This window comes from Topomyia yanbarensis, chromosome 2 (assembly GCF_030247195.1).
Source record: "Topomyia yanbarensis strain Yona2022 chromosome 2, ASM3024719v1, whole genome shotgun sequence".
Lineage (NCBI taxonomy): Eukaryota > Metazoa > Arthropoda > Insecta > Diptera > Culicidae > Topomyia > Topomyia yanbarensis.
This window is the reverse complement of record NC_080671.1, coordinates 443,315,118-443,387,206: the sequence shown is the minus strand read 5'-3', so window position 1 is coordinate 443,387,206 and position 72,089 is coordinate 443,315,118. Positions and strand designations below refer to the sequence as shown.

Genomic DNA, 72,089 nt, shown 5'->3' with positions numbered 1-72,089 from the left:
GTGAACGAAACGAAATGTTTCGTGTATTTCAATAAATGTTTATGTATATGATGAACGATTTCGTTGGTCGCACGATTTCATTTCGTTCATCTTACGAAAGTTTTCGTATTCATTAACATATTATTTTTTCAATCGATATTTTAGGATCGATGTTTGACAGCAACGATTTTTCAACTAACTAAAAGGATCGATCTGGAAAAATCGATTTTAATTCAACCTGCTCCCTTCTATTGATGACTAAAAAGATTGTGGTGTGAAGTAATGGCCGCTTGATGAACGAAAGTTTTCGTAAATATTACATATTCAGTGTACATTACATGAATGCTATTGTTGAAAACGGCATTATTATTCGGGAATGAAACGAAATGTTTCGTTTATTTTAATAAACGGTTGTGTAAATTACAAACGATTTCGTTGGTCGCACGAATTCATTTTGTACATCTTAGAAAAGTTTTCGTATTATTAGCCTCTTATTGTTTTCAGTCAAACATTTGGGATCGATGTTTGACTACATCGATTTTTTTTATTTAAAAAAATCGATGTGGCCAAATCGATTTTACTGTGGTACGAAGAATTGGCCGCTTGATGAACGAAAATTTTGGTGAATTTTACTTATTTAGTTTACATTGCACGAATGTAATCGTTGATAACGACATTATTTTTCGTGAACGAAACGAAATGTTTTGTGTATTTTAATAATCGTTTATGTATATTACAAACAATTTCGTTTGTCACATTCGATCTTTTAGGATCAATGTTTGACAGCACCGATTTTTTATTAATTAAAAAGATCGATCTGGCAAATTCGATTCTATTTTAACTTGTTCATCATTATTAAGGACTAGAATGATTGTTGTGTGAAGAAATGGACGCTTGATGAACAAAAATTTTCGTAAATTTTACTTATCTAGTGTACATGGCACGAATGTTATCGTTGATAACGACATTATTGTTCGTGAATGAAATGAAATCATTCGTTTATTTCAATAAATGTTTGTGTATATTACGAACGACTTCGTTGGTCGCACGAATTCATTTCGTTCGTCTTAGAAAAGTGTTCGTGTTTATTATCCTCTTATTGACAACATAGATTTTTTGCTTATTTAAAAAAATCGATGTGGCCAAATCGATTTTATTGTGGTACGAAGACATGACCGCTTGATGAACGAAAGTTTTCGTAAATTTTACTTATTTAGTTTACATTGCACGAATGTAATCGTTGATAACGACATTATTTTTCGTGAAAGAAACGAAATGTTTTGTTTATTTTAATAAACGTGTGTGTATATTACGAACAATCTCGTTGGTCGCACGAATTAATTTCGTTTATCTAAGAGAAGTTTTCGTATTTAATAGCATATTCTTTTACATTGCTCCGGCAGAGAAAAACTCAAAATTATTCATACAAAACCATCGAGCGATGGCTCAGCTGAATCCGTACTGCTCCGGATTCTGGATCAACTAGAAGTGGAAGAGGTTTCGAAAATCTTCCTGAAAGCGGCGGACACGGATACGGCTACTAAATAGTCAGACCGAGACCGTCGTGAACATCAACAATTATCTGGCGTATAGCAACAATGGCTCCATATTGAAGCTCTGTTGACGTTGACGGTACGACGAATGGTGCTCGTGAATATTAAAAAGATATTCGTATATAGCAGCGAACAATTCGTTTGCCGAATGAAGATGTTTCGTAATAAGCCAACGAAAGTCGTTTCGTGATTTTCACGAAAAACTCGTAATAAAAAATAAATGTGTTTCAATAGAACTACGAACGATTCATAATATGTACGAAAAATTCGTATATTTTATGAAAATTATCTGTACGAAACTAATGTATAGCGATTTACGAATATATTCTATCAGTGTATTGCGACAAAAGCTGCAACTGCCATGTTGATCCAAGCGGGTTCGTGACAACGCAAGCTGTTTACCTCCTCAATCCATTGTTCCAAATCCGTGCGCGACGACGTTCCGCATGGAATATCTTCGTTAAAAATAATAAGCGTTTATTTTCTCTATATTACATAAAACTGTATCTCTTGACGATTTCATTGCTGATTTAATCATTAAATTCGGTCAATTTAATCTAACGGGCTATAAACGTAAAATAATAATATTTTCGTCATTTTTTCACAATATCATCCAGGTACGATTTAGCAATGGCAAATGCTTCCACAAAATGGATCTTCCATTGCAACTAGTGTTGGTGCGATCCGCTTTCTCTCCTTTCCAAGCATAAACAAACTAAGGGATGTTCTGTTTTTTTATATGCGTTATAAACGAAATGCGTCCAGTTTAGGACGACCAAATTTTATTCGGAACCCTCTTCGGGCGATGGAATTTTAGAACCATTTAGTACTGTAACACGTAGGGGACCGCGGGGCAAGTCCGACACCTTAAGCGCAATAATTTTTCTAAAATTCCACAAAGCTCCTAAAATTGTATATTCTGTGCATAATCCTTGTTTAGGTAGTTCTTAACAAAATATAATTTTTTCAGCGCTTCAAAAAATTGAATTAATTAAAAATTATTGGTTACCAAAAAATGGAGAAAAATGACATTTTAAAAACGCTGCGGGTAAGACCGACACCCCAAAGGGGCAAGACCGACCCCCTTTTGAACTTTCTTTTTGTCCATTTTTTTTTCCATTGAAAATGTATTGTGTATGTGTGATAAAATGAAATTATGTGTATATGAGTATGTGTGTTGCAAACGCATGCTTTCTGTAGTTTCATCGCGTAGCAAGAGGAAGAGCATTCTAATGCGTGGTGTTATGAATAAATAATGTTTAACGCATGGTTTATATTATGGTACGGGTTTTCTCAAGTAATTCTTTCGAGCTTTATTGCCACCTGTGTAGACATTCTAACGATGAAGAGCTGTTCTGCAAGCAGATTATATACGCTGTTACCAGGACTCATTCACTTAGAAGTGACGCACGCTTACTACGAAGCTATCCGGTTCGTGTTGTGATTTTTCGGTACACTGTTGATCAACAATCCGACGGTCAATGAAAATTTTTCATCAATATCATTTCAAAACCTCATATTAGATTATAGTTTTCGTTTCTTTTTGTAATATAACTGTGAATCACGTTCAATTTAATTCTTAATTTTTTTGGTCGGCTTGAGACAATACTGATAAATAAATGCAAAAAAACATAGTTTCCGTGTATTTCAATTATTAACATGACGTAATTATAGTCTAATTGAACACAACAAATATACCGAGTCGTTTGTATCGAATCCAAAACGAACCCAATCATCCAAACACCGTGTCGGTCTTACCCCACCCAAAAACTGTCGATCTTACCCCAACAGCGCACATTTTTGTTAAATGCTCAATTAACAGTATTGAAATACTCAAACTTATCTTCAATACACACAAATAACGATATGGAGAATAGAATAGAATGTGTGACAAAAAAACTGGTCATTTTCAAAGCTTTTGTGTTATTAAAACCTTAAAATGTATCAACTAAAGATAACATCCAAACGCGCATCAACTTTGCTTTCGGTTGTTTTGTTTATTATGTTGACGTTTAATGAATCCATACGGCATCGATGTGTATCGAAATGCCTAAAATAATCGTACTAATAATATCCTGTCATTATTGTATGATTTAAAATTTGATATCTGGGAAAAGTCGTGGGGTGTCGGGCTTACCCAGGGTGTCGGGCTTCCCCCCAGTTCCCCTAAGCCGTATCATTGGGCTTGCAAAGAATGAACATGAATGTTAAGATGTGTCTCTTCCGCTGCGAAAAATACAATAAAAGTTGATTTAAAGGACAGAAAGATACATGCTTCTGTTCGTGAAGTTGAAGCTGGATCATGAGAATGTGGATTTGTTTTTCCTGTCCCTGTCTCACCTTCATGTTCATGATATTTATAAACAAAGTTTTCAAACAACTACAACTTTTGATTTAGGTAAGAATTGCTCATAAAAACAATTGGGACTAATATCTGGGTTTCTTACCTTCCGCTCAAGCACTAACAGTTCGTCGCTGTTGTGCTATCTTATGACAAACGCCATTTTGGGGTAAACTGAGTTAGATATGCCACATTACCTGTCTAAAAGATCTCTTCAAAGTGGCGTTTTCAGAATTTTGACATTCTGCTTGATTACTGAGATATAGCGAGAAACGTGCGGAGAAATACTGTGATTTTTGCTTAAAATGGATGTGTCTGGGGATTGGCTCAAGTTCAAAGAGTGAGGCGCTGGTCTCATAAGCCACGCATCCTATCTTCGAGCTCTATCTAATAAGAATTCGTTGTGATCAGTAGGATCTTAGCACTAACCCCGCAATTGTCCTTTATTCTAGAAATCGGTCTGTCGACGAATTTGCATTACTTCTAAAAATATAATTTTGATTGGATTTCACTGAAGACACAGTTTTTGTTAATGGTAAAAATGAAATTTTGATTTATCTTCGTTTGTTCTACAATATTAAAGAAAAGTGATATAATTTTTCCAGAAATGTTCAACCATTACCGAGAAAAGCAGGACGTGCATTTTACCCAATCTACCTCTATCTGCAAATGACCGTAGGAACAGTCCGTAACATAAGTGATTTATTTTCCTTTCGAGTCACGTTTTCTTTGCTAGGTTCGATGCTGGCATTCAATCGTTTATTGTGGTTTTTATTGTACACACGTGGTCACATTAAGACACGACAAACATTCGCATAATGCGGTAAGATGGATACATCACGAGCAGTTTCAAAGCTGCATTATCAATCTTTAACGAAATCAATATGCTCCTTAATTTCACCTCTGACAATAGACGAACAGATGATATTCATCTTGATTGAATGAAGGGTAGCGAAAGAGATTGGAATTGAAAGCTATTCGCACGCCGCAGGATTTTTTCAGATTATAATGGCATTATTTCTGCCTTAATCCAATCATTGGGCTGGTATCATGTTGCGGTAAATTCGTTTGGTTTTTTATATCTACTGGACGAGGATTTGTACATATATTACGTCGTTTAGATATCAAAGAAAATCATTAAAATTCTAGATTAAACACATCAGGGCGTAAACTCTCTATCTAGCCTTTATCGCTCCAAACGCTACGTATTGTGTGGAGGCACCCAAAGAGAAATGACAGATAGCGTAATAAACTGCGAGACGAAAGGTAACTGTGCCATAATGACTAGCGAAAGGGTGATGATGTTATCTGGCAAGAAAACAAGTTTAGTGCAACAACCGGGAAGCATTGGCATGCATGTGGTGATGGCCTTGACGTTACTATTGTGATAGGTAAACCGTAAAATTTCATGTGAAATGGAAAATATGAGAGCGTAAGCTCTGACGTCTTTAGTGAAGTATCTTGAAATGAGCCGTTGATTTTTTTTTTTTGGGAAATTGTAGGGGAGCGCATAGTTAGAACACCAATATTATAAAGTTTCATTTTTTATCTTTTGAATTTAGGAAGATCGTGTACAATAGAATACGTTTCATAAAAGGGCAATTGATCACCGCTCAGATTTTTATGAAAGTATATGATAAATTTGGAAATCCCGCCAACGAGGGTACGTTGGGCTCGGAAGTAATACCCCAGGAAATTGTTTATTTAATTAAATAAATTGCTAAAATTACTAATAAATTAAATAAAATTACTTCAGAAATTCTTGTAAAATGTGTTGGATGTATTTTCAATCAAACTGTATGACAATAGTGACTTTCATTAATTTCTAGGCTCAATACCCCGGAGTGGAGGCGTGGATTGATTTGACCTTTGCCAGCCCGAGTCTGGCTCCAGGCATGGAATGGAGGGTAGACGAAGGCTACACCCATAGCGATCATTTAGCAATCCGCTTTAAGATCAACTATGGTGTGCAGCATCCGAGGGCGGGAGATCCCTGTCAGGTACGCGGGTGGAAGTCCAATCACTTCGACAGCGAAGCTTTCACCGCGGCCCTGGGACTGGAGGCCAACACCGACAGTCTAAGCGGGGATGCGCTGGTAGCTGTTCTACCACGCGCGTGCGACGCCACTATGCCGAGAAAAACACTGCCAAGAAACGGTAGATGCCCGGTATACTGGTGGAGTGCCGAGATTGCAGCTCTACGGTCAGCCTGTCTCAGAGCTAGACGTAGGATGCAAAGAGCTCGCACCGAGGATGCAAGAGAGAACCGCCGTGAAGTGTTTCGAGCTGCGAAATTGGCCCTTAAGGCAGTACCGGAGCGAAAAAAATCGGATGGCGACCTTGTGCTGGTTAAACTCATTTTTCACAAAAACTACAGCAAATTTCTTCTCCAGAATGACTCATTCCCTAAGTTAGTATATTGCGCAATTTTTGAGATCTTTTCCGCATAGATTGGTTCGGTATAAGTCCCGGCGTGTTGTCGCGAAATTTGAACATCAATAGTCAAAATCCAAAATTCTGATTTTGTATGGCAAAACAGGACAGCGCTGTGTTCCGATCGCCCTAGCTAGTAAACGGTAGCTCAGATCCACACCAAAATGCTTCATTCCCTAATTGAGACATTGGGGAATCCGATAGAGTGAATATCACATCGATATATTGTTCCGAATTCAAGATTTGTTGTCGCGAAATTTTGTAATCAATAGTAAAAATCTCTGCGGACATTGGCAACCATTTTTTCAACAGATTTTGTTGCGAGCACCATGCGTGAATTGCGATAAATTGGTCAAAGAAGTAATCAACCAGAGCAGGTCATGCTTTTTACCGCCTATTTTAGTCGTAACAATGCACGTTTATTTTTGATTGTATGCAACTAGTAAAAGGTGGGATATGGCGTCCATTACTGACTTGAGAAACATTGATAAAATAAAGAAACAGAAAACATTTTGGTTTGGCCAATTGTACAGAATTCATTTTGGTGTGCATATTATGTCAGATTTCATGCGTGCTACATTGCGGAGTAACATTGCGCAGTTGTTTATGTCGCATTGTTATGTAGTTGTTGTGCATATGACTATCTTTAGGAGTAATTTCTCGGCATGAACGATAAATAAGAAGTCATTTAGGATATTATCTGCGTTTACATAGAATAGTTTTATGAGTAAGCAAGATTGTTATTGTACTTTATGTTGTACATATCAGTAAATATTAAATAATAGCTATCATTGCTAAAGACATTCATTCAAGAACTATTTCAAACATTCGAAAGTGATTATGATGAATTTGTTATACTAATACTGCGCGGTGAAATAAGTAAAAATAAAAAGCAAGAACAAAACAAAACTATTTATAATATTATATAGCTATTATCACTAGAACATACAATGTATTAGATTTTGGCCACTTCCGTCAATTATTTTGGAATAACCTGAAGTAGCTAGGGAATAATTAGCTGAAGTAGCTAATGTTGAATATTTTTTTAGGGATTTCCAAGAAGTAGAAATGGTAATAGACTGCAAATTTTTTTGACTAGATTTAGAAATTTGTTAAATTTATTGATGCAGTGTGTTGATGACGCATTGCTTCGCAAATTTTTGATAAGGGAAGTCATGAATCGATCTGACAGACAGCAACCCAATTGGCTCTATCGATTACATACCCGCATGCCATACTGACTATTACATTGACTTACGGCAAGAACATCGAGAAAAGCCGGAGGGCTGTGCGTTCATAATGCTTCCAAAGCGGCATGGCAGTAGTAGGTTGGTCGGCCGAAGTACGAATGTTGGTCTTTCGTAATGGTTTTATTTTGTCATTGCAAATCAGACTATTTTTCATCTCTGGTTTCATATACCAATAAGATGATTGTATCCTATTGCCTTTTATTCACCCTACCTATTTGATGACATTTGTTAGAGCAGTTCGGTTCAACGCAAAACAAATTTTCGAATCAAACACGAATAAATATCTTACATTTTTACGCCAGTTTTATTATGGCGTTTTCGTTTCCACCTGGCGATACATAGACATAGATGCAAAAAAGAGATAGACAGATTACACCCTGGTTTGAGTCAGTGTAAGATCGACTACACCGGTGCAGTGCACTGTCAATAACAAAAGTGCCATTAGATTTATACTATGTATACATTTCACCGAAAATATGCTATAAACCATCATCAAACTAAATGGCCGCCGATCGTATCGCTAGCTAATTTTAGATTGCTACTTGTTGCTGTTATTTCAAAACGACAGTTATATTTCTTACACTTATTGAAAACATTAGCCCTTAGTATAACTTATACTAGTCAAAAGTCTGGGTTTTTTTTCCGAACAATGCTCGAATGCATTGCGCATTTCCAGATCTTGTGTCACCACTCCCTGCATTCCTGCTTACACACGCGACCTTCTGGAGACAGTGAGTTCAGGAATGAATGGTAGGAAGCTTCAACACTTCAACGCTTAGATCAAACTCAGTCGAGCACGGAACCAGTAGAGCACCATGGCACACTCTACAGTATCTTTGCCTTTACCCTTTCAAGTGGAGCTCTGACGTGTTTTTTCTTGTTTATTTGACACGGCTCAATGCATTAGCCTGAGCCGTGGGTCTTTTATGATTTTTACAATATGTAAAATATAAAAATTAATTTTCACTAAGGCTATCCATCGGGTCTTGTTCACGCAGCTTGCTGCTGCGTGTTGGGATCTTCTTCCTAGGCGGTGAAACAGCTGCATTGTCTATCATAACTAGAGTCATTCAGTTCGCTTTCTCTCGCGTTTTTGTTCACGTCCATGTCGTCATCGGTACTACATTCAAGTTGCTCACGGTCGGATTTTCTTATTTGTTATTTGTGCTTATGGGTCTCTGTTGTAGATCGGTCTTCATCGGCATCTGATTCATTTTTGGTAGTGTTGGTTATCGGTTTGAAAGCATCTGGTATAATCGTTGTAATTTCACTGTTCGTAACGGTAGTTGGTTTAGTGGTCCTGGACCATATCGTTGAGTTAATGTTTGTTAATGCGCGGACCGCAGTCGTTGGTTTACCAACCGGTTGTGGTTTAGCATACGACGACTGTGTACTGGTCTTGGTCGTAGCATATTGACTTTCTTTAGCAGCTTCCAAGCAAGGTTTTCCGTGGTGTAGCGGTTGATCACTTCGCTGATTAAATGTAACACCTTGTGTTTTGCCATAAATGGTCAGATATGAGGGGATAGGTATTGTCGGCCGCATTCTCACCACAAGCACTCCGTTGCGGAGACCTGGGAAGAAGTTCCTCCATGTGTCTTCCGAAAAGGATTCCAATTCACCGTATTTTGGCATGTGTTGTTTGATAACAGCAGGATTGGTACGCGGGGCCAAGCCATGCATTTTAACTTCAATATGCGTATGTTGGGATGCTGTATAAAATGTCATTACATTCGACAACGTGCTTCAAGTTGTTCTGCGTAGCAAATGATTCTGCTTGTTTTATGTTTTGGAACGTAATCAGTACCTCATGACGTAGATGATGGAATTACACATCATTGACTTCTGCTATGTTGAGCTTCATGTTCACCTTCAACAATTGCTCTACGTCACGGGTCGCTAGTCTTACCGGACATTTAGAAAAGTCAACAGCAACATAGTTCGGCCGAACTGGGCTATAAACTGGCTTGGCATTGTTACTCATTATTTGATCACGTTTCACACACTAGGTAGTAGATATCGAATTTTGTTTTTGCAACTAGATAATGTAGCGCACGGGTAAAATTTTATTGCCTGTCCTGCTTGTATTGTATTCGTGGAAACTAAAGGAAAAAAACAACGGTGAAGATAAATTAAGGGATGATTGCAACGGTGGAGGTAGAAGAATTGCGCGGAAAAATTTGTTGAGCTAAGTTGCTAGAGAACACAAGAGATGCGATCAAGCCCTGGGAAGGCGTTATGTGGGAGGTTGTTGGGCATTTTTACATTGGTTATTTCCCGGTAGCATTGACTGGTCAGACTACTGAACAGAAGCGTAGTCCTCAAAACTGTAGAGGTTCTGTTTCAGTACCACTAGTAACTTCCCAGAACAATCAACAGATCTACGTTTTGGGAAGAATGCGCCAGCTGAAGGGAGCACCGGTCTTCGCCGAACTAGACTAGACTCCCATGGGTGGCCAATTGCGGACAAACCAGATCTCTGCTCATGGCAAGCTTGCTGCAACGGTGAGGCGTGTATCCTCAACAATCGCATTACGCCTAATGGAAAACTTAACCTTCCTTGCCATTGTGCCATTCGACTAGCAGCCTTCCCTGCAAAACCGATAAAGCTCTTCTGCATACGTTGATCCATTTAGCTACCAACTTTGACGGATAATTCCCGGCGGCGTATATACTCTACTCCAATGAAGTTGAAAATTTCTATGGAGACCGATAACAATTTTTATGAGCCTAACTTGGTATCAATCTACTCAGATAGTTCTCGACGACGAATATTCGACTTTGTGTTGTTCATTCGTCTATGTTTTCACTCCTCGTTCATATGTCCTTGTTGGTTGAAGTTACTATTGCTGTTCGTTTCGCCATTTTCGCTGGAGTTTCGATAGTATGAGTGTCACTATTCTACACAAAAAAAATGTTCCCGAAATCGCGAATGATGTACTTTCATTCTGGAACAATCACGTTTTTACGTTACGAAAACAGGATCATGAACAAAAATCATGTATTTTATAATATTGTTCAATTTATTTTCAGTAATGCATAACGCCTTTATTAGTGGAAATATTTGTTTTTATATTGTAAACTGCAGTCATGGTTTTCTGTACATGAACTAGTTCACAACTTTATTAACATTATTCGTAAACCAAAGGATGACTCGTGATTGTATTCATGGATTTAGGAACATGATTCCGAGTCCAACTATTATTCATGAATACTTACATTCCTCGTGAACATTTATCAGTCCTAATTTATTAGTCATGATACAATATCCGTGCTCGTGAAATAGTTCATAAATATTATTCATGGATTAGTGCATTAGTTCATGATTCCTAGCGTATTAGTCACGCCTCACCATTCATGATCATGAAATAGTTCACATAATCATAAAATATTAATGAATTAGTGAACTGGCTCATGATTTATAGTACGTGATTCACGATCTATCTTGTGTGCTTATTTTGTTTAGAAAATATTCCTAATAATTTTCAATTTCATGCAACTTTGCACATGCTCATGGAATTTTCACGTGAACTATTTCACAAAATTTGGATTATTATTCATGGAATTTTTGTTCTAAGAGCTTTTTCGTGAAATATGATATACTTGTCTCCAGTTACAGCGACCAGTAATAAGTACGAGCAGCAGATATAAGAAAACTGCTAGAACCTCGTTATTCATTTAATAAGGTTCGGTGTGATGTCCGAAAGAAAGCGAAAACTGAAACTGAACCACAAATCGTGTTCGTGGTAAAGTGTACAAAACAATATGCAGTGAATCAGTCATGATGTTCATAGTGTTCAATTTCTCCGCGTAAAAAATCCGATAATAGCAATTAAACAGGGGCGGCGAAAAACTTTACGCCCGAGTGGGTAGAAAGCATAAGGTGAGGGGTCCATTAGTAATGATTTTTCCCTTTTCGCAATGCACACGCTTACATTAGATTCACATTAAATCACGTTCGTTTATGCAAATGGAATTGTGGTACATCGATGTTTTCAAACGTGTGTAGTGCGAGATACATGCGTTGCGCATCTAAATTTTTTGAAATGGTTCAAAATTTCAAGTGGGTAATAACCCACTCGGTTATTTTCGGTATGGGTAGTACTACCCATACTACCCACGGTTTCCGCCGGCCCTGCAATTAAATAACATATGACGATAAGGCGAAAAGAAATTGCGAATATCATGATAAACCACATTCGTACGATGACTCTCGGAACGAGCATTCGATCTTTCCAGTCCGTGCGGTGTAAAGCGATAAAAAGTGGTGCTAATCCGCTTTTATGGTTATCTTGTGTATTCTTTGCCTCTTCGAGGTTTTGAACTTTTTTCTTCTTTTGTGTGTGCACGTTAACCACAAGTCGACCAGCAGAGCATTTGCAGTATTTCGTTTCTTGTAAGCTGCCTGGATACTAAAATCCAAGATATGTACCGCTATTAATTCACATTTCTTGGTTCAACTACTAACGTACACTGGGCAAATAGCTTCCCCTGACAATGGTGAGGTGAGATGGATGCTGAATCGTGATCTTCTTCCGAGCCAAAGACTTCAGCCTTGCTTCAGCCAGTGAAGACTTTTATCGGGTGACCTTCGTGGGTCTGCCCCCCCCCCCCCCCCCTAACTACCTCCTCTTTATTAAGTTTCGTCTACCTTTTCGCCTCTTTGTGCCGCGGGTCATGAACTGTACTGTTTGCAAACAATTGGGACACACAGCATTCCATTTTAACAAAAAGGCTTGTTGTGGGAAATGCTATGGGAATCATGTAGATGATTCCTGTAGAAGAGATGTCGAAAAGTGTCTCTAATGTGGGGGAAATTCACTTGATCTCCCGACATATTCCACGTACAAACAGTGCGACGTGAATCCCTTCAGGACAGGCATTGCATTTATCGCTCATATGAGTAAATGCGCCCGGATAGTTTGCTACTGCGACAATAAAAACTCACATTTTCACACGAAAAGTTATTGGCACTCACACAACTTCTCCGGATAAATACAACGTGTTATTTCTCCGGATAAATAAAACAACCGGAGAATGAGTGAATGAGTTTATCACGGTATCCTTTCTGCGTTCGCTGCTTTGCTGTCGTTATTCCAAAACACGAAAAAAACAAGTCCATCATACTTCTTTGCCGCTTTTCTTTGTAATTTAGTGTATTTTTTGAAGTTTTAATTGATTTCCACGAAATTAAAATTTTATCACCTTCTCCGGTGAGAAGGAAAATGTCAAATAAATTTTATCCGGAACATCATTCTCACGCTATTTATGGAGACGGAGAATTTTGCGACTCATCTTATCTCGGAAAAGTTGGACATCGGATAAGCTTCTTCTCGCGTGAGTGAGAGAGAATTACAATGCCTGCTTCAGGGACGCTCTAAGGTTGATATGACCAGTGATACTATTTATGAATACAAGTGATGGGAGTTTGTGAAAACAGGTAAATTGGTATCCATGTCGGTAGTATTTGATTCATTTTGAATTATGGTCACTTCACTCCAAGCTTCAGAAGCTGACAGGAGTAAACAATTAGAACAAATACATATTCCGTGGTTATAAATGACCAAGATCTAATAGATTGACAACGTTGATCACTGTTATCAATTCAGGAAAGAAGAATCAAGATTAATATTATTTGTTCAGGAACGTTAACGTGATTTTAACATTACCATAAGACTAGAAGTTCATCATTGAGGAGAGTTGCAACAAGGTGTTTCAACTCTCCTAGGTCAAGAAGTAAGGCTTGATCCACAATTTACAATTTATACCTCGCAAAGATAGAAAGAAACGTATACAATTCATAAATGTTAACTCTTAGACTATATAATAGTGATATTTTCATGATCGAACATTACTTAATATCTTAATAAAACAACGAAAACTTACTTTTGCTAATTTTTTGTAGTGTGTTTACCGTAAATACTCAACCACTTATTTAACGTAGTTGGCTTGTATTGGAGGGTTTATGGGTACGATATAAACAAAACAAATGCATTATTGTTTTACCCCTAACGGTACTGTTTCGCTAGTAATGGGAACTGTGTCAACTCTCCTCTGTTTCAAATCTCCTCGGTTTCCCCTATATGATAACTATCGGCCAAACTATACGTTGGAAACCCAAGCTCATTAAGTTTCTCCAACAAGCAATCGGCGACAAGGTTCCATAGAAGTAGTGACAGTACACCACTTTGAGGACATCCGTAGACACTCAGTTTCCTTATCTCTACTTGTCTTAACGATGAGCACAGATGTCGGTTGCTAAGCATTGCGTGTATCCAGTTCGTGATATATGAAGGTACTCCATGACCTCGGGCTGCTTCCGAAATGGATTCGAAAGATACGATCAAAAGCACCTTCAATATCGAGAAAAACTCCTAAACTTGATTACCTTTGTGAAAAAGCTTTTTCAATGTTGTAGACAATATTGTGTAACAGGGTGGTAGTAGACTTTCCCCGCTGAAATGCATGTTGCATTGCATGCAACGCCCAAGCTAACATCTCGAATATAGTGGTCGAATAAACGCTCCACTGATTTGAGAAGGAAGGAGGTCAGACTGATCGGTCTACAACTCTTTGCCTCCTCATACGTGAAGCGGCCACCTTTGGGAATGAATTTGACAGGTATTTCCCGCCACGCTAATGGAATGTATCCTGTTGTAAGACTATAAGTAAGAATCTTTTTCCTTGATTCCTTTGACACACACTTTCCACGCTGTACAGAGCCATCACTGACGACTGCCTCTGAGTTCTTTTCAGGTAGTTCTAATTCTTGGGTATTTGCTCGACAACCAACCGTGACAACCGAATCTACCAAACGGGAGATTGAAAGTTTTGCTCCGTATAAGTCGCCTGGAAAGGATGGAATCATTACATTTCTACTACAAACAGCATATGAACGCTTCAAGCATATTGTTTACGCCGGGATCTGGCCGATACTCAAGCCCGAGAAAAGACAGTGAAACACAGGGCAGTACGGCAGTACTAAGTTTATCGCCGATCAAGACAGTCCAGTACAACTGACTGTGCGTCGCGCTCGCCGTGCATACGTTGCAAAACCGCTTCCCCACAGACCGGGACTTAGAAATAATTTGAAGCAGTGGAATTAGATATATCATGTAAATAGTGTAAATAAATGTTATGATATACAGTAGGACTTTCTGGTGTTGTGTGGACTGGAAAGGTCCGAAGAAGGCGGAAAAGAACGCCCTTTTGCTGGCCTGTGCGGGGCCAGCCAAGTTTGTTTCGTTCCGGGTGCTGTTTGTCCGCCCTGTGTTTCACTGTCTTTTCTCGGGCTTGAGTATCGGCCAGATCCCGGCGTAAACAATATGCTTGAAGCGTTCATATGCTGTTTGTAGTAGAAATGTAATGATTCCATCCTTTCCAGGCGACTTATACGGAGCAAAACTTTCAATCTCCCGTTTGGTAGATTCGGTTGTCACGGTTGGTTGTCGAGCAAATACCCAAGAATCAGAACTACCTGAAAAGAACTCAGAGGCAGTCGTCAGTGATGGCTCTGTACAGCGTGGAAAGTGTGTGTCAAAAAACAGCTGAGTACTACATCTTTGTCAGACAAGTATTCACCATTAGCAGTTCTAATCGAACTGACATCAAAGTCTTTCGATTTCGAAAGTATCTTATTTATGTTACTATGAGTGAGCTTGTTTTATCCACGACCTCATCCAAGTCACTTGGAGATAACGACGGTTTGAGCTCGTTCGGTACGAGCCAGTTTACCAACTCATGCGTAATACCGTCAGAGCAGACAGGTACATCTAACACTTCTTCTCTGACAGCTCGTGCAAAGGTTTGGCGGTTTCATGCATTAAGTATGTGCAGTTTCGTGCTACTTAAGTATTCCATTAATTCGGTGCATCTCAAATTGATATCTGAGCTGTCCCAAATTATGTGGTGGGTGATTATGAAAGGAAACCCATTTCTGCCACAATATGATACAACCCTTATATGATACAACCCTTTTGAAATTATCAGTAGGCGATGGTTCATTATCCGGCAACTATGCCGAACAATAGACGTATTTTTTACATTTCTTATAAAAGAAATGTATAGAATTCGCTCAAACTTTCAAGATTTTTTCCGAGGCCCGGAGGGCCGAGTCTTATATACCAATCGACTCAGCTCGACGATTTGGGACAATGTCTGTGTGTGTGTGTCTGTGTGTGTGTGTGTGTGTGTATGTAACGGACAAATTCTCATTCGTGTTTCTCAGCAATGGCTGAACCGATCTTATCCAAACCAATTTTAAATGAAAGAACTAAAAAACAGTATGAACGCTATTAATTTGTTTTTGATTCTGATGTTTAGTTTCCAAGATATGAATGTTTGAATGCGCAAAAATTGCGTTTTTTGCAGTTTTTTTGAATTATCTGCCGAAATTGACAATATAGATTAACAATTTATATATATTTAGACAGCTTTAACGAATACCTTTCGAACAAGCTATAGATTGTTGAAATCGGACTATTATCAAAAGAGATATTTAACATTAAATGCCGACGAAAGATTTTTATCATTTCCCATTGCCAGAAATATGACCAAAAACATGTGATCTATTATTAACGCCAAAACGGCTTATTTTAGGTCAATAGTATCTTCGGAGAATTTAATAGAGGTAATATGCCCTTTCTTTTGGTATTGTGCTTTTGCTGATTAATCCCCCTATGAGTGAGATATTTTCACAAATTTTCTTGGAAGTGATTATATCGAAATGATGCCTTCAGCAAATTTGTAGCTCTTACTTTTGCGAATAACTTTGCTAAAGACATAAAATATCTATTTTGAATATTTTAAAAGTTATGGCTTGTTGTTTGTTGATTACTCTTTGTCGCCTATTTATTGTTCAATATAGTAATAATCCATTGAAATAAGCTAAACATTATTTCGATAAAACGAATTTTGTATTTCATTTTACTATCTACAACCGCTAGAAATAATCACCGAACACTTCCAAGTTGTCTGGAAGGAACTTGATAACTTATCAGTACTAAAATGTTCATTTGTGCGAACCTTCTGACTGCAATATTTCTAACTTATAACCATCGGATCGATCTGAAACATATCGGAAAATGAAAAGCGAAATAAATAGCTCCAAGCAACGGCGTAGCCAAGAGAAGGTTTTGGGGTACACCATACAACCCTCCCCCCCACCACACCCAAAAAAATATTGGATTGAAGTTGAAAATTTATTGATGCTGACTGATTTAATTCAATATTACAATAACAATTATTTGATCCGTAGATTGATAACCTGTTGTTGTAAACATCATGAGGACTTTTGATAAATTGTCGGAATGGGGTCTTGATATGTAACTGATCTATTGGTCTTGATTTCACAGTTGTCTAATTGCATCAATATCAAATTCCTGCCTGAAAACATTCCAATAGAAAATTTCAGAGTTCTGTAATCAATCATAATCCTCAGATTTATTTTCAAATTGAGCTCGTTTTTGTAGAGATGTACTGTAATAAGGGTCTTTATTTAATAGAAAGCGAAGATAAAATTGATTTAATGTTTATGAAACATAGAACTTCTCACCAAAAAAATGCATAACTTTCAACATTTGCTAAAAATGTTTTCCCCTTTCTCATTCACTCTAAAATTCGTCAATCTAATCCCGACCGGGAGGGCCGAGTGTCATATGCCAATCGACTCAGTTCTTCGACATCGGAAAATGTCTGTGTGTGTATGTATGTGTGTATGTGGAAAAAAAATGTGACCTCTGTTTCTCAGATATGGCTGGACCGATTTGCACAAAGTTAGTCTCAAATGAAAGGTACAACCTTCCCATCGGCTGCTATTGAATTTTTTTATTGATTGGACGAAAAATGACGATTTCCATTCGACTCTAGCAGGTTCTGATCGATTGTGATGAGCATTTGATATTTGTTGTATGACCAATTATATGTATAGGTCAAAACAGTAATTTAAGGTCAAGATAGCATCATTTTGAAACCGCCAATTTCGGAGGTTTAGTATCTTCGATGAGTTTTACAAACGTTAAACAGCGCATCATTTGATAAAATAATGTTGACGGTATATCGTCCAAGAAGTATTTATGGTGAATTTTATTCATGAACTCTGTTACTATTTTCTGAAAAATTAATTCTGCATAATTTTAAAACTTCAAAAATTACGATTTCGGAATTATACCGTTTGGACAGTATGATCGATTTTCACCAAACCGAATTTCTGGTTACGCCGCTGATTTCAAGTAAGTAGAAACAAAGTCGTTCTACACTCGTTCAAAAGAAACTTCTTCGAATGCTGAATATCTATTATAACACATTGAAACCCCAATTTTATCAGCCAAATATGAACATATGTTTGATGGGCTCTAGCAGACGAACAAGACTGAATTCGAGTAAATCCTTTCTTGAGCATGTTTTCCTTATCATGAAGATATGCGAAAATAAAAAGTTCATCATAATCAGAAATAGTTATCAGACTACATCAAGGGACGAGAAGAATATTTTAACAGCTTCAGTTTATTATAAAGAAAAAAAATTGCCCGATTTAGTCAATGTCCCCATTTTGTCAGCCTAAAATACGCCATGAGACTGATAAAAATGGGTCTTTATGGTATGTATTATTCACTGTGTTTCACATTAATAGGTACATTTCATTTTCCAATTCGTATTCCAATTAATTGGTATACTTAAGGGTTTATTTGTTGCAGATAGAGAAAATACTGAAATTTTCAGGTTTTTTCCTACACAATATTACGAAAGCTTATTAAACAATTTTTCCTAATAAGTTTGTGAAAATTATAAACTATTTGAATTTTTTTAATAGATTAATTTTTTATTTAACCGTGATTTTTTAATAAATAGTGACCATCGCTTCACAACGTAGTCTATTTTTCATGGCTTGCGGTGAGCACGATCTCTCGAATGGCTGAACTGAAAATAATGGAATGGAAATTAATTTTTAGTATTCTTTACAGACCCGCTGGTGCCCTAAGATGATTTCGCTAGATTTTCAGAGCACTGTGCACATAATAGTTCTTAAATAGGAAATAAATCCAAGTCTGGAAAAATTCACTGTTAATTTTCTTTGAATGGTATCACTGCTAGTATCACCTTTTTCAAGAAAAAGCGTTGATTTCTTAGTTCTCAGTCGCGTTGGAAATTTGAGTAAAGTATAAACTTCAAATCGATTCAAAAAAAATTTCAATTTTTTTGGCTCAGTACAATATATAACCCCTTTAGGAAAATTCAGTTTTCCCACCACAATATAGATATTTTATTAACAGAGCATTAACAATAATTCGTTGGTATGTCTATTTTATGGGCCATTTTTTCGCTTTCCCATTGATTTGGTTTGAGATTTCTAGTACTGATGTTGTCCTATGCTGATTTGAGCGATTCTCTGAGTCCTGCCACTATCCCATGTAGTATGTGTTATCAAAAACATCGCGAAGCATCAAGTTCTAAATGTTCTCAAACGATATAATATCCGAAGAGTGATAAGAGTTATAAGAAATGTCTCATCACACTGTTAGGTGGATTAAACACGTTTTTTATGTTGTCAACAGTCGTATTTACCGTGACACCAAAAATTTGCGAAGAAAAAAACGTCGACTGTGTCAGAGATTCGCTTAACACAGCAAGGGTAAGACCCACGACACTCTGTGAGCGACTGGCATATTTTAGTACTGCCAGCCATTCAGTCCTCGGCACGGAGAAACACCTTGACTTGACGACTCTTGTTTTCAGTCTTCTCTTACGACATGGGAACAGGAACCCAGTGGCTGGCTTAATTCTCGATACTGGACATGACTGGAGGAAAGTGGAGGTCCGCGCCATAAAAAAAACCAGGAAAACCAGCCTCCAACCACAACTCGTATCGACCGATTTCTACTGTCCAGCATCCGAAAGTTGTTCGAGAAAATGATCTTACTCCGCCTTGACAATTGGGAAGCAAATGGCTTACTATCAGATACACAATTTGGCTTCCGCAAAGGCAAAGGGACGAATGATTGTCTTGCGTTCCCCCTTAACGGAAATGCATATGGCCTACACTAGCAAAGAGCAGATGGCATCAGTTTTTTTTAATTCAAATCGTTTATTTGATAAGGCACGTTGCGTTAGCTTAAAGGTGCCATTTTTTTTGTTTTACATTTTAATTGCTTAAAACTAGCCCAGCCAACATTTTGATTCACTTTAATAAGTTGCAATTTGATTAACTGCACTCTTCTACGATATGAATTGATTGCAAAAAATGCACAGATCTCTTCTATGTGAACAAAAGTGGAGGCCATATACGTACAACAAATCGGTATAGTAGAACTATGTGATTTACGACGAATTTTGATCTCATCAGAAGTATTATACAATCATCTAGCTTATCATTTTGAGTTTATATATGATCAACTTTACAATCACACATGAAGGTTTATGCAGCTTAAGGCCCCAATGTGGTAACAAGAAGTATTTTTAAAAAAATAATATTATGAAAATAAAAAATCAGGATGAAATTTCCATAATTCTGTTATAAGACACAGTTACGCCCACACTGGTAGATATGTTTTTCATGGGTGAGGTTGGAGTTACTGGAACATCAATTATTAAAATTATCTGCTACGATTTACTTCCAGTTTCGAACCTGAGATCTTCGTATTCCCAGCATAGCCGCTATGTACTCATCTATTTATACACTGTTAAGCAACGATTATATTTGATCGTTTATATCGCTTTATGATTACGATCTAAAAATACCATAATCCAATCTAAATATGGCCCTCCAATGATACCTTCTATACCTGTCAAATCACAACCTACATTCTGTACTCAAGCCATTTTTATTGCTCAAATATTGAACTAGAAGGAGGTGACTATTTTTTGAACGATTTTGCAGTTTAATCCAATTGCAAATTAATTTCAAAATTGCTTTTATTAATCCGCATGTACAATTTTGTTTTAAGTTATAGTGGACTAATAAATAACTTCAAGTCAACATTGTATTTCGATCACAGATTTGCATTTTATGTGAACTTTTTACAACAAAACATAATTTTTGCTTGCACTATTTGTAATTTTGATTTAGTCTGTCATTATTTGTAATTTATTGTAAACTTTTATATACGATTGCTGGTTTGCTGGGAGGGGATTACATATTGATTTTTTTAAATGAAACTAATGCGATTTTATAGCTATCTTATATATCTACACAAGGGGATAATATTATTTTCGTAAGGGGTCATTTAGTTTTTGTGGCAATATGGTTTGACATTTTTATCAGTGAGATTATTGGAGCAAATAATGTTTAACTAAGGGGGACAATTTTTTACGACTATCTTAAAAGTAGGAATAACTAGAAGGCATGATTGAATTTTGTAAAGATTCATAATTATAGTTATTTTTGTGGGTAGTAGAGTTGGGCATTTTCAACGAGATTATATAATATAATAGTTAAAACTAGAAGAAACAAGAAGAGCTAAATGCTTCGTGATGATATTGGGGGGTAGGGGTGTTACTTCTGGGAATAAGAGTCAGGGGAAGGAGGGTAGACAAAGATGGCAGGGAGAGAAAATTATTTCAGTTTCAGGCATCGTGAGATCAACGGATGGATTACAAACTCGGGTGGCCTTCATCAGGGGAATCATGTACTGGGACGCCGGGTGGTCCTCCTCAAGATGGCAGGGGTTTTTCCAGATTTCGTAGTACGGCTCAGATGTGGATCAGCTACATTTCGAGTTAAGCGTGTTATGTTCGTGCCGTAGGTCCCGTGTTTGTTGGCTCATTCGATACAGATGCTTTGATACAGGTGGAAGAGAGTTCTGAGAATGATAAGGAAAATAAGAAGGGGTAGTTAGACTTGTATGTTGATGGTTTTGAGGAACGTGTATATAAGGGACATATAGAGGACATCGCGGCTTGCCAGCACGTCTCGAACCGGGACGTTGGTTGGTCTTCCTCGGGCCCGCAGGGTATCCATTAGCCGAGACCTGGCGGAACTGTACTCGGTGCACGCCCAGACAATGTGCTCGATGTCGTGATAGCCGTCGCCACAAGCGTAGATACCATTATCCACGAGCCCAATACGCCGGAGATGTGCATCCAGCGTGTAATGGGACATCACACGAATGAAGTCACGACCCACATCCATCCCCTTGAACCAAGGTTTCGTCGATTCCTTAGGGATTATCGAATGTAGCCACCTTCCCAGCTCCCCACTGCTCCACGAAGTTTGCCAACTTTCGAGGGTTCTCTGATGAGTAATACTGAAAAATTCGCTGAAGCAAATTGGTCTTTCGTAAACGTCTCCTTCTAAGGCACCCACCTTAGCTAAGGAGTCTGCCTTCTCATTGCCCGGAATGGAGCAATGAGAAGGGATCCATACCAAGGTAATCTGGAAAGAGTTGTCAGATAAAGCACTCAGTAGCTCCCGTATTTTCCCCAAAAAATACGAGGAGTGCTTTCCATGTTTCATCGAGCGAATAGCGTCAATGGAACTGAGGCTACCCGAAACGATGAAGTAATGGCCTGCGGGTAATGTTTCAATGACTCCAAGGGTATACTGAATGGCAGCTAGTTCTGCGGCGTAAACTGAAGCAGGGTGTGGCATCAGTTTTCTTGGATATTATGGGACTTTTGATTCAATTTCTTTCATGATTTTTTTTCTGAGAAGCTGCACCATCATGGTCCTTAATCGATTTTAAACAACTTTTTGCCAAACTTGTCTCTAATAAACTCATGCATTTTCCGCATGGTCCCGAATTAGTTGCATGGCTCTTTCACAGGGCTCATGTCTAAGCTCCCTACTCTGAAACTTTTACGTGAATGACATTCACGAATGTCTTGCCGATTACTACATGCTTAGGCATTTTGCAGATGACGGCGTGGTCTCTATACAGGTCCCTAAGCTGTCGATTTGGAAGAACTATTGCAAGATATCTTGGACAATTTGTCAATTTGTTTAGAAGTAGAAAAAAAAAATCGTTCTCATTTACGCTGTTTTTTATAGTTTTGATTTTTATTTTTTATAGTTTTTCAAAACAATGGTTCGTAGGTATAATTTGCGCACAGTAACTGCTGTAACAGTAAGGGTGCGTGTTACTAATGTATTACTGGCCAGAAATAATTTTTTCATTGCAATTTCCGCTCCATTTCTTGGTATTTTCCAAAACCCGATTTTTCATCCTTCACTCTTCCAAATAATTGCACTTTTTCAGAAATATCGAAATTCCATTGTATACCGTTATACTAGAAACATTTGATTTTTTTCAAATCGGTTGAAAATTCGCAAATTTATAGTAATTTTTGTGAAAAAAATCAAAACCAGAAAATTTAACTTTTTTGTTCAATCTAATTTATGTATCATTGATTCAATAAATTCCGATTGTTTCAATAAATCTCGTACATGACTGCACCCGTAGTTGAGTGGTCAGCGTGACCGCCACTCATTCCATTTGGCCTGGGTTCAATTCCAGCCTATGTCGTTGAGATTTTTCTGTGCAAATATCTGTGGTCACGTCTTCCTTCGGAAGGGAAGTAAAGCCGTTGGTCCCCGGACCATGAAATTGGTGGATCGATGTCTAGTACAGGTAGTGGAATCACTTCTCTGACGTCGGTAGAGAAGAAGTAGATCCACCGTCTACACTCTTACTAACAAAAATATCCTCCCGTGATACTTGTGGAGTGCGCAGTAGTATATACGGCCTTTAGCAAAATCAAGTATCGGATTAACCATTCCTTCCCTTTCCTTCCGCGATCTACGTTCGGGCCTGGCCGGCATCGGTATTGATCAAAAACACATAGGATTACTAGGAGTTGCACATTGAAAGATGTTTCGCTACTACCAAGCATAATTATCTATTGAATCCTTGTGCAACTTCAGCCAGTACCGATCGATAACGGAGTAGCAGCCAGGGGTTGTCGCACAAGCTCAATCTCAAGCTCATTGATTTAATAAATTCCGTACATTCAATTTCACAGCTATTTTCGCAATTAAAAAAGAATAAAATGATATATATATTTCTTTAGTTTGCATTTTTACCTGCGAAAATTGCAATCAAACGCGTGGGGTACGTTTGTACCCCAGTGCAATGTTCTAAGGTAGAAAAAGTAAGTGTAACGTTCTTGTGTTAATGATTTGTAACAGATGTGCCAACAAAGGATCAACTTTCTCCGTACAATAACCGTTACATGGCGGGGTGCCCATTCAGGATACCTGATCAGGCTGTACCAAACTACAATATTGTCGGTGATAGATTACGGGCGTTTCTGTTTTCGTGCCACTGCGAACATACACTTCACCAAACTGGGGCGAATTCAGTATTGCTGGTTGCGCATTGCTTTGAGTTGCATGCATTCGACCCATACGATGAGTCTAGAAATGTTGGCGGGCGTCCTTCCGCTGAAAAATCAATTTTGGGATCTCTCATATCGAATGCTCATTCGATCTAATATCTTGAACCCGTTGGCAATTGCAAATTTTGAGACGCTTGTCGAGTTCAATTCCTACACCCGATTTATGTTCTTATACTTCGATTACATGGCACAAAATATCAATTCCCAAACGTGTCAATCTCGCTCATGCTTTTGATTCAACTGTATTTTTCGATACATCCATGAAAGATAAGATTCGTGAAATCCCAGACTACATACGTTCGTAAGTGAACCCAAACATCTTTCATAGTAAATTTCGAGAAGTCGACTGCAACGATATGTTTTATTTATTTATTTATTTATTTATTTATTTATTTATTTATTTATTTATTTATTTATTTATTTTTTTATTTTTTTATTTTTTTATTTATTTATTTATTTATTTATTTATTTATTTATTTATTTATTTATTTATTTATTTATTTATTTATTTATTTATTTACTTACAGTTAATATCAACAGACACAGTATGGTCCTAATTATTATTTCTTAAAATAGTTTAAAAAATGTTTGTATTCTACTACGTGGGATGTGAAAGTCAAATCCGGATGAAACTCTGTTGAATGTCCGCTGCAAACCAATGACGGCACAGTTGGCTCCATAGTTAGTCCGGCGAAGAGGTAGTCGGAGGAATAAATTATTGCGGAGAGCATGAGGACGAGTGTTCATATTAGGGCATTGCAAAAAAACTTTTTTTTTTTATTCTCAAAGGCCCCCCCCTCCCATATTGTGACAAACGTCAAAGTAAGCTTAGATGCCAAATTTCAGATCATTTGGACAATTCTAGACCACCGTCCACTTCGCTTGAAATTTTTGAAATTGGTACTATGGGAAAATATAGAGGAAAAATATACTAAATGCTATAATTTTTGAAGTAGCTATCAGAAAATTACAATTTATACCTCTTTTTAAAGGAAAGAAGAGAGATATTCCTCTTTCTAGAAAAATAGGGGAAAGTGGAGTACTGGGTCATTTTGGCCACAAAATCCCCTATTTTTCATAATTTTTCTGCTTTGTATAGCAAATCATACATTTTTTGGAGTTTTTCTAATGTGAACAAATCTCAGAAATCGAACGGAACCATATTGACCCTTGTCCGAATACGGGTAGTTGGGGTTATAGGACCTTTTGTCATTAATATTAAATTTTATAATTTTCTCGTGCATATATCTCTATTATTCTTCAATCAATTTTCATGAAATGTAGCTTGTTGAACGCGGAAAATTCTTATGAATACAACAAAAATAAATTCGTTAGTGGTAAAATCAAATCAAAAAAACATCAAATTTTTGGACATTAACTCAACAAATCACATTTTTTTTCGTTAAATGTCCTAATACCTCAACTTCCCCTATTTTTCCAGGATGGAAACTTTTCTCATGCGATCCTCAAGCGTATTTTACACTAAAAGTAGTAAATTTAATAAGAATTTTGTTGTTAAATGGAGTTAATATGTGCAATTTTACGATAAAAATGTGAAATCGAGACTATATATAAGATAATTTAATGTTTCTGAATTTTACCGATAACGAATCTATTTTTATTGTGTTCCTAAGGATTTTTCACGTTTAACAAGGTACATTTTATGAGAATTGATTGAAGAATAATAGAGATATATGCATGAGAAAATGGTAAAATTTAATATTTATGACAAAAGGCCTAATAACCCCAACTTCCCATATTCGGACAAAGGTCAAAAAGGTTCCGTTCGATTTCTGAGATTCTTTTACATTAGAAAAACTCCAACATATGTATGATTTGCATCATGGAGCAGAAAAATTATTAAAAATAGGGAATTTTGAGGCCAAAATGACCCAGTACCCCACTTTCCCCAATTTGTCTAGAAACAGGAATGTCTTTCTTTAAATACTAAGGTTATTTACTTTAAAAAGAAGTATAAATATTAATTTTCTGATTGCTACTTCAAAAGTTATAGCATTTAATATATTTTTCCTCCATATTTTCCCGTATTACCAATTTCAACAATTTCAAGCGAAGTGGGCGGGGCTCTAAAATTGTCCAAATGATGTGAAATTTGGCATCTGAGCTTACTTTGACATTTGTCTCAATATGAGAGGGGGGGCCTTTGAGAATTAAAAAAAAAAAAAAAATTTGCAATGCCCTAGTTGATATTTATCGCACTAAGAAGCTCGAGACAATGATTGCACAGGACAGGTCCCGCCGCACTTGCAATGTATCGAGTCCGATCAGCTGTCCGCGACTTTCGTAACTTGGCAGCTGGTGTGGGTTGCTCCAAGGCAACTGGCGGAGGGCAAACCGAACAAACCTGCGCTGTACTGACTCAATTCGGTGGACACCGTTGAGATAATGAGGGTTCCACACAACAGAGCAATATTCCAATGTTGATCGAACGAGTGAGCAATAAAGAGGCATCAAGCAGTAAATATCTGAAAAGTTCTTAGATATTCTCATTACGAACTCCAAGCAGCGTGATGCTTTTGCGACAATATAGCTGATATGCTGCTTAAATGTCAATTGTTCATCGAGAAAAACTCCGAGATCTTTGACACAATTTGCTCTGTCAATCGTGGATTCTGCTAGACAGTATTCGAATCGAATTTGCGTTTTTTCCTCGAAAACGTAATGATCGTGCATTTTTTAGGATTTAGGGTCATTCGGTTGATTTCACACCAATCCGCAAAGTTTACTAATTGACGTTGAAGGAAAGCTGCGTCATCAGTATTCCGGATTTTGTGGTATAACTTAATGTCATCAACGAATGACAACCGTGGTCCTTCTAGGAAAAAGTTAACGTCGTTGAAATACAGGAGAAAAATCAAAGGACCGAGATGACTGCCTTGCGGAATACCAGATGTAGCGAAGGATTCTTCGGACTCACAACCACCTATTTTGACAGCCAGACGACGATTACTGAGATACGATTGCATCCAACGGAGTACATTGGTACCAAAGCTAAGTCTATCCAATTTTGCCACTGCAATAGCGTGATTAATCTTGTCGAAAGCAGCTGAAAGGTCCGTATAGATTACGTCAGTTTGAAGGCCATCAGACATGGCATCTGTCATATAGGACGTGAACGACAGAAGATTCGTAGATCTTGAACGTTTCGGCATAAATCTATGTTGAGTCTCAGTGATGTAGTGTTTGCAGTGATTGAACATGGGTTCCAACACGACCATTTCAAATAGCTTAGGAATTGCGCTTAGCGTAGTAATACCAAGGTAGTTGTCAACATCTTTTTTATCTCCTTTTTTGTAAACTGGCAACATGAAGGAGGATTTCTAGAGCTCGGGAAATACTCCGGTTGAGAGCGACAAACGAAATAGATGTCAAGGAGGTTCCAATACACCGACAAAGCATTTTTTAAGAATAATAGCTGGTATACCATCTAGGCCTGCAGAGGTTGAAGCCTTCACTTTACCAATCGCCAGTTGTACCATATTATTGTCGATATTGACAGAATTCAACAACTGATATGACTGTGGAACATCAAGTGCCGCACGGGAAACCTGGGACGGTGTCAATTTCGTTTAAGATAACCCGGACTCCTTTCTTTACTCGTTTACATGCTTACAGAATGTTTTAGGATCGGACTTCAATCTGCGTTGAACGTTCCGCAAATAATTAGCATGGCACCGCTTAGCTGTCTTTTTATACACTTCGTTAACATATACGTAATGTTGTCGTAGCACGTAACCCCCATGCTTAGAGTACTTTTTCAGTGCGGCCCTTTTAGTCGCTTTTAATCGTTTCAGCTCGGCCGTTAGCCATACTGGGTGCCTAGAGTGATGGCCGGTACTTTTGGGTATATAGCGATCAATAGCATAGCTCAATACGTTGGAAAAATTCTGGGCTGCTGCGTTGACATCATCATTGTCCAGAATTTCGTTCCAGTGAATATTCGACAGAAAATCAATAATGCTATAGAAGTCCACTCTTCTAAAATTATAGCTGACTGTGTCGAAAGTGTCGCAGTCATACTCCACACGATTCGCTTCAAGCACAATATGCAGGAGAGGGTGGTGTCTAACAATCTTCACCAGGGAGAACGGTGCTGCGGTTAATGTTGGCGCATAGTCAGATTTGCTCGAAAAGCAGAGATCGAGGATTCTGTTGTTCTCGTTCACCACGTTATTCATTTGGCGCAGAAGATTTAGGCTGTTGCAGTCAAGCAAACTGGTAATGCCAGCATGGAAAGATGACAGTTCGAGATCCGCGAACATGAATCCGTCAGTTGCGGTGGACCATTTCAATCTGGAGAAGTTAAAATCACCCACGATCAAAATCTCATCAAGAGGGTTTGCCTGAATGGAGATACGTTCAAGTGACTGAGTATGTGCATCAATCAATGATAGATCGCATGTCCGGTCAGGTGGAAAATAAACCACACAAAGAAAGAGTGCGTAGCCAGCCAGTTTGATTCTCACCCAGACCTGTTCGACACAGGCCACTAGAATATCCTCGAGCAGTTGACTTTTAAACGACGATGGATCGCGACAAGCACCTCGCCGCCGTCAGTCTTGTGACTGTTGCGTGAGCTACGATCAGTACGGAAGACGTCATAGTTTGTGCCAAATGCTTGCACTGAAAGAGTGCTTGCACTTAGTCTCTGTGAGGGCAATTATATCGTAACACTAATTATTATTTGGTAGCAAGTTCGGATAACTTGCTACCAAATAATTATCAATTCCGGTGTTCATACCGCCAACGTTCTGATAATATATTTGCAGGTTACAATACCGCGATTGGCTGGAAGCAAGGAGCGGACCAGTGCTCGCATTGAAAAAATCGGTTTCGTACTTGCCGTTTGCATCGATCTGGAAGATCCCTTCACCGCTCCCGCACACAGCACCGGGACGACTGGTGAACGCTGGCTGCAATTGCTCGACTGTGGCGGGGGGGATCCAGGGCTTCCATAATGTTCGCTGCGGTGCGTCCTAGTGTGCTATGAGTCCTGCTATCATAGCATAGAGTGCCTCGTCCGTCTGTGCTCGCTGTCGAACCGAATGTGCTGTGATGAGACGTGCTATTTGATATTGCAGATTCCGGGTTACATACTGAACGTGCTGGGTCATTCGACCTCAAGCTGCAGTCAAATAAATGGCTATGGGGGAAGCACATTTCATTATTTTTTTGATGTTCATTAAAACAAAGTAACATAACTGGTCCACCGGTGGTTGAGTTTTTAATCTTCTTGCGAGTCCGTCACAAGCAGTGCTGAAGTTGCTGCCGTTTGGGATGATAACGGTGTCTCTATTCGGGGTACCTTCGATGCACTCGGTCCCCAAATATCCTGAAAACGCTGCCCATCATGAAATGCACGAAAGTACATCCCTTTTGGCCAAATCGAGGAGTCCAGAGCTTTGTCCCTATATTTCAGATCGACGCCGACTTTGAAAGACACAAACGCTAATGTTTTTAAATCAGTGTCCTTTTTTACCAATTTCTTCACAACAGGCTGGAAGTCAGGTAAACACTCGCGAACCAAGGCAGCAATATCATCCTATGAAACCTTCGGTGCAATACGGGATAGGTACACCCAATACTTGTCCGCTGGTTTTGGTACTGTTTCGATGACTTTCGGTAGATTTTCAATTAACCGAGTTTCACTAGTAAGGATGAGCGCAGGTCTTCTCTCCGGCAAATCCTTGGTGACAAGTTCACGAGGGCGCTTTATATTCGGATAAAGTGATCTTGGAACATTTACACTTTTACACCGACGAGTCAGGTTTCGACGGCTCTTTGGCTCCAGTATATTCAATCAAAACCTCACCGCCTCATTCAAACTCAATGATCCTTTTTCAGCTTACGGCGCATAACTCGCTGCTATGCAGTATATCCTCGGGATTATTGATACTTTGCCCACAGATTATTATTTAATTGTTTAGGACAGCCTCAACTCAAATACCTTGAAAGCACATTGTATATTTTCTGGAAAATTATGAGAGCTTCTGCGTGCTTTGTCTGTAAGGTCGTATAAGATTACCTTAGTTTGGGTTCCCTCGTATTGCTCCATGCCAGGTAATGAATATTTTGAAGGAAGGCGAACCTTACAGATTTTCGGTTCAAGAATATTTCCAAAAGAAAATCTGCAGTAGCCTGTGATATTTGGGATCTTACGACAGTTTGACAACTTGACCCTTTTCTGATGGTGGTGTAACATTCGCGCAAGACTGTCCAGCAACACCGATTCCAAGGACTATTTGATGGTTCACTCACCAAGTAAAAGGCATGATTCCGTGCAATATCATGTGTAAGTTCGGATTAGTCCTATGTTCCTCAGATTTATTGATAAAGGATAAAAAAAACATTCCAATATTCACTAAACATTCCAATTTTCCATTTCCAGTGTCTATTGGTAGTTCCGGTTCATGTTTTATACGTGACCGCAATTATAAATTCTTATTCATGTAATAAGGACTTTCCTATAAAAAACATTGCAGCTTTCGGGGTTGCTACAAACTCATTTGTGGATATATTTTGTTGAATGAATGAATGAAAATACGCGCTAACGTACCTATGTAACATATTTCTGCATGAATTGGGTTATAAAATTGAGTTTTGTATTGATTGCATAGCCGTTGTAGTACAAGAAAGGCATGAAATAAATTTAAAAATACTACGGAAAAAAACGAAACGTAGGTAGCAACAAGTATTTCAAATAAACTTCCTCAGCCGCTTCGCCCACTTTCATGGGCACACCATATATGATACACACCAAAAAATTATGAATTTTATCATTGACGTAATTGCAAACATGACACAATTTAACAACCCGTAATTCTCGAAATGACGAAACATTACCGTGTTCCGTTTAATTATACATGAAACATATACTTTACATGCGCAATGACATAAAATTACACTTACTGCCATTGAAAACAAACGCCATATGTTGAGTAAAATTACACGATTTACAAAAATCAACGTCATGTAAAATTAAAACCAAACGTAAAACTAAGTCATTTTTGATGCTCGTATATGTCAGGGTCAGGAGACGTAAATTTACAAGATTTTTTCTAGATGTGTATATAACATGCGGTCATAACTGACTGAAAAATCAGCAGATGTTCATCAACAATATATATTTGATTGAAGTTCATCTTTCGTTCCATAAACCAAACGAATTATCTATTTCGTTTTCCAAATCAATGTTACAATTCACAAGTAAAAGTCACTAAGTAAAGTCTACATTTTCAACAAATATCATCCATTGACCGTTTAGAAATGATTTCTTAACAATGTGCTTGTGAAGAGAAACTAGTTTGTCTCTTACAGTCGTTCTATACTAAGTCATTCCATACTAAGTTGGGTCAATGGACTATGGAATGCCACAAATTTCTGACCAAAGGGTATCTTTCTGTGAGGTATATAATATATTTTATATTGTGTTGCGAGCTTTCGTAAAAAATATTCAGATTGCATTTTGATATTTTTGTACAGGTACGAAACATTTGCATATTTCCGTACAATCATTAGCCACACTAAGTGCAAACTTATTGCATTTCTCACTGCGCACGCAACATTAGTGCAACATGTGCTGAATATACATTTAGGCGTTTATTGTCATCAACATTTTGTTTGAAGATTGTTCTGTATTAGCATATTCCTAGCGATCTGAATATGTAAAATCTCTGAAGAATTATGGAGATTTGATAGCTTCAAATCAATATGAACATAAATCATTCATGATGAATGCAAAGTTTTCCAAAGTTTTTTTTTTCTTTTTACACAAATGCATCTCCTCTTCGTTGCAAATTTTTGGGTCAAACTGAAAAGTGGGCACATGACTGTTGGTTCATTGAGCATGTTTACTCATTCGGTCAATCACGAAGTGATATTACGGGCAGTATACCTAAGCTAACCTAAGCAAACTGAAAAGTGGGCACATGGTCTTCGGAAATGAAATCTTATTTATTTGATGAGTTATTTATAGGCAGTGTATATCGATACACTGCCTATAATCGCAAGACAGTCCCATGTTTTACGAGATCCCCTATCTACATGGGACTGACTTGCGATTGTAGGCAGTGTATCAATATACTTACTAGGACACTTAGAAGACGTTTGGGTGCTAAACGCTTCCTGGACTGATGGTATCAAGGAAAAATGGTCTCATATTGCCACGAGGCGAAATCGCTATGTGTTTTTAGTACAAATAGGATTGTCAGGAGAAGATTGGAGTTCCACAATGAAAGTGGTGAATCAAACCTTTGCTTTATCTCCGTGATTGTTCCAAATTTGGTAGATCAACTATTTATCTGACCGATACATCATACCTAATTGTTTTTCCTGCTAGCAATCATGATTTACTTAGAATCGCTACTGGAGTAGTTCATACATTGGCGGATTATTTGGGTTCTGTTATAATATACTATGTAGCAGATGAACCTTGTATAATGAAGCGACTCTACAAAATCGATGAATCTAGCCTGTTCGTTGCATACATATAACACTTGGTTTGTATAACCAGTGGTTTACCTAGGAGCCAGCACTGATAGGGCGCCATCATCACAATATTGATTCCTAAATAACATAACGACATACTTTTTGCAAGCAATTCAATTCATATTTCATAAAATCAGAAGCATGCTGGAGTATTTCTGAATAGTTGAAACTTTGCAATGGGTGAGTATTTTACAGATTTGTTGTATAGAAACATTATAAAATAACGCTAATCAGATCGGATGAATGAAACTATGTTATCGAGAATATTGCATTTATGAAAGAAGACTATTCATGTGTCTCTATATCGCTGATAAAAATGTGTTATACTTGTTGCATTCTTGCTCTTTTTACTCACGACATACTCTACAACATTTAGTATGTTGCGCAACGTGTCAAGTGATGCTGGTTTATTTTATTACTTTTTATGCTCATTTCCCACTCCGGTACTCCCTTAACAAGGCTATTAAGAGCAGCAAGAGAGCGTGTTTCGACAACCTGTGTGAGAGTGCCAACGCGAATCCGTGGGGTGACGCCTACCGGATTGTGATGGCCAAGACCAAAGGGGGCTCTTCACCCCCAGAACGGTCTCCGGACCGGTTGGCAACGATTATCGAAGTACTCTTCCCGTCTCGAGCTACAAGCCCCTGGCCACCTGCACTACGAGACAGTGCGGGCACGGCCGAAATGGTGGCTCCAGTGACGAATGAAGAACTACTCGCAGTGGCTAAATCCCTAGCAATGAACAAAGCTCCAGGGCCGGATGGAGTTCCAAACAACGCTCTCAAGGCAGCGATCATAGCGAACCCGAACATGTTCAGGCTAGCTATGCAGAGATGCCTTGACGAGTGCCGTTTCCCCGATAGATGGAAAAGGCAGAAACTGGTGCTGTTGCCGAAGCCCGGGAAGCCGCCAGGCGACCCATCGGCGTACAGACCAATCTGTCTGATAGACACGACTGGCAAACTGCTTGAGAGGATCATCCTCAACAGGCTCACCCCGTACGCGGAAGGTACGGGCGGTCTGTCAAGCAACCAGTTTGGCTTTCGGAAGGGTAAGTCCACAGTGGACGCCCTCAACTCAGTGATAAATACTGCCGAGATAGCGATCCAACGAAAAAGGCGAGGTATTCGATACTGTGCGTTAGTGACACTCGACGTGAAGAACGCATTCAACAGCGCAAGCTGGGATGCCATCGCGCTCTCGTTACACCGGCTTAGCCTACCGGTGGGTCTGTACCGGATCCTGGAAAGTTACTTCCAAAACCGCGTACTGCTATACGAGACCGATGCCGGTCAGAAAAGGGTTCCGATTACCGCCGGAGTCCCGCAGGGCTCGATCCTAGGCCCGGTGCTATGGAACCTCATGTATGACGGGGTTCTGAGACTGAAGTTCCCTCCTGGGGTCAAGATCGTCGGCTTTGCCGACGACGTAACCTTGGAGGTCTACGGGGAGTCAATTCCTGAGGTAGAACTAACCGCAGAACACGCGATTAGCACGGTGGAGGAATGGATGAGCGCGAGAGGCCTGGAGCTCGCTCATCATAAGACGGAGGTAGTTATCGTCAACAACCGCAAGTCGGCACAACATGCAGTTATCCATGTGGGAGAAGTCGCGATCACTTCACAGCGAAGTCTGAAGTCTCTCGGAGTCATTATAGACGACAAGCTGACCTTCGGCAGCCATGTCGACTATACGTGCAAGAGAGCGTCGACTGCTGTTGCGGCACTATCGAGAATGATGTCCAACAGCTCAAAGGTGTGCGCCAGTAGACGTAGGTTACTGGCAGGCGTTGCCGTATCTATCCTCAGGTACGGCGGCCCGTCATGGTCAAGAGCACTGAGGGTAACCAGTTACCTACAGAAACTGGAGAGCACCTACCGCGTGATGTGCCTCAGAGTGATATCTGCCTACCGCACGGTATCACACGATGCATCCTGCGTGATAGCGAGTATGATGCCAGTCGGGCTGGTCATTCGGGAAGATGAGGAGTGTTTCGAATTACGTGGAAATAGGGGAGCCCGCGAGCGCACCAGGGTGACCTCGGTCGCCAGATGGCAGCGTGAGTGGGACAACTCCTCGAAAGGTAGGTGGACCCACCGGCTGATACCTAACATATCGAGCTGGGTGGGAAGACCCCATGGGGAAGTTCACTTCCACCTGACACAATTCCTGTCAGGCCATGGCTGTTTCCGTCAGTACATCCACAGGTTCGGGCACGCGGAGGTCCCAGTCTGCCCGGACTTCCCAGGTGTAGATGAAACTGCTGAACACATACTGTTCGTATGTCATCGATTCGACGTCGAAAGAAGAGCAATGCTTGACGTCTGTGGCTGGGACACAACCCCGGATACCCTTATTCAGCGGATGTGTCAAACGGTAGAGAAGTGGAACGCAGTCTCGGCTGCTACCATCCAGATTGCCAGTAGGCTACAGGTAATCTGGCGAACCGAGCAACAGACGGCGGGCACGGCTAACTAGTGATTGGTTAGCTGGAGCGAAAAAGGCCAAGCGCAAAATAAGAGAGTGAATGGTCTGTTCATGCCGAGGTAGGTTGGCGCAGCGAATGGCAACCGCGTAAGGGGTAAACCCAGCCACCCCGAAGCAAGACAGAAGAGTGAGTGTATAGGCGTATAAGTGGACTGCCTCATGCCAAGACGGGAGGGTCGTAGCGTAGTATGTTGGAACTAAGCTATCGATGCCTCATGGCGTGGCAGAGGAGTGAAAGGGTGAGGATCCAAGTCAGTCTCACACTGCATGTTAAGGGTGAGCATAAAAGTCAGCCTCACAGGTTGGTAGAGGCTAGCACAAAAGTCAGCCTAGCAAGGAATGAGTAAGGTGAGCACACAAGTCAGCCTCGCATGGAACGTAAAAGGTGAGCACAAAAGTCAGCCTCATGTGGGAGTGTTTGAGAGTGAATCAAAGTGTGATTGAGAGAGCACCCAAGTAAGCCTCATACAGGATGTATGATCGCGTGAGTGAGAGTGAATGAGTATATTTAGTACAGCCATCCCCCCAGAAGTAATACCGAGAGGTAGTTCCTGGGAGGAATGATGGCGGAGCCCAATGGAGTTTAGTCGGTATTAATGGCTGGTCACCATTCGAGTCCGACACGCCCCCAGTGCACCCCGTGTGGTAGATTGGACCCTACCGTTAGCACGTGTACTGGGCTAGGACATAAAGGTCTTCTCCATTGTAAAAAAAAAAGGCTCAATACCCCGGAATTTTTGACTTCGACGCTTACTGCATATTTAAAAGCAAATTTCGAAAATTTCTGTGAGGGTTAACCGCGTCTTTCGTCCTTTCCTTTATTATTAGTTAGAAATTCAATCGCGAAGCTGGCATCGTTTTTAACTTTTTAATGGAACTAAATAAAATGTTGGTGTCTACGATGAAATTATAGGTATGATAATTTTATGTATGGGGGAACCCGGGGCTATCAAGACCGTAGGAGTAATTCAGACCCCTCGATTTCTCAAAAAATCTTTGTAACTACCCTCTTTACCTCCCGCTCAGTCGCACGGAAACTCTACCTTAACCCCCGGGTCGGCACAATCCTCGCCGTGTGGTTTCTCAAAATGCAAAGGGGAAAATCACTTTTAATGTTCTAAACGTCGTTTATTCGGCACTCTAGCCTCGATGTCCTTAACATCCCTAATACCCTACTAAAAATCACAAAGAAATTGTCTTACGCTTGTAGGTGTGTAAAGTGTAGTGCCTGTTGCGAATCTGCTGCTGTCGGTGTCCTCTATCGGTGACTGTAACTCGAGCCAAGGCGATCTTCTTCCTGCTGGTTTAATGGAACTACATTCTGGAACTCGGACGCTCAACCGCGTTGAATCGGATGGCCGGTTGTCGACTCGTTGGACCGGAAAAGCACGTGGGTAGGCCTCCTGGCCTTCGAAGAACGTTGTCACTGGTCTCGATCCGGAATATGACCCGTACTTGACGATACTGCGAACGTTGCGAAAACTGATTGATTTCGGTTGCATTGACTTCAGCGGCTTAGTGGATTTTCATTTTATTGCCACCAATCGATGATAGCGAGTTTTACTTATAAACTTTTTTCCGAAAACAGAGTCCAAGTGTGAGTCGTGTGGATGATTTGCTGTTCCAACTCCAAGTGACGATCGAGTCGGTTGCCGAGTTTCCCGGAATCTTGCCTCCGATTTCCCATTGATCAGCCGTTGTTACCAAACCAACTTCAGTTTTCTGGAGTATGGGTGTTAGTGGATGTTTGTGGCGTGTAGTATTGTATGAGCTGACCCCTAGTTTGTGTAGAGTTTTTCAATTTGATCGTTGTGCCGTTTGGATAGCTAGAGTATATTTGAATATTTAAATTTTATGCACGCTTATTTTTAATTTATTTTATTATTATTAATTTTATATTTGACTTTCAAATCTAATAGTTCGTTTTAATAGTTATTTTAACCCTATCTAGCTAAATATTGATAAGTGATTTTCCCCATATATATTCAAATTATTCTTTAGTGTTACGATAAAGCACAGTGAACCTGCGAAAAGTGAACGAAAGCTCACAACTTTCTGACTGTTGTACATATTTGTGAAAGCGCCAGCCTAAAACATAAAGGCAGTTGAATCTTATTCTTCAGTTTTTTTTAAAAAGGAGATACAATGTGTTTCATTTTTTGCCATCCTCAAAACAAAAGTCATTATAATGGCCAAATCGTGATTAAAGTAACAAATAAAGTGAACAGGTAAGTGTTTTGGAAAGCTTGAGGATCCTTTTTTATGGCATGATTTTTGTTTGGGTGAAAATTAGGGAATTGCATTTTTTTTTAATTCTTAAGACCCCCCCCCCCCCGCTTTCATATTGCGACAAATGTCAAACTAAGCTCAGATGCCAAATTCCACATCATTTGAACAATTCTAGAGTGCGATTCTATGATAAAAATGTAAAATCGAAACTGTATGTCAGATAAATTGATGTTTCTGAATTTTACCGGTAACGAATCTATTTTTATTTTGTTCCTAAATATTTTCCACGTTCAACAAGGTACAATTTATTAAAATTGAGTAAAGAATAATAGAGATATATGCACGAGAAAATAATAAAATTTAATATGAATGACAAAAGACCCTAAAACCCCAACTTCTCCTATTTGGACAAAGGTCAAAAAGTTTCCGTTCGATTTCTGAATTTTTTCACATTAGAAAAACTGCAAAATATGCTTGATTTGCATCATGGAGCAGAAAAATCATTAAAAATAGGGGATTTTGAGGCCAAAATGACCCTGTACCCCACTTTTCCTTATTTTTCTAGAAACAGAAACATATCTATACAAATACAAAGGTTATTTTCTTCAAAAAGAGGTATAAATTGTAATTTTCTGATTACTACTTCAAAAGTTATAGCATTTAACATATTTTTGACATTTTTCACAATATGAGAGGTGGGGCCTTTGAGAATTCAAAAAAGATTTTTTTTTGCATTGCCCTAGTGAAAATACAGATATTTTCAAGATGCTCAAAACTTTTGTGCGGTTGGGGCTATTATGACAGCCAGTTCCATCAAACACCATTAAGCGACTTGCGTCTGCGCACACGATTTCCACGTCACATCAAAGAAAATACATGATGCGCCAATCGACAGCTGTGACTACATGCATTTACTCGCTCTGTAATATGAGACAAAAAACATAAAACATAAAACATAAAACATAAAACATAAAACATAAAACATAAAACATAAAACATAAAACATAAAACATAAAACATAAAACATAAAACATAAAACATAAAACATAAAACATAAAACATAAAACATAAAACATAAAACATAAAACATAAAACATAAAACATAAAACATAAAACATAAAACATAAAACATAAAACATAAAACATAAAACATAAAACATAAAACATAAAACATAAAACATAAAACATAAAACATAAAACATAAAACATAAAACATAAAACATAAAACATAAAACATAAAACATAAAACATAAAACATAAAACATAAAACATAAAACATAAAACATAAAACATAAAACATAAAACATAAAACATAAAACATAAAACATAAAACATAAAACATAAAACATAAAACATAAAACATAAAACATAAAACATAAAACATAAAACATAAAACATAAAACATAAAACATAAAACATAAAACATAAAACATAAAACATAAAACATAAAACATAAAACATAAAACATAAAACATAAAACATAAAACATAAAACATAAAACATAAAACATAAAACATAAAACATAAAACATAAAACATAAAACATAAAACATAAAACATAAAACATAAAACATAAAACATAAAACATAAAACATAAAACATAAAACATAAAACATAAAACATAAAACATAAAACATAAAACATAAAACATAAAACATAAAACATAAAACATAAAACATAAAACATAAAACATAAAACATAAAACATAAAACATAAAACATAAAACATAAAACATAAAACATAAAACATAAAACATAAAACATAAAACATAAAACATAAAACATAAAACATAAAACATAAAACATAAAACATAAAACATAAAACATAAAACATAAAACATAAAACATAAAACATAAAACATAAAACATAAAACATAAAACATAAAACATAAAACATAAAACATAAAACATAAAACATAAAACATAAAACATAAAACATAAAACATAAAACATAAAACATAAAACATAAAACATAAAACATAAAACATAAAACATAAAACATAAAACATAAAACATAAAACATAAAACATAAAACATAAAACATAAAACATAAAACATAAAACATAAAACATAAAACATAAAACATAAAACATAAAACATAAAACATAAAACATAAAACATAAAACATAAAACATAAAACATAAAACATAAAACATAAAACATAAAACATAAAACATAAAACATAAAACATAAAACATAAAACATAAAACATAAAACATAAAACATAAAACATAAAACATAAAACATAAAACATAAAACATAAAACATAAAACATAAAACATAAAACATAAAACATAAAACATAAAACATAAAACATAAAACATAAAACATAAAACATAAAACATAAAACATAAAACATAAAACATAAAACATAAAACATAAAACATAAAACATAAAACATAAAACATAAAACATAAAACATAAAACATAAAACATAAAACATAAAACATATAACATATAACATAAAACATATAACATATAACATAAAACATAAAACATAAAACATAAAACATAAAACATAAAACATAAAACATAAAACATAAAACATAAAACATAAAACATAAAACATAAAACATAAAACATAAAACATTAAACATAAAACATAAAACATAAAACATAAAACATAAAACATTAAACATTAAACATTAAACATAAAACATAAAACATAAAACATAAAACATAAAACATAAAACATAAAACATAAAACATAAAACATAAAACATAAAACATAAAACATAAAACATAAAACATAAAACATAAAACATAAAACATAAAACATAAAACATAAAACATAAAACATAAAACATAAAACATAAAACATAAAACATAAAACATAAAACATAAAACATAAAACATAAAACATAAAACATAAAACATAAAACATAAAACATAAAACATAAAACATAAAACATAAAACATAAAACATAAAACATAAAACATTAAACATTAAACATTAAACATTAAACATTAAACATTAAACATTAAACATTAAACATTAAACATTAAACATTAAACATTAAACATTAAACATTAAACATTAAACATTAAACATTAAACATTAAACATTAAACATTAAACATTAAACATTAAACATTAAACATTAAACATTAAACATTAAACATTAAACATTAAACATTAAACATTAAACATTAAACATTAAACATTAAACATTAAACATTAAACATTAAACATTAAACATTAAACATTAAACATTAAACATTAAACATTAAACATTAAACATTAAACATTAAACATTAAACATTAAACATTAAACATTAAACATTAAACATTAAACATTAAACATTAAACATAAAACATAAAACATAAAACATAAAACATAAAACATAAAACATAAAACATAAAACATAAAACATAAAACATAAAACATAAAACATAAAACATAAAACATAAAACATAAAACATAAAACATAAAACATAAAACATAAAACATTAAACATTAAACATTAAACATAAAACATAAAACATAAAACATAAAACATAAAACATAAAACATAAAACATAAAACATAAAACATAAAACATTAAACATTAAACATTAAACATTAAACATTAAACATTAAACATTAAACATTAAACATAAAACATTAAACATTAAACATAAAACATAAAACATAAAACATAAAACATAAAACATAAAACATAAAACATAAAACATAAAACATAAAACATAAAACATAAAACATAAAACATAAAACATAAAACATAAAACATAAAACATAAAACATAAAACATAAAACATAAAACATAAAACATAAAACATAAAACATAAAACATAAAACATAAAACATAAAACATAAAACATAAAACATAAAACATAAAACATAAAACATAAAACATAAAACATAAAACATAAAACATAAAACATAAAACATAAAACATAAAACATAAAACATAAAACATAAAACATAAAACATAAAACATAAAACATAAAACATAAAACATAAAACATAAAACATAAAACATAAAACATAAAACATAAAACATAAAACATAAAACATAAAACATAAAACATAAAACATAAAACATAAAACATTAAACATTAAACATAAAACATAAAACATAAAACATAAAACATAAAACATAAAACATAAAACATAAAACATTAAACATAAAACATTAAACATTAAACATAAAACATTAAACATAAAACATTAAACATAAAACATTAAACATAAAACATAAAACATAAAACATAAAACATAAAACATAAAACATAAAACATAAAACATAAAACATAAAACATAAAACATAAAACATAAAACATTAAACATTAAACATTAAACATTAAACATTAAACATTAAACATTAAACATTAAACATTAAACATTAAACATTAAACATTAAACATTAAACATTAAACATTAAACATTAAACATTAAACATTAAACATTAAACATTAAACATTAAACATTAAACATTAAACATTAAACATTAAACATTAAACATTAAACATTAAACATTAAACATTAAACATTAAACATTAAACATTAAACATTAAACATTAAACATTAAACATTAAACATTAAACATTAAACATTAAACATTAAACATTAAACATTAAACATTAAACATAAAACATAAAACATAAAACATAAAACATAAAACATAAAACATAAAACATAAAACATAAAACATAAAACATAAAACATAAAACATAAAACATAAAACATAAAACATAAAACATAAAACATTAAACATTAAACATTAAACATTAAACATTAAACATTAAACATTAAACATTAAACATTAAACATTAAACATTAAACATTAAACATTAAACATTAAACATTAAACATTAAACATTAAACATTAAACATTAAACATTAAACATTAAACATTAAACATTAAACATTAAACATTAAACATTAAACATTAAACATTAAACATTAAACATTAAACATTAAACATTAAACATTAAACATTAAACATTAAACATTAAACATTAAACATTAAACATTAAACATTAAACATTAAACATTAAACATTAAACATTAAACATTAAACATTAAACATTAAACATTAAACATTAAACATTAAACATTAAACATTAAACATTAAACATTAAACATTAAACATTAAACATTAAACATTAAACATTAAACATTAAACATTAAACATTAAACATTAAACATTAAACATAAAACATAAAACATAAAACATAAAACATTAAACATTAAACATTAAACATTAAACATTAAACATTAAACATTAAACATTAAACATTAAACATTAAACATTAAACATTAAACATTAAACATTAAACATTAAACATTAAACATTAAACATTAAACATTAAACATTAAACATTAAACATTAAACATTAAACATAAAACATAAAACATAAAACATAAAACATTAAACATTAAACATTAAACATTAAACATTAAACATTAAACATTAAACATTAAACATTAAACATTAAACATTAAACATTAAACATTAAACATTAAACATTAAACATTAAACATTAAACATTAAACATTAAACATTAAACATTAAACATTAAACATTAAACATTAAACATTAAACATTAAACATTAAACATTAAACATTAAACATTAAACATTAAACATTAAACATTAAACATTAAACATTAAACATTAAACATTAAACATTAAACATTAAACATTAAACATTAAACATTAAACATTAAACATTAAACATTAAACATTAAACATTAAACATTAAACATTAAACATTAAACATTAAACATTAAACATTAAACATTAAACATTAAACATTAAACATTAAACATTAAACATTAAACATTAAACATTAAACATTAAACATTAAACATTAAACATTAAACATTAAACATTAAACATTAAACATTAAACATTAAACATTAAACATTAAACATTAAACATTAAACATTAAACATTAAACATTAAACATTAAACATTAAACATTAAACATTAAACATTAAACATTAAACATTAAACATTAAACATTAAACATTAAACATTAAACATTAAACATTAAACATTAAACATTAAACATTAAACATTAAACATTAAACATTAAACATTAAACATTAAACATTAAACATTAAACATTAAACATTAAACATTAAACATTAAACATTAAACATTAAACATTAAACATTAAACATTAAACATTAAACATTAAACATTAAACATTAAACATTAAACATTAAACATTAAACATTAAACATTAAACATTAAACATTAAACATTAAACATTAAACATTAAACATTAAACATTAAACATTAAACATTAAACATTAAACATTAAACATTAAACATTAAACATTAAACATTAAACATTAAACATTAAACATTAAACATTAAACATTAAACATTAAACATTAAACATTAAACATTAAACATTAAACATTAAACATTAAACATTAAACATTAAACATTAAACATTAAACATTAAACATTAAACATTAAACATTAAACATTAAACATTAAACATTAAACATTAAACATTAAACATTAAACATTAAACATTAAACATTAAACATTAAACATTAAACATTAAACATTAAACATTAAACATTAAACATTAAACATTAAACATTAAACATTAAACATTAAACATTAAACATTAAACATTAAACATTAAACATTAAACATTAAACATTAAACATTAAACATTAAACATTAAACATTAAACATTAAACATTAAACATTAAACATTAAACATTAAACATTAAACATTAAACATTAAACATTAAACATTAAACATTAAACATTAAACATTAAACATTAAACATTAAACATTAAACATTAAACATTAAACATTAAACATTAAACATTAAACATTAAACATTAAACATTAAACATTAAACATTAAACATTAAACATTAAACATTAAACATTAAACATTAAACATTAAACATTAAACATTAAACATTAAACATTAAACATTAAACATTAAACATTAAACATTAAACATTAAACATTAAACATTAAACATTAAACATTAAACATTAAACATTAAACATTAAACATTAAACATTAAACATTAAACATTAAACATTAAACATTAAACATTAAACATTAAACATTAAACATTAAACATTAAACATTAAACATTAAACATTAAACATTAAACATTAAACATTAAACATTAAACATTAAACATTAAACATTAAACATTAAACATTAAACATTAAACATTAAACATTAAACATAAAACATAAAACATAAAACATAAAACATAAAACATAAAACATAAAACATAAAACATAAAACATAAAACATAAAACATAAAACATAAAACATAAAACATAAAACATAAAACATAAAACATAAAACATAAAACATAAAACATAAAACATAAAACATAAAACATAAAACATAAAACATAAAACATAAAACTGATTGAGTTTTCAAAAAGTCTTTATTTTTAGGCAGTCTATCCCACAATCTGTGTCTAACCACCGAGGACAACAACAACCTTTGAACCGAGCCAGTCACATTTGCATTGTCTAAAGAACAAAGGAATCTTTTATTGTTGCCGTGGTGATCAATCGAAATGAAGGAGTATTAGCAGCAAAACGCGGCGCTCTGGCTAAATCCGGCGGTCGTTGACTTTAGGTCTCTTCGTATTCGAGCGAGTATTCGTGATGTGGAGCAATTCTTAACGATGGCAATGTAGCTTAGGTTAACGGAAGTCACCTATATTCAATTCCACCATATCGATCAAACTGTCCTGATGTCCAACATAAAGGCCTATAAAAAAGATTCGTTTTGGATAACAATCTGTAACATGGGAGTGAGTATGACAGCGTTCGAATATAAGTCTTCGTATACATGGATGATGAGAGAAGCTAGGTACGGCTATATGATCTTGCACCGCTTACTTGCAGTATTGCCACTGAAAAATTAATGTCGCTACTCGAAAAAGTGTAATCCGTTACGGAGGTCAAATGGAAAAACTACTTCCCAGATGTTATCTATGGTGTTTTTTCACCATAGATCAGCTCACGATTTCGTGAGCTGATCGATTTACGAAAATCGTGCCCAAGTTCCTGAAAGTATGGATGATAATTCTCGTAGTCATGAAATGTATGTTTGAAAGAACTAATTCGCGCAAAAATGTACATGGCGTTAGATTGTAATTTTTGGTTGGGTTACTGTGGTTGTTCCCTGGACACGTTTGGATTTGGTTATGATTCCTGTTCACACTTTGGGGATACACTGGTTTGTAGTATATCAACAAAAACGACGGTCATGATTTCAGGAGCTTAGTGGTGATTTTCGAAATTTCTCATCACGTTACTGTGATATTTTATTCATGAGTTTAATATCGGATGTTTCTGGTAGAGTAGCACGATTTATGCTCACGATTTTAGGGTTATTTGTAATCTAAATTCACGTTTTCGTGATATTTTAATTGAATTTTTCTGGAAGAGTAGTGTAACTTACGTTCATGATTTCAGGATTTCCGTAACTTCTATTCACGTTATCGTGATATTTTAATCAACGTAGAGTGATTTGTGTTCATGATTTACAGGATCATAGTCACGATTTTTGTTTAATCACGAATATTGTAATTTATATTCATAATTTCTTAGTCACGTTTTTCGTAATTTATATGCACGTTATTATGATTTGACACGTTCGAATTTTATATTTGCAGTAATGTGACTACTGTGCACTTTTGATCACTGTCGGATTTTTTACTCGGCATCTTGTTTTGTGAACTACATCACGAACAAGATTCGTGGCTTTTGATACACAGCGCAGTTTTCGTTTTCTGTCCAGACATCACATTGAACCTTATCGAATGAATATTTATATTCGAAATACTATTAGTTTTCTTATATCTGCTACTCGCACCTATTACTAGTGGCTATACTGCCCATAAAAGCATAAGAGTCCCATATGGTTTTTTGTCGAAAATGAGTTATCTGTTGGATTGTATTTTGTATCACCACTGAATCACAATGCACAAATAAGATTACCAGGTTTGCTAAGAAAATATCGAAAAAATACCAAAACATGGTTGTCCCATCCATAAGGCTCAATGAAACTGTAAATCTTGACCAGCGTTTTTCTCGGCTTGCTGTTTTTCAATACGAGACTCTTATGCTTTTATGGGCAGTATAGGCTGTATATAAATATATGACATTTCACGACAAAACCTAAATTTTGTGAAATAGTTCACGTGAAAATTTCAAGACCGTGTACAGAGTTGTATGAAATAGAAAATGATTACGGATATCTTCTAAGTATCACAAGCACTCAATATAGATCGTGAATCATGTGCTACGAGTCTTGAACCAGTTCACAAATCCATGAATAAAATTTTATGATTTTGTGAACTATTTCACGAGTACGAATGGTCAGTCGTGAAAATTATACTGGGAATCATGAACCAGTTCACGAACACATGAACGATATTTTTTTGAATTTGTGAACTAGTTTACCGCCATATATGAACAGGCTTGACTATTATATTAGGAATCATGAATCAGTTCACATTTCTAAGAATAAGATTTCAAGATTTGTGAACTATTCCAAGAGCACGAATGGTCAGTCGCTAGGAATTCCACATATTCACATATACAGGGTGTTTGGTTCATGGTTAAGAACCTCTCGGGGGTGATAGACTGTCGAATTTGGAGAAAAAATTGTTCTACACATACCATCAAATCTCAACCGTTACAGTTATTGAACTTTATGTGTAACAAACTTATTTGTCTTAAAATACCTCTAACTCAAAAAGTACACTTTGTATTTCAAATATTTTAGGTCCACTGGGAAGGTGAGAAAATTTTGCATTGAGTGATGCCCTCACAGGTTTCAGCTAATGAGTTTAAGTAGCCTTTTCAAAGTAATTTAGTGAAAATTAAACAATTTTAATCGATTTTTCGTTCATTTCTTGAAAATCCTAATAGTTAACCTCATCAATTTAATAATCCAGATTGTTAGTCTTGAAGAGCTGCATAATTCGTTCTTTGACATGATACACTTATCTTTTCTTATTTTCATGAGTTTGGGTTATTCAACTTGGATATTTTTATCTAATTTTCACTAATATCAGCTCTAATTGAAAAAGTATGGCACTTATTGTACTTTTTTTCTTTTTATTCGAAAGCCAGGAAAATTTTACAGAGAAAAATGTATTAATACCTCTCAGTTAAGTGAATTTAGTATTCTTTTAGAAGTAAATTAGTTTAAAGTTAGTGCTATTATTAGCATTTTCGTTAATTTTCTTAAAATAGTAAATAATAAAAATCACCATTATTATCATGGAAATAAGGCATCTCAGTAAGTTCTACAGTTCTTTCTTTGACTCCATTCAATTATCTCTTTTGGTTTCGACGCAAAATCGTTTTTATCACATCGTTTTATATGCAAAAATAACGATTTCGAACCCACTACATTTGTGGCGAGGTCATGCTGTGTTAACTATTAAATAGCAGCAAAATGAAAAGAGATTTAGACAAAGTGTCAAATAAAAATTGAGAACATTAAGGGGCATCAAATGAACAATAGTAACGATAAATTTTGTTTAATAATAATTAGAATAATTAAAAAACTCTCCAAAAAACACAAATTTTGAGTTATTTCGTTAGTAAAAAATAATTTAGTACACTTAACTAAAAGATATTTGTACATACACTGATAGTACATTTTCTCAGCTTTCCAAAAAAATCTTGTAAATAACGATATAAAGCATATTTTTCAGATTAGAGCCTTTTAAGCACTTGCAAGTCGGTTACAGGAAAAGTATAGTAATGAAATTACAAAGAAATGAGAAGAGATAGGAATATGTCGTCCAAGAACAAATTATGAATCGTCGTAAAACCCAACTTTTGGATAATGGATATTGCTATAATCATACTTCATTATTTCGAGAAAATTAGCAAAAACCTCCTCAAAACACTAACTTTTAACTACTTTACAGGTTAAAAGGTAATTAAAACTAATTACTTAAAAAATATGAGAACACCATTCAATAGGAAATTTTCTCACCTTTCGAATGGAACTAAAATAGTTAAAATACAAAGTACACTTGTAAAGTTAGAGGTATTTTAAGACAAATAAGTTTTTTACACAAAAAGTTCAATAACTCTGTAACGGTTGAGATTTGATGGTATGTGTAGAACAATTATTTTCTCCAAATATAGCAGTCTATCACCCTCCGAGAGGTTCTTAACCATGAACCAAACACCCTATACATGAATATTATTTTTCGATTTTGTGAATTATTGCACGAGATCGAATGGCAAGTCGTGACTATTATAGAAGGAATCATGAACTAGTTCACGAATATATAAAAATTTTGTCAACTAATTCGTGATCATGAATGGTAAGTTGTGACCAATTTGCTAGAAATCAGGAATCATTTCACGTATACATGAATAACATTGTGTGATTTTGTGAACTATTTCACGAGCATGGATATTGAATCGTGACTATGATATCTGAAATCATGAACTAGTTCACGATGATTGAAAGGATTCCGAATAATATTCCGGGTTTCGTGAAATAGTTCACGCGTAAATATGTTTTACAAAAGCTATGAATATAATCACCATTCTAGCTTTGGTTTTATGAACAAATGTTCATGAAGTTATGAACCAGTTCACGTACAGAAAATGGATTTAGTAATGGTAACACGGAAACCGTGACTGAAGTTCACAAAAAAAACAAATATCTTCACAAATAAAAGCGATATTTGGGCGTTGCTGACTGAACATGGAACATAATTATAAAACACATTATTTGTGTTCATGATCCTGTTTTCGTAACGTAAAAACGTGTTTGTTCCTGAATTCATGGCACTTTATTAGCCTTTTTTGGGAACGTGTGTATGCCCGGATCTAGCGTCATCAGATTACCGTTTGTTTAGTTCGTCACAAAAATCGCTTAATGGGAAATGGTTTTGTCCGTTGACGACTGCAAACATCGCTCAAAACTGTATTTCTTCTCGGAAATCCATTAAATGAGCTGAGAAAATGAAGACGAACATTACATAACTAATTCAAATAATATTTTTACGGAAACAAAATAGCGAAAGGAAAATCTCAAAAAAAAAATGATTAAGAGAAGTAAACAAACTCGTCAAAAACTATCAATTGTATTCGCTACGAGAATATGAAATAATTTTGAGCGGCCCAAAATAAGGACTAGAAAGAACTAGAAAGAGAAGCAAGCAGGATCTATGTTCTCTTGCTTCGAACCTGTTTCTACCATGCTGCTTCGGATCATGAACATACGCTGGATATCGCAGATTAATTGCCCGATTGATTGCTTCTCCAACCGAATGTTCATCTTCACCGTTGTGAGCACCATCAATCATCAAACTCAAATTGAAAGGTGACATACAAATTATGTCTATTGCAGAGGAGGCGGTGAAGCAAACGTTATTTTGAATAATTTCATCAATCAAAATAAATCGTTTCGCTGCATAGCAAATCGGCAACAAACATCGGAACATAATTGAATAAAATGACTAATTTGAATTGTTCGTTTGTAGGTTCACCGCCAATTACGGACAACTTTTTTCCACGATGGGTCAAACGCAGGATCAATTGTCTGCTATTAATGATGAGTTTCACTAATAGATTTACCATATATGCGATCCAAGTTTAGTTCATTTGTGTAGAACGAGATCTACTGTAACATTTCGATGCGGTGTGTGATTGATACTGCAATTAGTGCATCCTTGAGGCATCCATTACTACCGTGCACTGGTTTGTACCGTTCTCGTGACGATTCAGAAAAAAATATAAAAAACCACGGACGCCGGACCGAAGGTTGCTACGTAGACCATCACATTAGAATAATTACCGCTAATGCGGTCGGTTGCTACATAGAGAGTTTAATTGAATGAACTTAGATCATGGATTGAACCATTCTTCGTTCGTCCAAGGTGTTTTTTTGTAATTTCGGTTTAAGTGAATCAACACAAGAGATTTTTTTTCTTAAATTTGTCACCGTTAAATTTTCTTTACTTCAACTAGATATGCGTTTTTGTTTGTAATAACGTAATAAATAACATGAATCGACTATGGCTCGCTAAGGACAGATGCTTGCATAGGATTATACTAGGTCCTATATACACATAAGAAGCGCGGAAACTGCGGAACGGTTTTGCTGAAACCAAAACGTTCGCAGTTACGTTTATTCATTCCTTACTAGCTAAAAACGAAACAGAAAAAAATGTGATTTATTCTCGCTCTCTCGCTCGCACATTCGCACCGATTAGACTTGTTAGCAGCAGTATTTGTAGGGTAACATCAGTAGCAGAAGGACGGATGCCACCATCCAGTGCAGGTTATCGCCTAGTACGGTCCAGATCCACCCGAGGGGGCTCCATATTCCTGCTTCGGGGGACCGTATTCGGGCTTCTTCTCCTTTTGGGTCTTGTACTTGATGAAGTATACTTCCGGTTTGCTGGGCTTGGTCGGTGGCGGCGTCGGCAGGATAATCTCCTCCGGTTCCTCGAGCTTCTTGTGCAGCACATAGACCAGGGTCTTCTCTTCGTTCTGTGGTGGCGGAGGGATTATTGGGGCCTTCGGTTGTGGCGGTGTTGGTGCCTTAATGAAGATAATCTTGTAGTGTTTCTGGGGTGCTCCCGATTGGATCACTCGAGGGTAACTGGGTTCTTCCTTCTCTGGCGGCGGTACGTGCACGTAGATGTGCTTCTGGACAATCTGAGTTGCGGGTTGGTAGTTGTAGCCACCGCCGCCTCCTGTGGGGGAAGAGTTGAAAGGAGAATTGTATTTGGTTAGCATGGTAATTGGGTTCTGTTTTGGAGGGAAAGTTTAAACATGCTAGGAAACGTATATCACATCAGCATTTGGTTTGCATATTCCGTTATTTTTTTATTCTCGCATGGCCACAAAGGTACTTCATACGGGAATTGCAATAATTAGTCTTCCAATCTGGTTACATCTAGTTTAGAAGCAATTTTCAAAGCTCTATGTTTGACGAATTTGACATCTTCATGCTTAATAGGTTGACATCATATGAAACAAATTCATCCAAAAACTATAAAATTTCACGGGTAATTCCAAAAATATTTTTATTTGTTTCGTTGCACAAACAGTATCAAATATTAATTCAAACCCACAGTGAATGGACAAAGGCAAAAGTGAGCTATGGCGAGACAAACTTGGCTTGTTTTCTATTCCGTCTATAACACATACGGTTGATACTGAAATTAGTTGTATGACAAAACTGCACACACCCACGTCGAAAAGCCTTTTCTGCCCGCTTTCGGACAAATGTTTTGTCGGACGAGGTCCCAAGCAAATTTAAACTTATTTTACCGATAAATTTTCCCAGAATCCAAAATCTGGCAAGGAATTTGCAGCTGCGGATTCAAAACCAAGCTTTTTTCCTCAAAAAGCGATGCACTCAAAGCTGAATAAGGAACAATGCCTGGAGAAAAAGGACTCCTGCTTTTCCCAAAGACCCAATGAAGTTCTGGCTGTATGTGGCAAGCGGTCACTACATCCAGGAGGTCCTACTGTGGTACCGTGACAATAAAGAGGATTTCATCTACAAGGATATAATAATCCATTAGAATGCCCCCAATTCCGTCTGATCGAAAAATGTTGCGAAATTATCAATTGAATGTTACAGAAAACTGGAATGACGACTAAGGACGCTGAGGTTGACAGGCCAGTATCGGTTTTCAACGTGAATGTACAGGATTGATTTTCTTTTCTCCTTTCGATCTTGCACAATTTTTTAAGACTGCATTTTTGAGTAAAAGAGTTTTTGGTTGCTATGACTCACGAAGGGTATGCAAGTAAGTAACTTTATTGACAAAAAGCGCCGGAAGGAAATGATAAATAAAAGCAACGATTCAAAAGTTTCATTCTAACGGAATTAACTTGATCGCAAAATGTTTTGAATCTGTCTAAGTTCGAGACTAACATGAACGGCATATGAAGTAAAATAAATCGTCGAAATTAACCCATTCCACGCGGGACACAACCGAAAAAAGCAAAGTTAGTTGAACGAATTGTGATGTATTACACACGAAAAAATAACTTAATCTATGCTGTGCTTTCTTTTAGAAGAATCCCCGGATTTGTGGTTGAGGCGATATAACGCTGACCGAATATGTCCGCGTTATTTGTAGTTTGCCGCAGTAACATCAGTCAGAGCAGCAAATAAAAATTCCGTAAAGGAAAATAGTAGGGAAAAGTGGTCGATTATCAGCACCCTGACTTTACTTTTGACCAAAAGCAGACATGGTCATTCCGACAAATATTAGTTGTGTGCTATATTGACATGTTCTTTTTGTACCGATTACCGAAGCCAACTGTTCTGTTCTACAAAGCAAAATATTTTATGAACAAGTAAAAATTCTCTCAAAAGTTTTTTTGTTTGATCATTTGCTTAATGTTATAAAATGAAGTAAAGCGATCAAAAAAGTATGCGCAACGAATATTTACGAAGGGATTTCCCTTTATTTTGAGATTCAATATTGAATGCTACCGAATTGTTCACAACAATTTTTTTCAGTTTTCAAAAAGGTTACTAAATTCAGTTGTCGGCACCCGAATATGGTCGGTTGTAGGCAACTCATTTTATTAGTGTAAATGCTGCTTTCTCTATAATTCAATTAACGACACGGCACGGTCGATGCCAAAAATCGATGTCTGACGCCATTTTGAAATCCACGATGGCGACATCTTCTTTATTGTAAAAGTACCCACATTGGAAGTTTTCAGATTTATCTATAGAAAAAAATCCGTCATAAGAGATATAGCTTCGACATCATATTTATATTGGATATGTAGAGATCCTATTATTACAACCTTCGCAAACCAAACATATCCACATTGGACGGTTTCATATAATAACTCGCCAAGGAAAAGTCACCATATTGAATTTAGGAATAGGAGTTACCCATTAAAACAACCGCTCCAAAGTGGGCCGGCCCCAACTGAGTCATTTCAAAACACATTTGAAGCAAAATATTCAATTCTGCACGAAAATATATCAATTAATAACTACAATTAAAAAATGGTTTCAGAAAACTATTTCATTCGCTTGCTAGAAGCTGCAGAGCTCGGTATCCTATTGAAGCTTTGGAGAAGGAAGCGAATGCCGCAAAAGAAAAAAATAAACTCAAAATTTCAGAGAATCTGTTTATGTTATTGAATATCATATGCCGCTAAGATATTGCAGGTAATCCAGTTGATTCCAAGATTACGAAAGTTATTTCAGCGTTCAGGAAAGCCGTTGAAATCATTTGGTTGTATTTTGTGATGATGTGTGACAACAGGGGGTAGGGGGTCATGTCATGATACTTAGCTTTTTTAAAGGGGAATCAGGAATCAGAATATATTGGCTTAAATGGCACGTTCCCCGTATGTAGTCGGGGATTTGTGCCTTGCTGTGTGTTTTCATCATTTCCTGAGGAAAGGACAAGGAGGTGTGGGGAAGTAGAATTGGTGGGAAAAATAACAGCACAAAAACAAAAATAAACAACAGGTAAGTTAAACTCACAAGTAGTTCAACTTGCCTGCGAATAAGCCTAAAGCTCTTTACCACATTGGATAAGAAACTTTAGTATGTCTCTGAGTTTCAGTCGTCCAAACATGGTTTCGTCTATATAAGGACGGCCGAAGACTCGAAATCGCAATTGCGCTACCGCTGGACAGTTGCATATCAGATGATATGAGGTTCCGTAGTCGGACTCACAAAGATCACATGAAAAAGACTCAGCGCGCTGAATAGTTGCCATGTGATAATTGAGTTTGCAGTGCTGGTCAACATGCCGCAGTGGAGCTTCGAAAAATGTAGGAGATTTTTCGAAATCACTGGGCACGGTTGTTCTAGAAACGCCTTTGTTTGGCGACACGTTTGTAGATTTCTCCAATAATTGCGGTGCTCGGACAAAGCCCAGGACCGTATTTTTTCCCTTATCCAATTTGTCGAAATTGGCAGCGCGGGCTCAGGACCAACCAAGTCAATCACTGAACCTGCCCTGGCCAATTCGTCAGCCCATTCATTTCCAGTAATACCAGAATGTCCGGGCACCCAGACAAGGTAGATAGTGTTGACAATGCTTAATTCGTCGATTTGGGTTCGGCACGCGATCACTAGCTTGGAACGGGATTTGTCTGAGCTAAGGGCCTTGATCGCAGCCTGACTATCGGAGCAGAAGTTTATAACTATAACTTTATTGCTTTAGGCATCACGAAGACTTTTGGAAAATTGTGGGATTTGGATCTTGTAATTGAACTCTTGGTCGAGGTCCCATAGGTGTCAAATTAGCATGAGCTCTGCTTTGAAGAGATGTTCCGAAATATGGATTAGGGACAATGCTTCGAATGGGAAGCGAAGTTTGATTTAGATTGATTGTCTATAAACATAAACTTGCTCACTGTAAAACTGTATACATTTCAATATTTGCTAAAAATGCATTTTTTGAGAATGCGTAGAGTTGACACAAAAACTCAATGTGATTAACAACGATAACAATATTATGGATAGGTAGTAGGAAAATGATGAAAAATGACGTTTTCCTTTAGGCTCTAGCAGGTCAGGATCGGTTTTTATGAGCATTTGATTTTAGTTGTACTATCAATTATATAAGCACTGGCGAACCGCCCGGACGTGTTGTTGTTAACGTTCAATGTTTTTCAAAGTTTTTCCAGTGATATATAGAATATTCAACAGGAAAATGAAGTCAATCGTTCAGTAGGTCGTGTTTCCTGTTGAGTTATGTGTTAGTAGGTTAGTAGTATCGCGAGAAAGTGTGATTTTGCGATGAGATTTAAGGACGATTCAGACGATACATCAGCTTCCGTCAACGTCAACGGAACGTCACCGTTCCGTCAGGATAAGTTAAATGCGTTTCTCTTGTACCCGTTCACACGTGCCGTACGTCAAAACGTTCCGTGCCGTTGGTGTTGTGTGTGAATGCCTCCATTTAACTACATGTAACTAATGTTAATGTTCCGTTGTCGTTCCGCACCGGTGACGGATGCCTGATGTATCGTGTGAATCCTACTTTATCGTCACATAATAATAACTTTGCTATTGAAGTGTGTGAAGCAATCCGCCAAAAAACAAACCCGTTCGTTCTCCTTAGCGTCAAGCATAGTTATTTTGTCGATTGCCTTGTACGCAGATCACCTGGGCTCGCACACAAGGTTAGAAATTTTTCTAACCTGAAAAAGAGCCGAAAACCCTAAGGTTAACGTCTATAATCAAAATAAAAAAAAACTATGTGGAAGACATTCCATAACTAATTTTGAAGAAGAAACGAATGCTCCGTGTGTTCAGAATATCGAAATATACTAGACTATATGTGAAAGAAAACGTTTAAAACAAGTTGTGCTGAGTTTACTGCAATTGATAAATCTCTTCTGCTGTCTATAAGCAATAAAATTCACATTCTATTCAAGATAGTCTCTAAAGTTTAGTTTTATTGAAAAGAACTGGCTTTAAGAAAATTTTCAACGGGACGGGTCTAGCGCAGTTGGTAAATCGATTGCCTTGTACGCAGCTCACCTGGGTTCGATTCCCAACCCCGCACATAGGGTTAGAGATTATTCCAAAAGAGATTTCTCTAACCCGATAAGAGGCGAATTACCCTTATTTTTTTTTTAAATGACATTATCAACAACTTTACTGAAGACACCAAAAGTCTGACTCTGTTTGAAGAGTTACTTTTCCATAATTATTTCTAGGAGATTTAATCACCACATCACAATATGCGCTTATTTATGTCGGAAAGGTTCTTCGAGGTTGATGGTTTCAAAATTATGTGAACTTGACCATTGGAAATGTTTTTGAACATATATTCCACATTAAAAATGCACTTTGTATTTGAATTCCTTTACTTTATTGACATATTATAGAAGAAATTATAAAAGGCATCTGTTAGACTAATTTGCTTTAAGAACTTTCACTAATTTTCAATACGATTACTTCCTAAGGGTTTTTGTCTAGAAAAACATGTTTTTCGAATAAAAAGTTTCACAACACATTCAAATCAAGTTTAAATTTTGTTGACCTCATACAATAGGTATCTTTGATCCCTGTAACACTGGGTACACTTGATCCCCATCATTAGTTCGCTCAAAGACTTTCCAAATGTATAGAAAGAGAAAAGCATCATTTCCATAAAGTACTTGGCACCATTAATTGGTCCATAATGTTTTTTTTCATGGATAATTATCGTATAAGTAATTGAAGATTGGAAAAGCAAGTTAAACAGCACTGATTTACCGCAAATACTTGTCTTGACTTTCTACTGTGGTTAAAGTTTGTCGTGTATCTAAAAAGATAGTCTTATTGATTAATTTGTCAGGATAGGTGATTAGCTGAACTTTCGTACCCATAAGTCATAGTGTGCTTTGCTTTTTTAGCCCTACTAGGCGGGGGATCAAGTTACCACACTTTTTTTTCAAAAACCTCTTTTTGACATGATTTTCAAAACTATTCATATAACTGAAATGGCATCGAATTCAACAATACGAATTGACTACAAGCTGGCGAACTTTGCAATTAAAATTTTTATTTCATTGAAAAGTTGTGCGAACAAAACAAAAGTGGGATCAAGCGTACCCACTCTCCCCTAAGCCGTTAAAACTGAACGATAGACAGAGCTAGAAGAGCTCCTGATAACATTGAACGTGTTGTAGAAATGTATAGGATTCGCTCAAACTTTAAAAACTTTTTCCGAGGCCTGGAGGACCGTGTCTCATATACCAATCGATTCAATCAAATTGGAAATTGAACATTTTATATTTTTATTCTTCACGTACCAAGTTTCAATTGCGAAAAATGATATCGTTACAGAAAGAGCATTGCTACACTGGTGCAAAATTAAACCGATTTTGAATATCGAATATACGTTAACTGAAAATATTTTGTGAATTTTCTCAATAATTAATTAACTAATTCAACATATAAGTTCACCTCAAAGACAAAATATTATGAAAGTAAGCTAAGTTTCCAGAGTTATATATACCACTTGGAATAAGCGTTGCATTCAGTCATCAAATATATGTTGGGTGTTATACGAATACACAGATCACAAAGTAATCCACCTAGTAGTGAGATAATGCGACACGACTCACATCTATCTTGATATTTCTCTATCCATTTTTAAATTGTGTCATTAGATCTTTTATTAATCTGAACTATTTGCTAATGTACAAGCTAATTTGATGTGTGCGATGTAATTGTGTAGGTTTCAGAAGACAAAACTGTTTTTGTCTGCTGTTTTCCCATAAATAGCTTATGCATTTTAGTATAAAGCTGAGTCACCCGCGGAAACAAATTCAATATTATATACTACTTGGCATAGAAAATATTCGCAGTCCTGCGAAAATCTTCAAACTGTTTGTATTGTAAGAAAACCATAATTAATGTTCAAACCCTGCTTTCCCCTCGAGATGAAGAGATCCCATCGAAACGTTGCACTATGGGCAGCCATGGGACCAAAAAATCTAAAACTACAACAACTCCAATTCAATTCTCTTCTATACTATAGATGAAAAATTTAAAAACAAACATTCCACGTGTGTCTTCTAAACTTTTCGTATCCCTATTGAATTTTAAATTAAGCATATGTTCAAATATACCATTGAAAACTAAGATTATGTGTGTTTTGATGATATTATTGAAAAATTCATTGTATTCGTATGAACTTTTATGAAACATAACGGATCGTCCAATTTTCGTTGTATTGATTTGTATACGACTCATTAATCCATATCTCCACAACGAAAATTCCGAACGAAACAATTCGCATGCTAGAAGGATCACTGGAAAGAGGCTGCGTTGTAATTGACTGAGTGAACCGCTTTTGTGCTAACGGCAATAAATATAACCGTCAGCATTAGACTGGTTCAATTTTTGACTTTTAGCTCCACCAGGCTCTGCTGATTCCTTTTATGGTCCTTAGTCATTGTACAAATTGTGGTACCGATCGGTTGTGTCTACGGACCCTCCAAAAATTTCAAAGTTTATATGGAAATTAGAATGGAAAATCGGTTAAAATTGAAAATAAATTCTTAAAAAATCACCTCATCAATCAATTCATAAGAACACTATATATTTCTAAAGGTATTCTTCTATGGAACACATTCGTGGAACATTGAACGGTTGCGAAAATTCGCTGAGAAAAGATATTAACTAATTTTATTATTAATCATAGCAACCCTGTTTGAATAGCACCATCATTATACAAGTGTGAACTAGGCTTACCATCCACCGCTCCCGTATGGTAGATGCAGTTATTCAACCAGGGTTGCTATGATTAATAATAAAATCCACTTGTTTTGATTTGAATCCCTTCTATTTATTCCTATGTAAATAAATACATTGAAATATTTACCTGCCCCATGAACGACTAGCATTCTCTCTCTCTCTGTGTCACTCTCTGTTAACCCATTCATGCCCATGTTGTTTGTGGACAACAACGTTTTTAAACAGCTATAACTTTTGATTGAGACAAGATTTGCTCACAAAAACAAGTAAGGCTAATAAATGTGACTATAGTCTTTCATTTGAGTACTAACAGTTACAAGGATCAGCTCTAGAACTGAAGTTATTGCAGTTAGTCTGATTGCATTCCATAGGAGCAGTGCTGCCAGGGACAGTTGCAATATTATTGAAAACTGACAAAACTTATCAATTTAGAGTGCCTTTGGCTACGTTTTCCACAAAAGTGGACTATTGTAAATATTCTGGGAGAATTGTATTGAGCATTGGAAGGAAAAAATTGAGCAGCTTCTAGCACTGCGTGGGAAGCACATATCTTTATGAAAAATGGCTTTTCGTGTTTCTTGATCCCACCGTTTTCAAGGAAAAATAGTTTTAAAATCGTACATGCATCTTGCCATGTTTAGAAATTCCTTTATTGGCGTCGTTCATTATTATCAATTTAAAAAAAAAATATTTTTACGAAGAGTTTTAGACAAATATTTTTAGTAACCCTTTCTATTAAACCTTCCCATGGTTCTATGGCTGTTCGACACAAATTTTTTTTTTCGGGAATTAACATGTTTTTAATAACTTATTAGGATCTATAAATAAAATAGAAATAACAGATAAACGACACCGTCAAGAAAAGAAACACGAAAAAGAAAAGGTGAAAATAGAAAAAAGTTGAAATACTAGAAAATGCATTATATATTAATTAGCCATTCTGTAAATAATGGGATTTTACCAAACTTGTCGGAACTTTCTGAAATAATGGTTCTCAAATCGGTTTTTTCATTTACTTAATTTATATATTTTTGTTTTTAAATTTCGTTCCATATACTAATTTTTCCAGTTTAATTATTTCATGAATTTTAATCGTTTTGATTATTTTATTCATTTTGAATATATGACCAATTGTGAATATATGATATTTCGTTTTAATCATTCATTTGCTTCAGCATTATTTTGATTCAATTTGTTTTATTCGTTTCATTCTTTGGATTCATACTGATCAGTATTCATTTCGTGCATTTTAATCATATCATTTATTTAACTTGATTTATTTCACATTACTGTTTTCATTTTTCCAGTCAGTAAATTTTATTCAGGTTTTTTTTTTTTCATTTTAACCCTGCGAAAGTCGCGCTTATGGCCCTCTGAACGAGCAGCCGCTTGGGCCCTAAGACGATTTCGCTAGATTTTCAGGGCAGCGTGCACTCAGTGCACTAGCGCGACTTCCAGAAGGCTAAAAATCTGACTACTATTTTCAGTCATTTATTTTATTCATTTCATCCAATTTATTAATGTCATGCCAATTAATATATTCCATTGATTTTGTAACTTTTTAATATCGCTTAATTTTCGCTGAATTAATTTTTTTCTGCATATTTTTTCTTCATTTTATTTATTATTCTAGTTCTATTTATTTTGTTTATTTTATTGATTTTATTTATTCTATTGATTAGTTTTAGTAATGCTTTAAATTTTAGGATTTTTTTTCCAGCACATGCATTTTATTCAGTTTTCCGCTTGATTAATTTTGTTGATTCTTTTTAGTCATTCCTTTTGTTCATTGCATCGATTTTGTTAGTTAAGATCAATTCAATTTATTTCATTAATTTTATAACTTTTTTTCATATTGTCAAATGTTTTAATCAATGAGCTGAACTAAGTTGTTTTAATTATTCATTTGATTTGATTTATATTAATCATACTACTTATTATATGAATTTTATAACTTTGTATCAATTTTTTGCTTTAATGATTTTATTTTATATAAACTGAGTTCGTTAATTCGCGCAGAACTCGGAACTGTGTTCCTCACACTCTAGTTGGGTGCCTACATCGTATGAGTTCTGTAAACTATTGGATGATCCAAAAGTAATATGTATAAGAAATGTCTCATCCCACTGCTAGTCGATTTTTATCTCTTGGATTTAGAAAATTCTTGCAAAATAAACCACGTTGCATAAATAGGCAGACTGTTGGACACCTCTCAGATTTGGTATAAAGTATTTAATTGATTGTCTTCATTTGTAAAAATTTAAGAGCAAAGTGAGAAAGTATGAAGCATATTGATACATATAGAAGAGGGAGAGAGAGGAGGGATACATAATATCTTCAGCAAAGTTGTTGCTTATTATATTCCCTACAACTTTACTGAAGACATTTTTTTTTATTTTCATGAATTACCAAACAAAAATTTGCTTCTCTGCGTTTGGAGGATTATTCACGACTGTAATACTTCCATAAAATGGTAATCATTTTATAAAAAAAACTTTGTTGAAGACACTATAGCTCAAAAGTCATATTTTCGTGGTCAAAACAATTTCCACCACGTTTTTCCCTATTTGGATACACTGCGCTGCGTGGTAAAACTGTTTTTATCGCTTTCAAAGATGACCAGTTGAACTTCCAATCTGTTGGGACTGCAATTCCCATAAAACTTGTATTGAGGCAGTGCTGCCTTTGATTTTTTATCTTCCGATTACCATTAAAATACATATACTAATTTTGTGTCAAATCAAATGAAAATGACGTACGTTAGGAATATTGTACATTAGTCATAATAGACGATCGGCATATTCTACGTTAGGCACAATGGACGAAAGGCATAAATTACAACAAAAAAAATAAAATGAGCGTATAACGTTTCATACACTTGAGATTTCAACATTAGGTTCGGTTTTTTCATCCCCTCGTATATCATAGCTTTATCGAGAGACTGAAAAATCGACTATATTGTACAAGTTATTTAACCCTTACATATTATTGTATTTAAACCTTTCATATTTTTGCAAAATTAGTGTTATATGCTCACTTCATTCAAGTGAACAGTTTTGGTTTAAACAAATTTAATGCCTATTAAATGTATTACTGATAATTTTTTTACCAAATATTGATGAATGATGCACACATTTTCAGTTTTTATGTTCGTTCGCCTATTACACAAAACAGAATTTTTTAGGAGCCTATGAAAATTTTTAGTGTTTTAGATAGGCTTAGGATATTACGCTCGCGACAGCAACCCGTCACAGTACACAGAAAAAAACTTTCCCTCCCATTAAACAAATTGCGTCGTTTTACCTTTGATGGTAACAAAGTAAAAATCATTGCATTGGATAATATGGGAGGAAGTCATTATAGGAGCAATAAAATATTTGTATTCATTCAAATAATAAATGTTTCATTCTTCATTTCATGAGCTGCTGTTTAAGGCAAATATTTTCTTCTTGAACAATTGCAACTTGCATGTACCAAATCCCCCATTCATATCGTTCGATATGCTTCTTTAATTTGAGCAAAACTATCCTTAAGTTTTTACAGCAGATTAAAATGTTGATCGAGTTTTGGCCAACTGGTAGCGGGATTCTAATAAAATTAAAATCACAAAAGTGCAAGCATTTCCGCTCCTTCCATCTGACGCGAATTGAAAGATATCATTTGATTCAGTAGTATCAGAAGGTTCTTTTGAACAAGCAATTGTATAGACTGTGATGGTGGTTGAATGGTAGGCGTGACCGCTTCTTACCCCAGTTGGTCTAGGTTCAATCCCAGCCGAGGTCGTTGCGATTTTCTGAGTTGAAAAGTCTGTGGTTACGTCTTTCTTCGTAAGGAAAGTAAAGCCATTGGTCTCGGTCCATGTTTTGATGGGCCGAAACATTACTAAATCACTTCGTAAAAAGTTCAATAACTTAATCCTTGCTGAGCGAAGTTCGATTTGCAGTCTTCAACAAATTTTTAGGCAATGTATTTCCTGTCGGATTCTCAGTTTTGGTGATGTACAAATGTTTAGATTTTTATTTAACGTCGAAATATAAACAAGTGGTTTTTCTCCATATAGATTGACGGAAAATGTTATTTCATTTTTTGATTCGGGAGTTAAAAATGTCCGATTTCATTCATATTTGGAGTGACACTCTTGGTGATTGAACTTGATTTTTTTTAAATCTTGTTTTTTCCTGGGCAGCGTTGTTGATCAGGTTACTTTAACACACCTACTCTAGTCGCTTCTTTTGAAACCAAAATACAATATCGGAAACAAACTTCGCCTGTATGATAGTCCTTCTAAAGACGGTGTTGTCATATATTCTAAATCTAAACAAAACTGGCTCTTCACCATCACGCACCTTGAGACTGACTAGCCGGGTAGGATCCGAGATCACCGGCTGAGCTGAATGACGGCGCCGAATAGGAAGGATATCCACCGGATGCCGGAGGTTCTGGCCGTGCCGAGACGGCCACCGCCAGCACACTTAACACTACAAACACTTTCATTGCTTTTCTTTCAGCTGCGCTTGATCAGACCCACACAGGACGAACACGACACCGAAAGGTTCTAGGTTCTAAGAACGTGAGCTACCCTGCCTGAGGTTGCAGTTGCTGCTGTACTCTTGGTTGGAACAATGCACAATTAAGACTGTTGCTCATTTTTGGATTGCAAATGATATTTATACACCGTTCAAATGATCATCGCTGATGCTCTTGGGGTTGATTTGGGGTCCATTGACGAGCAGTACCAAGCAGAAGCAGCCAACAGAGATCGTACTCACTCACCACATTGCATTGCCGGACACCCTCCACCAGCAGCACCGCCACCACCACCATTACCTCTCCCATAGTTACGCGAGATGATCGTTCACGAAGAAGATTCCCAACTGCAAGCGGCCAGACAGTCTACATGATCATCATCATTGGAATCATCATCGCCGGCCTGTGCGAAACGACATCGATGATCGTCAGCAACAACATTGGCGTGATGAGCATGAACCGAGCATGCTTCGATCGAAGTGAACAGCAAAAACGACACCCTTTGACCGTTCCTCTTTCCCAAGCACCCTCAGTGCATCGGATTCAATCACAAACCAGATAAACAAATTCAAATCAACATCAATTTGGTACTTTTACCAATAGGCAAAAAGTCAACATTGCGCGGAAGATCGCGGAATCGAGTTTTTCTTGTCATTGACCAACAGCGGTGCGGTTTTTCTTGACTCTCAAGCCGGAAAGAGGAAAAGTCAGTATTAACATATTTTTGCGGTTGTCATTGAAGTCGTTGCTGCTTCCTCGGAGATGGAAAAAAGTTCACATAACAACCCACCCACCAACCGCTCCCACATTGTCGCGACTTGTTACCTCTTATTATACACGTGTTCAGTGTCAACAGTAGTGGAATAATGTCCGGAGGACAAATATTTCAAATTTTCATACGATATAAAAATGGACGATCAGGACTACACAGATATAAACACAATGTAAATCACTCTATAGTTATCAATGGTGGCCGTTGACAAAATAACTGATAGGACGATTAGTTTAATTTATTTCAGCTAAAAACCATTCACTCTTAATTCACTCAATTTGAAAAAAAAAAAAAAAAAAAAAAAGGTTATGGAACATTGATTCGATTAAAAAGCGTCCGTGTCAAGTGGCATTCTGCGGTGAGCTTTCCACGCACCGATTCTTCGGAATGAGTAGCCAGGAACGCCAAAGGTTGACCTTCTACCGTGCTACCGTCGAGCCGGTTGGGCCCTGGATAAGGGGGTTGATAGTGATCAGGAGATATGTCAGCTTTAATAATGGCCCCGCAATCAAATTAAATGCTGATTTAATTTGAAAGTGTCTAAGTGCACGCTCAAGTTGCCTCTTGATAATTGGAAAGGTTCGTTGTTTGCTGGTATTTGGGGAATGAGTGAGGCCAGTACGAATATTAGTTAAAGATGATGGCGTTATGTAATGGAAGAGTCGTTGGTAATAACGCAATGTGATAAAGTGCGTGGACTCAACGCGCAAATCGGTACCAGTTTCGCCAAGGATAATGACCGGCTTATTACCGAACGACCTTACTGGGGGCAGATAACGCAACTACAATCAACTGGATTGTATATTTCACACCTGTGTACAAAATTTAGCCGGATCTTTTCCCAATGTATTGCTCAGATAAATTATATCTGTATGAAAATTCATTTTGTTCAGTGGAGGAGAATGGTGGGCTATGCAAAGAGAATGTTGTTCGGGGTACCCAATTTTCATCACTGCGCGGTGGTCCAGAATGTGAATTTAGCAGGAATTTTAACTTTTTGCTAAAATTAAATGACCTAACCCTACAATATGTTTGGAAAAGTTGTTGTACTTAGCAAGGTCCTTCTTTTTGTTTAAATAGAAGCTAGAGTGGTTTTAATTTTAGCAATATTCAATTTTGAACTTTTTAACAGTTCGAGATAGAGCTTGACTGTCTTAGATGAAATTGTACAACAATACATTTTAGACAAATTTGCTGAAGGCACGCCAGCTCTAGCTTTTATACTTTCCATTGCACGAAAGATCCAAAAGTAAGCTTTAGGGTGTTCCACAGTGGTTTTTTTTCCAAAAACACGCGATTAATTATTTACACAAAAACGGTCAAGTTTAGATCAAAAATGTCTTCTGAAAGTTTTATCAGTATTTCAAGATCTTTCTTCTGGTTTAGTACATTGAGTGATTAATCTCCCTAAAAGTGAGATATTTTTCTTATTTTTTTAAAATGTATAAATAATGAGATAATATGTTCTGCAATGTTGTAGAGCTACATTTTGCGAACAACTTTGCTTAAGAGTCCAAAACTGTATATTCAATACTTGTGAAGTTATAGTGCCTTGTATGTGGATGACCCCTTAAAATCATTTTTTTAATATAACTTTTTTGGTATCGTACCTATGAATTTAGAATGTTCTACAAAGTTATTTGCGTCAATGCCACCCGCAACTCTTTAGAAGAACGTTTTGTTCTAGCTCTTCTATCTTCGAAGTTATTTGGCAATATTTGAAAAAAAATAGTGCTATTTTCAATAGCAATAACTTTTGAACGGGCAAAAAGGGGCAACCAGCTATAGTTGTAAACATTAGTACAACAGATGATCTACAAAATACAATTTATTTCATTTGTCTACTGTTGTCGCCGGTGCTGTTATGGACGGTTTAGGAAGTGCTTTCCGCTGCTTAGTATGCATAGCAAGTGGAATTGTTCATCTGTTCCTCACTGGATTCTCTTTTTACGTATGCGTGTGCAGGAAAGAAATTGAGAAAGAGAGAGAACAAGAGAGAGAAAAAGAGAGAGATTGGAGAAGACCGCTAAGCGAATAACTTCTACGAAATCGCGCAAAAATCGCCTTTAAGAAAATTCTGTGTACTTGAGTTATGAGCCACCAGCATGAAATATTTTATGCATTTTTTATATTTCTTATAGAAAAATAAAACCACATTTGCTCATTCGTTATCGAGCACTCAGTCGAGATAGAAGTCTTTTGTCATCGGTCCGTACACTCTATAGCGACAAATAGTGTTAATCCGCGTTCAAGGTTATTGGCACACTCTACGCCTAGTTGAGGTTTCATTATTTTTCCCTTCTTTTGTGTTTCTGTTTCTGAGTACCGTTAGCCGGTCAGTGAAGTGAAGCAGTGTTCTTTTAGTAAGCCGTCTGGATACCGTTACATACACAAGCTAAGTATTAGTTTTCGTTTCCCCTTCTTGGTTGTCTTAATAACGTGCACTGGGCAATAGGCCCGTGCAAAAATGACTTCCCCTGACGGCGGTTCATCTCAAGGTGAGATGGACGTCGAAATAAAATCGGCTCCCCGGCTCAAGGTATATCCGAGCTCGGCCACCGGGCCATTTGTGATCTTCTTCCGGACCAAAGAAAAAAAGTGTTTGAATCTGTTGCAGATTTCTCGAGTTCTGACGGATCGGTATTCGGCCGTGACAGAAATATCGAAAATTCGCCCTGATAAGCTTCGGGTGGTGGTTAACAGTTCTGCTCAGGCAAACGATATTGCTGGCTACGAGCCCTTTACGAAGGAGTACCGGGTTTATATTCCAGCTAGCAGGGTTGAAGTCAGTGGGGTCGTTTCCGATTCGAGTCTGAATTGCGAGGACCTGCTAAAATATGGGACTGGCTGTTTCAAAGACCCCATGCTTAAGCCAGTGAAGATACTGGAATGCAAACGTTTGCATTCAGCATCAGTCGCAGCTGACGGCAAGAAAATATACGTCAACTCAGACTCTTATGGGGTGACCTTCGCCGGCTCTGCCCTACCCAATTACCTCCTCTTTGACAAGGTTCGTCTACCTGTTCGCCTCTTTGTGCCGCGGGTCATGAACTGTACTAATTGCAAACAATTGGGACACACAGCCTCCCATTGTAGCAATAAAGCCCGCTGTGGGAAATGCGGTGGGAATCATGCGGATGATTCCTGTGGTAGAGATGTCGAAAAGTGTCTCTACTGTGGGGGAAACCCACATGATCTCCCTTCATGTCCCGCGTACAAACAGCGCGAGGAAAATCTTAAGCGTTCCCTTCAGGGACGCTCTAAGCGATCTTTTGCAGAAATGCTTAAGATAGCTACGCCACCTGTCTCTACGAACATCTTTACCAACTTGTCTACTGACGAAGGCGACTGTGATGAACCCCAGGAGGGAACATCTTCTGCTGTGCCTAGAAGTAGTAGAAAAAGGAAGAACATTTCTTCTTCCAAGCTTCGTCGTAAAGGCCAGAAGGTGTCTCTTCATGGTCCCCCTAAAATAACTACTCAAGGAAGTACTGGTGCAAAACCGAAGCAAGTCGCTCCCGGTCTCAGTAACCTGAGCTCAGAAAAGGAGTTCCCAGCACTTCCAGGAACATCAAAAACCCCAAGTGTTCCCATATCTCAGCCAGAGAAAGAAAACAGTGCTGGCTTAATAAATTTCTCTGACATTGTGGACCGTATTCTTACAGCGTTAAACATTTCCGACCCCCTTAAAAGTATCTTGATAAGCTTTCTCCCCGCAGTAAAAACATTTTTGATGCAGTTCACTGCGAAATGGCCCCTTCTTTCAGCGATTGTATCCTTCGATGGCTAATTCATCGAACGAGGTCAAGGATTTAATCACTGTTCTACAGTGGAATTGCAGAAGCATTATCCCGAAAATTGATTCGTTTAAATTCTTACTAAATAATTTGAAATGCGATGCATTTGCCCTATGCGAGACATGGCTCACTTCAGAAATAACCCTACACTTCCACGATTTTAATATTATTCGCTTGGATCGAGAAGACTCTTACGGAGGAGTACTTTTGGGGATCAAAAAGTGCTATTCTTTCAATCGGATCGACCTCCCCTCGACACCAGGCATTGAAGTTGTCGCTTGCCAAACCAGAATTAAAGGCAAAGACCTTTGCATTGCTTCCACCTACATCCCCCCTAGAGCCTCAGTTAGCCACCGACGGCTTTGCGATATTGCGGAACTCCTCCCCGCACCGAGGCTAGTTTTAGGTGACTTCAACTCCCACGGCACGGCATGGGGTTGCCTTCATGACGATAATCGATCTACCCTACTCCATGAGCTTTGCGACAACTTCAATATGACTATTTTGAATACGGGTGAAATGACACGGATTCCTGCCCCTCCAGCGCGTCCGAGCGCCTTAGACCTGTCCCTCTGCTCGACATCGCTGCGGTTAGATTGCATGTGGAAGGTAGTCTCTGATCCCCACGGCAGCGACCATCTGCCAATCGTAATTAATATTGCTAACGGTTCAGGGCCACCGAATACAATCAATGTTTCGTATGACCTCACACGAAATATTGATTGGAAGAGCTACGCGTCCGCGATATCCGAAAAAGTAGAATCGACACAAGAGCTTCCTCCGGAGGAAGAGTACGGGTTCCTGGCTGGCTTGATTCTCGATACCGCGATTCAAGCTCAGACTAAACGCGTACCAGACGCGAATTCACGCGGGCGTCCTCCCAATCCATGGTGGGACAAAGAGTGCTCAGACGTGTACGCGGAGAAGGCCGCTGCGTATAAGACCTTCCGGGACGACGGGCTGCCAGCTAGCTACCGACAGTACGCGATGGCGGAAACGCGCATGAAGAGTTTGATAAAAGGCAAAAAACGTAGCTACTGGCGCCGGTTCGTCGACGGACTAACGAGAGAAACATCGATGAGCACTCTTTGGAGTACGGCCCGACGCTTACGAAACCGAAACAGTACTAATGAGAGCGTGGAATGCTCAAACCGTTGGATATTCGATTTTGCCAAGAAGGTTTGTCCGGATTCCGCCCCGGCACAGAAGATCTACCGCGCCGCGTCCCCTCACAATAACGCGAACGAAACACCGTTTTCGATGGTGGAGTTCTCACTTGCTCTCTTGTCGTGTAACAATAAAGCCCCAGGGCCAGACAGAATCAAATTTAACTTGTTAAAGAATCTGCCAGACTCTGCCAAGAGACGCTTGTTGAATTTATTTAATAAGTTTCTTGAGGGTAATATTGTCCCTCATGACTGGAGGCAAGTGAAGGTCATCGCCATTCAAAAACCAGGAAAACCAGCCTCCGACCACAACTCGTATCGACCGATTGCGATGCTGTCCTGTATCCGAAAGTTGTTCGAGAAAATGATCTTGTTTCGCCTCGATAATTGGGTTGAAGCAAATGGCTTACTGTCAGATACACAATTTGGTTTCCGCAAAGGCAAAGGGACGAACGATTGTCTTGCGTTGCTCTCAACAGAAATTCAAATGGCTTATGCTAGCAAAGAGCAGATGGCATCAGTTTTCCTAGATATAAAGGGGGCTTTTGATTCAGTTTCTATCAAAATTCTTTCTGAGAAGCTGCACCAGCATGGTCTTTCACCGACTCTAAACAACTTTTTGCTAAACTTGCTGTCTGAAAAACATATGCATTTTTCGCATGGTGATTTATCGACATCACGAATTAGCTACATGGGTCTTCCCCAGGGCTCATGTCTAAGCCCCCTTCTCTATAACTTTTACGTGAATGACATTGACGAATGTCTTGTCAATTCCTGCACGCTAAGGCAGCTTGCAGATGACGGTGTGGTCTCTATTACAGGTCCCAAAGCCGTCGATCTGCAAGGACCATTGCAAGATACCTTGGACAATTTGTCTGCTTGGGCCCTCCAGCTAGGTATCGAGTTCTCCACGGAGAAAACTGAGCTAGTCGTATTTTCAAGGAAGCGTGAACCAGCGCAACTACAGCTTCAATTAATGGGTCAAACTATTGCTCAGGTTTCAACTTTCAAATATCTCGGGGTCTGGTTCGACTCTAAAGGAACCTGGGGATGTCACATTAGGTATCTGAAACAGAAGTGCCAGCAAAGGATCAACTTTCTCCGTACAATAACCGGAACATGGTGGGGTGCCCACCCAGGAGACCTGATCAGGCTGTACCAAACAACAATATTGTCGGTGATGGAGTACGGGAGTTTCTGTTTCCGCTCCGCTGCGAACATACATTTCATCAAACTAGAGCGAATCCAATATTGTTGTTTGCGTATTGCTTTGGGTTGCATGCACTCGACCCATACGATGAGTCTCGAAGTGCTGGCGGGCGTCCTTCCGCTGAAAAATCGATTTTGGGAACTCTCATATCGATTGCTCATCCGATGCGATATCTTGAACCCGTTAGTAATTGCAAATTTCGAAAGGCTTGTCGAGCTCAATTCTCAAACCCGATTTATGTCCTTGTACTTCGATTACATGGCACAAAATATCAATCCTTCTTCATACTATCCCAATCGTGTCAATCTCTTTCATGCTTCTGATTCAACTGTATTCTTCGACACTTCCATGAAAGACGAGATTCGTGGAATCCCGGATCACATACGTCCGCAAGTGATCCCAAGCATCTTTCATAGTAAATTTCGAGAAGTCGACTGCAACAAGATGTTTTACACCGACGGGTCAAGCCTCGACGGCTCCACTGGCTTCGGTATATTCAATCAAAACCTCACCGCCTCATTCAAACTCAATGATCCTGCTTCAGTTTACGTCGCAGAACTTGCTGCTATTCAGTATACCCTTGGGATCATTGATACTTTGCCCACCGATCATTACTTTATTGTCTCGGATAGCCTCAGCTCAATCGAGGCTCTCCGTTCAATGAAACCTAGAAAGCACATTCCATATTTTCTGGGGAAAATCTGGGAGCGCCTGCGTGCTTTGTCTGTAAGATCGTACAAGATTACCTTAGTTTGGGTTCCCTCGCATTGCTCCATTCCAGGTAATGAAGAAGCGGACTCTTTAGCTAAGGCGGGCGCTTTACAAGGTGACATATATGAAAGACCAATTAGCTTCAGCGAATTTTTCAGTATCACTCATCAGAGAACCCTCGAAAGTTGGCAAACTTCATGGAGCAATGGTGAACTGGGAAGGTGGCTACATTCGATAATCCCTAAGGTATCGACGAAACCTTGGTTCAGAGGGATGGATGTGGGTCGGGATTTCATTCGCGTGATGTCTCGGCTCATGTCCAATCACTACACGCTGGACGCACATCTCCGGCGTATTGGGCTCGTGGATAGCGGTATCTGCGCTTGTGGTAACGGTTATCACGAAATCGAACATGTTGTCTGGGCATGCGCCGAGTACTGTTCTGCCAGATCTCAACTATTCGATTCCCTTCGGGCCCGAAGAAGATCACTCAATGTCTCGGCTCGAGATGTACTAGCAAGCTGCGATATTCTCTACATGTCCCTTATATACACGTTCCTCAAAACCATCAATATCCAAATTTAAATGCCCCTATCTTTTCTCTTATTATTCCCAGAAGTGCCCTCTTCCGCCTACCGTACCCCAACGATGGTTTGATACGACTCCAAGACGAGACAAAACATCTGTCGAATGAACCAACAACACGAGATCTACAGTACAACATCACACACGCAGCGCGGTGTGTTCCCGATCCGTATCTGAGCCGTACTACGAAATCGTCTGGAGGAACCCCTGCCGGCTCGAGGAAAACCGCCCGGCGTCCCAATACTTGATACATCCGTTCGAATCTGTAATCCTGGTCGTTGATTCCTGATGCCGGAAACTGAAAGTTTATATCCCCCCCCCCCCCCCTGTTCAGCCTTGTCCACCCTCTCTCCCATGTCTCTGATACACAGATGTATGACTTCACCCCTTCTCCCCTTGAATATCTTCCCAAAACTTATGTGCCCCCCTATCTTCTAGTGTTAGTTGATCAATCCGTTCGAATCTGTAATCCTGGCCGTTAATTCCTGATGCCGGAAACTGAAAGTTTATATCTCACCCCCCCCCCCCCCTTCAGCCTTGTCCGCTCTCCCTCCCATGTCTTTGATACACAGATGTATGACTTCATCCCCTTCTCCCCTTGAATATATTCCCAAAACTTAAGTGCTTAGTTTTAGTTGAACAATATTTAATCTCGTTAAGAAATGCCCAACAGTACCACTACTTTAAAATAGCCCTAATTAATTCCCCTTAATCTTGAACCACTCTTTCTAGTTATTTCTAGTTAATAAGCTTGTAAAATGTTCCGCTTAGTTAATAAATAATTTCTCCTACAATCTCCCTTCTAAAAATCATAAAGTGAATTACTATACAAAGAACACACAAAATGACCCGTCCCCCAAATCTTACGAATATTATATTATACCCTCTTTTATATGTATAAGTTAGCTGTTAAGTTTTTTTTTTTAGTTTCATTATATAAAACAAAATAATATTGAAATGTGTAACCCCCTAGTTTTAAGAAATTCAAAATGTAAAACAATGAAAAAATGGCACC

General features: G+C 36.5%; 1 protein-coding gene across 1 annotated transcript; it reads right to left on the bottom strand.

The window, feature by feature from the left end:
- Positions 1–50,088: 50,088 nt before the first annotated feature.
- On the bottom strand, positions 50,089–62,929 carry LOC131682097 (uncharacterized). Its single transcript, XM_058963309.1, has 2 exons — positions 62,653–62,929; positions 50,089–50,807 (listed from the first exon to the last, which is right to left on the bottom strand). The coding sequence occupies exons 1-2, from the start codon at positions 62,798–62,800 to the stop codon at positions 50,398–50,400; spliced, it is 558 nt and encodes a 185-aa protein (XP_058819292.1). The 5' UTR covers positions 62,801–62,929; the 3' UTR covers positions 50,089–50,397.
- Positions 62,930–72,089: the final 9,160 nt, after the last annotated feature.

What these genes read in the sequence shown, in the direction of transcription:
- LOC131682097 (XM_058963309.1), bottom strand. Translation starts at nt 62,800, where the DNA reads ATGAAAGTGTTTGTAGTGTTAAGTGTGCTGGCGGTGGCCGTCTCGGCA. An exon ending in CCCGGCTAGTCAGTCTCAAG is followed by an intron (nt 50,808 to 62,652) that starts GTGCGTGATGGT and finishes CTTCCCCCACAG; the next exon opens with GAGGCGGCGGTGGCTACAAC.